Below are 67,534 nucleotides of genomic sequence, written 5' to 3' on the forward strand. Positions count from 1 at the left end.
AGTCATAAGCTCAGCCTCACTGACCCTCCTGGCTTTCCTTGTGCCACTTCCAGTCACGGTCAGCTTCTCAATACAGTTTAGCCATTTCCCACTTGAGATCACCTTCCATCTATTGCACTGTTCTGCCTGGAACACCCAGCCTCATGACCTATAGCCCCCACGTCTCCATGCAGGACTTAAACAGAGAAGGCTACAGAATCTGTTAGGTTGGGGATAATAAAAGGAACAGTCTCCAGGAGAGGGAAGCCCAGGGTCTGTATGGGTCGGTGTGCTGATGGTGGTGACAGTGGTGGCATGATAATGATGCTTATGATCACGACACCAGAAAACCAGAATATGTAAATTTTGGGAACCTTTTGATAATAATGCAGGATAACTGACAACATGAGATGAGGAAAAGAAAACTAAAAATCACTATGGCGATTTAAGACTACAACAAAAACTCACTTATCTGGAGCCCTTAAGGATTAATGGTAATAACGGCTTAGTGAGCAATGGCCAATGTGACAGACATTTTACTACCTTCAGGATAGAGCAGTGAAGGTTAACTATGCCTATAGTAGCTTCTTTCCTGCTAATGTGCTAATAGTGTTGATAACAATAGTGATATTTGTCGATGTTTACTAAACTTTGATTATGGTATCGAGGTACGTACTAAGCGTTGTCTTATTTAATCACAGCACCACAACACCGTCTACCAGTAAAGTGGGTACTATTGTTGTCCCCATCTTGCAAATGAGGAAACTGAGGCTTAGCATTGTTTAATAAATTATCTAACACAGCTAATAAATAGTAGGCCAGAACCGAAACCCAAGGTCTGTTGGATTGCATAGCTCATTATGTGCTGGGCTTTGAATGCCACAGGGTAATAAATAAAACAGCAAGCTCTGGGTGTGTTATACTGGCTCAGGGGTTATGTGATAAAAACGGCGGATAAGAATGGGATGTGTGGTTAGAAACCTCGGTCTAAGACCAAGTACTGCATTTGAGACGAATCTTAATTCTAAACTTTCTGGAAATGAAGTATAAAAGGGATCATAATAATTTTTTGAAAGGGAATTCTCTTTAACTGACAAAAGCCCAAAAAGCACATTAAAAATTGCATTCATTCAAACAGTTTTTGGTAAGCCTGCACCATGCCCATTATTTAGTGGGGGCAGTGGTAATAAATATAATAAGACCAAGTTCCCTGCTTTGAAGGAATTTGTAGATTAAGGACAAGATAGCTATGTAAACAAACAATATCAATACAGTGTGACGAGGCAAGCAATGGTGTTTGGGGAACCTGGAATACGAGATCATAGACCATCCTGGAGGAGTGAGGAAGGTTTTCAGGAAGAGGTGATTCCTGAGTTGAATTATAAACACCAATTGGATTTTTCAGGCAAAGAACGGAGGGAACATTCTGAACAGAAAAGCCTAAGTGAGAAGGTCTGGATATGAGACTTTGCTTATTCTAGAACATGGCAGTGGCAAGGTGTGAGATGAGAATGAGGAGGAAGTTGGGAAGCAGATTATAGAGAGCTTTTTATATAATCTAAAAGTTTAGATATTACACTAAAGACACTGAAGGAGCCATTGGCAGTTCAAAAGGGAGTGAGTAATCAGGTTTTTTCTTTAGAAAGCTAATCTTAAAAATTGTGGAAATAGGGCACCTGGGTGGCTCAGTCAGTTCAGCGTCTGACTTCGGCTCAGGTCATGATCTCACGGCTCATGAGTTTGAGCCCCGCATCAGGCTTTGTGCTGACAGCTCAGAGGCAGGAGCCTGTTTCAAATTTTATGTCTTCCTCTCTCTCTCTGCCCCTCCCCTACTCACATTCTGTCTCTCTCTCCTTCAAAAATAAATAAACATTTAAAATATATATGTACATATTTAAAAATTGTGGGAATGGATTAAAGAGAGTAGAGCCATAAATATACAGCTAGAAGTCCTTCGCAAGAATCCAGGTGAGAAATTTGAGCCTGAACCCAGGAGACAGAAGTGGGTAGAGAAAGGTGGATGTGAGAGGATGCTTCCCAGGTTCCCATCTGAGGTAACTGGAGATGCTATTCACTGAATCACAAGGAACCTCAGATCCAAGAGAGTGGGAGTATTAACAATGAGTTCAATTTGCACATGATGGGTTTGAGCTGCCAGTGGCACACCCAGGTATAACTGGAGACAGACCTGGGACCAAGATGCACATTTGAGAGTCACCGATGTGCAGGTCGTAGTGGAGACCACATGAGTGAGTCCTGGTGAATTCAAATTCTGCTTTGTATAAGGAATATTGAACCACACGATGGACAATATTGCCCCAAGTAGTTTCACAGATGATGTAAAGCTGTTGGTCACACCTGTATCCCTACATTCACCCTCAAGAATAGGTGGCAACAGAATATTAAATCGTAGTCCTGTAAAGATATTTCTCCTAGGAGCTCAAATAATACAATTTAGATATGTAGTTTTCTAGTCATCTAAAAATGCCTAATTGCCCGTGAGAATCATGGCAAGTGCTTCTGAAAAATTTCAAGATGTTTTAATTCAGCTGGTTTGGTTAGGGGACGCAAATTTATTGTATACACACACACACGCGCGCGCGCACACACACACACACACACAATGAAATTCTACCATGTAGCTGGAAATAAATGATTGGCATGATATCCCTAGACAATTCTTCATGAATATCAGTTGTCTCAGCTGGGTTTTGGACATGAGCTTTAAAGCAAACAATTCAAGAGTAGGTGAGTCATACACTTTAGATTCCAAGCATCTTGTTAGCCGAGATGATATTTTTGCATAAAAATTAAATTTCTGCCACGAATTTGTGCTTAGCCAGATGGAAAATGCCCCTCTTCTGCATGGGAGTTCTGGAGTACAGACAGACGGACCAAGACGTTTCTTAAGCAGTTTTAGACTTAATCAAATGCTTACATGGCAGAATTGATGCTTCGGGGCTATGCTGCATAAAGCAAAGGAGAGAAGACTTTGACAGGAATATTTTAAAGGCAAACTCCTATACAGTACTCATAGATTACCTGTGAAATGAATTAAACTCATTAAACATCTTAAACACTGGAATTATTTTAATCTTTGATGATTCAAAAAAAACACATTAGGATCAGAATATCACAGTTTTTATTATGAACATCAGCTATTATATTGAAACTGCAGGACAGCGCTGGTTAAAAATACCTGTTAACAAAGCTTGCTGTATAAAATACCACTGAAAATTCTGCTTCTGGCCATAAGGAACTAGCTGCCAGGAGATCAATTCTTTCACCAAGAGCAAGTAGAAAATCTGGATAAAATACAAAAAAACAAAAACAAAACAAAACAAAAAACCAACACCCAAAACACACGAAAAGTCAACTATTTGAAAGTCACCAAAGAAGTTACCAAGGCAGCCAGAACTTAGGGTTCAAGATCATGGAAAAAAGAAAAACAAAGTGGATTCAACATTCTACATTGCTTTCCTCTTCAGAAATTTGCTGATTCATAGGTGACAATGGGGGAGAGGATGAAAAGATAAATAGAAAGTAGCTGCTGAAGAACAGAGAATAGGAGTAGAGCTTTCAGCAGATTCACAGGGCTAAGAAGATAAAAATTGAAGTTCAAGGCTAGCTAGGGGAACCGTGGAAAACACCCAGGCTTTCAATAGTCTCTGAAGGAGAATGACCTACAAGTATGGCCAAACTGGAAATAGACCAAGCCTTATGTAAAACCTAGCTTAGTCTCGGTCAGCTCTGTCCCTGATTGAATTAAGGTGATTGTCTCCAGTTCTAATGCCACCAGAAGCTAAACAGCCAACCAAAAAAACTTCTCTGGATGTAGATAACATCACCTATGTTTGCAATGTCAAACAAAGTAAATATAGGTGCACCTGGGTAGCTCAGTCAGTTGAGTGTCTGACTCCTGATTTCAGCTCAGGTCATGATCCCAGGGTCATAGAATTGAGTCTGCACATGCTGAGTGTGGAACCTGTTTAAGATTCTCTCTCTCTCTCTCTCTCTCTCTCTCTCTCCATCTGTCCCTCTCCCCCACTCATGCTCTCTGTCTCCCTAAAACAACAACAACAACAACAAAACTAAAAAATTTTTGAAGTAAATATGAAGAAAACTACATTTAAACACATTATAGTAAGATTGTTGAAAACGAAAGACAAAGATAATATTAAAAACATCTAGAGAAAAAAACAAAAAGACACAATGCCTTGAAGACTGCAATGTATAAGACTTAGTATTGACTTTCCACGAAGAAAGGTGAAATCCAGGAGACCTAGAAAGATATATGAGTAACGTGTTAAAATAAAAGAATTGCCAACCAGAATTTCTTAACCTATAGGGGAGTGCAATGACAGAAAGCATGATCTTTTCAATAAATGGTGCTGGGACAATTGGATGCCTACTCTGAAAGAAGTAAGGTTTGACCCCTTCCTCATATCATATATAAAAATCACTTCCAGGTGGATGACAGAGTTAAATGTGAAAGGGAAATATTTTTATGACGTTTGAGTAGGCAAATATTTCTTAAGCAGGATAAAAAAGTGTGCCAAGTATAAAGGAAACAATTTAATAATTGCGATAAATTAAAATTAAGAATTCTAGTTCATCAAAGGCCACCACAAAGAGAGTGAAAGAAGTCACAAAGGAGGTAAAGATATTTGCAGTAAATACAGCTGAAAACAAAAACCTCATCCAGAAAATACAAAAAATTTTTTCAAATAAACAAGATCAACCCATAGGAAAATGAGCAAATAAATGACTTGATTGTGCATCATAATAGTGCATAGCCAATTGTCAATGCTCCTAGGAAAAGGTCCTCTACCTCATTAACCATCATCAGGAAAATACAAAATAAAGGCTCGACAATATATCAACAACCACTCCCTAGAATATGTAAAATGAAAAAAGGGAGGAGGAATACTGATTGTTGACAAAATATGAAGCAATGGAACTCTACCCAGCTGGTGAGGGTGTATACTACTTTTTGTAGTGTAGTGTCGTGTCTTGTCGTGTCCTGTTATGTCATGTTGTGTTGAAGACACTGTTGGTGCCTTGCCTGTATCTTCTCAGCATTCACCACAGCCATGGATATTAGCCTGACAGTTTCCAACAGCAAACACCCATAACTCTTATCTGGGGACTTCCTTTGGGTGCCAGAAGTGGTTTGGCTGGCACATGAGACTCCCTGCCAAAAGAGCTGGGGAGTTAGGATCCCCTGAATAATGGCCTCAATAAATTACTGTTGGAGTTAATAGAGAAACAGCCCTGTCCCTTACCCCTCAGTTGAGTTAACTCTGAGGATCATACTACACTACCTCCCAGAGTTTCGTAGTGGGATTGAGGCTCAGTTGTCTGCAGCAGGAATCTGCTCCATAATTCTAGAGTTATTTCAAACACTTCTGCCAGCAGTCCAAGGAGTTTCACTGATCCTGAGCCAGTTTCTGATCTGAATTTGCTAGGTTACTATTCCTGTACCATGCAGTAATAATCCAGACCCCACATCTATATGTGGCACAGGCCTGGGATTTTAATTTCTCATGGACAACTTGACCTTCTCCTCAGCTAAAGCACTGGACAAACAGGCAGGCTTCTTTTTATTTTGATCTAGTGAACATATTTTTTTAGATCCCATCCTATGAACAAGACAGATCCTCCAGCCAAAAGCTCAACATGAGAAATTCATTTCCAGACTCACACAGCCCAAGTTCATGTCTTTTGTCCCAGCTCTAGACTTTAGAGCCCATATCTGATATGAAGCTCATTTGGGCAGTAGCTTATTCCTGAGTACTCTTTTGGTTTTGATTTGCCTCTTCATTTTTACTACATGGAGTTTTTCCTTTCTCTTTTGAGCTTAGCTATCATAACAGAAACTATTGGCCCACATCTTAGCATTAGCTCTAGTGTGCAAGACTATTATTACCTATTACCCTGACTTCTGACTCTCTGTCTGAAAGCTTTATGTTGGATAGGAGCACACTCAGCTTTCAGACAGGGCAAACTAAAAATGCCAGAAAATTAATGCTCCCCGTGCACCTCTCAACCAATGACAGTGGGGATTTGGTAGATAAATACCCTCGTCTCCTCCCCCTTCAGTTGGGATAACTCACATATGTTCTATTAAGCTCTAGGCGCTCACAGTGGTGACTTTTTCGATTATATACTCTTTAAGGGCTTTATTTCATTTCTTATGTTTCCATTTCTACTACCAGTGCTTCCTGGGATTACTGCCTTAGTAAACTAGTGGCACTTATGACTTTGTCTCAGGGACTTTTTCTGGGGCATAGGCATCACTGACTGGAGCTAACCGTATGCATAAACTGTGACCCAGCGCTTCCCCTCCTGAGTATATATATACAATGAAAATGGAGACAAATATATGCTAAATAACATGTATGAAAATTATCTGTGGATATAAATTTATAATGCTCCAAGCTGAAAATAACCCGTGTCCATTAACCATAAGATGGATAAATAGATAGTGCTTTATTCATAAAATGGAATGTTACACATCCAAGTGAATGAATGGACTGTCACTAAACATAACAACATGGATGAATCTCACAAACATAATGTTGAGCTTAAGAAGCCAGACACAAAAATATACACCTGTTTAATTCATTGGATTCCTACATCATGATATTGGTGCTATGTTGTTATTGGGGGCAATAACAAGAAACTCAGAGTAAAAACTATATAATAAAAATGAAATATCTTCTAGTATAATTTGAAAAAATAAGGAAAAGCTGATTTGGGTTTTCTCCTTAAAAATGATCTGAATTGTTAGGTGATCATGTATATGAAGATATTTATGATTTTACAGTATGAGGTTTAAAAATCCACAATCCTCCCTTATTCACTGATGAGCTTTATAATGTTAATAACTTAGTGGACTTTTTTCTCAGCATCTTATTAATTATATACACATAATGACATCCATAGTATGTATGTGACTCTCATTTTAATTGATGCAATTAAAAATAATATGGCACAGATTTTTCAAGTTTAACAAGCAGAAATTAATAAATGGATGGTTCACATTTTAAGTCATCAACATATCAAAAAGCAACCAGGCAATTGCAGGTAACTTTTGGTTGAGATAATTAGTTTGCTGCTCCAAATTGAACCTGTTGGGGTCAACAATTTCTTCAGTAACCGTATTAGCATATTTTAATACCTGTTGAATCTAGAGACTCACTAATATGCTTAGTAAATGGAATTGCTATTTACAGTTATTAGCATATTCAATCTTCATCCTAGCTACAAGACTCTGAAAGCATTATTAAAATCCCATTGCTGTAACAGAATCTCTGTGAGTGTTTAAGATCATTCTGCCATAGAGCAAATAGGAAAATATAATCTTTTCTTTTAGTGAGAACCTTTTTCCTTTTAGGCATGGGCTCCTAATGTGGACTTCTTGAGAGGCAGAAATATGGGCTCTGGAATCACATTGCATGGCTTTGAATTCTGGCTCCATCATTTAGTAGTAGGATAGCCTTGGGCCAGTTATTAACCTCTTTGTGCCTCATTTTCTTCATCTGTAAACTCAGAATAATAAACATACAAGTTATAGGATTTAAGTAAATTCGATGCTCTTTGAACTATATCCAGCATAAAGTTAGGTACTTTAATTTACTTAACAAATATTTATTCAGCACTATTTTCCAGAGAATATCTAGGCACTTGGGTATATCAGCAAATAAAACAAAGATTCCTGCCCTAATGGAGTTTACTTATACTTCATCCAAAGAGACAAACAATAAACACAATAAGTGAGTCATGTGTATAGTATGTAAAAGATGATGGAAACTATGCGAAAAGGCCCATGCAGAGTAGGGTCAGTGAGATCAGGGTCCCAGAGGGACCAGGCAGTTTGCAGCAAATAAAATGGTCAGGGTGGTTCTCACTGAGAAGGTGAAATTTGACCAAAGGCTTGTAGGAGGCAAGGGATTTAGCTAGTGGATGTCTGGGGAAAGAGAGTTTCCTACTATGCCAAAAAGGCTTGGCATCTTCAAAGAACAACAAGGAGGCCAGTGTGGTTGAGTACATTGTGTGAGGGGTTGTAGCAGCAGGGAAAGGGGCTGGATCTTATAGGTCATATCAGGCCACTCTAAGGACTTGGGCTATTACTCTGAGTGAAATTATTGTTGTTGTTAATAATCACTACTCTTTCTGAGACAGGACATCTTTGTTATAGATGTTGTTTGAGGTATTTCAGTCCCAGATCCATGGTACCCAAGTGACAATGAGAGAAAGATGTTGTGAGATTGGCCATGGCTCTTTTTAACATTGCCAAGGATAAAAGTCATCAGTTGTTTGGCCAAGGTAGTATTAGATCCAGCCTGTGTGAATGTGTGTCCCAGGGCAGGATCAGCACTGTCACTTAGGAGCAAAGCAATCATGGTGGATGTTGGCAACAATAATTCAAGGAAGAAGATCCTCTAGACACTTCCACACTTCACCAAGCCACTTCCTTGAGCCCCATTTGGGTAGGGATAGGAAATCCGCTTAAATGAGGAAGAATGTGTGAGAAAAAGGAAGAACGTTCTTTGGTTCTGTCTCTTGTGTGTTCCAAACCCTGTCACATCTTTCTAAAGCATATTCCTAGCACACATATGGTGTATATGGGTGGCAGATATGTGTGCAACTTGACATGTGTGTGTGTGCCTGTATGAGTTTTAAGTAATGCCCGCTGCTGGAGCTATGATGATGTCTTTGGTCGGTTTTAAATGAAATATATTAGCAGTGGTTTCAGCAAATTACAGGAAGAAGTTAGCCAAAGAGTTCACAGGCGTCTCCAGAGGGCATAGAAAAATTTAATTGCCTCTCCTTGCCTGCGCCTGGCTTTTGGAGAATAACCTCAGCTGCCTTTTGAATAAGAAGCATTCCTCACTTCATGATTCTCCAGGTAACTGGCCAGTTTCCACTGCTGAATTGATTTTGTTCCAAATTTTCTGTGCATATGAAATGGGATGTGGTGACTCATTGTCTCCCAAGTTCTTTGAGGTTCATAACCAAGATAGATCCTTCAGTTCGGATCAACATGATCCTGTTCCCTATCTCTCCATGCTCATGGCAACATTGTCTTTCTGTGTCTTGGGGACCACACATCTGGAAAACTGTAATCTTCCTCTTAGCCTTTCCTGCTTATATCCTGCCCTCCTTCAAACAGTTGTGGAGAGTTTGCCAAATGTACATGAACGCAAGCACCGAAATGCTTTGTTGTCTCAGCCATTTACAAATAATTCAACAGTCTACGAATTATTTAAAAGCAATCTAGCCAGAGTTCTCAGAACCTCCAATCATATTTTAGTACTTGCTGCTATGACAATCTTTGGACATATTTTTCTGCTCCTCATGGCACTTCATTGGCTTTTTTCAATTATCTCCTACATCAAATTTATGCTTTCCCACCCTAGATTTTATGGAAAACAGATCTTTCTTTCCTCTGGATTTCCTGTTCCAACCAACAGAAAGGAAGAAAGCTTTTCTTTTGCAGTTTCTTCATCCTGTTTTCAGCCATTCCCTGCCCCACCCCCACGGTTACTGAGCATCCACCGTGCTCAGTAACACCGTGCACCAGGTGTTCTCCCTTCCAATCCTCAGAGCAAGTCTTCAGGATAGACGTTATTAACCTTTGGGTACCAGTGAGAAAACCAAAACAGGAAGCAGAAAAGTTATCAGTTCAAGGCCACACAACTACCAAGTCAAAGGGCTGGGATTTGAACGTAGATCTTCTGCCTTGCCTTTTCCACCAGATGGCTCCTTATTCTGTGAATACCCTCTATCATATATCCACAGGCTGTCTCATTTGCTTTGTCTAGACTCTCTAGACTTAACTCTTCCAGAGTCTACTCTAGCCTATCCCAACCATATTTGTGAGTGGAATAAAAAAGACTGCTTATACAGCCTCACAGAGGTAACACCAATCCCCTTCTAATGAAAATTCTGGTATATCTTGATGTGGCTACTCAGATAGTGTTTAGTAGAGAGGGGACTTAGCCCAGTCAGATCCCAAGAACTAGATTTTCTCCTTCACATCGGCACAGATTAACTTTGCACTCTCTGGAGTGCAGGAGAAAGACAAGCCTCCCTTTATCCTAGGCCAGGATCTTAGGACTTTAGCAGTAATAAAGGACACAAGTGAAGGAGGGTGGCATTTATACCACTGGGAGGTTGACAGCAATGTCATTTATTTATTTATTTATTTATTTATTTATTTTATTTACTTATTTATTTATGAAAGCAATGTCTTTAAATGAAGGAAATCCAGGGAGACAGAAATCTAATTTCTCGTATTCTACAAAGCCAAAGCACTCCCCTTTTAAAATTACCGAAGTTTCGGGGCGCCTGGGTGGCGCAGTCGGTTAAGCGTCCAACTTCAGCCAGGTCACGATCTCGCGGTCCGTGAGTTCGAGCCCCGTGTCAGGCTCTGGGCTGATGGCTCGGAGCCTGGAGCCTGTTTCCGATTCTGTGTCTCCCTCTCTCTCTCTGCCCCTCCCCCGTTCATGCTCTGTCTCTCTCTGTCCCAAACATAAATAAAAAACGTTGAAAAAAAAATTAAAAAAATAAATAAATAAAATTACCGTCAGCGGGAGCTTTACTTTGTGTGGCGTGTATGAGTATGTATGTGTGTAGGTATGTGCGTGAATGTCTGAGGGTAATACTGTCTGTGTGTGTGTCTAGAGTGGTAGCTCTCACCCCCAGAGGGTGGAATTTGTGCAAATCCAACAAAAATTGGGAAACTCGGAGCAGACCTGCAGTGCCTATCTCTACATGCATGCTCTTCATTTTCTGTTGACCCAAAGGATTGATAGGCTTGTTTACAAGGCACCCTTCCTTCCCATGCTCTGGCTGACCTTGCCTCTGCTTGATTGACCCACCACCTTTTCTCTCTCTTACACCATCATTTTCTCTCTCCCTTGTACGTGTAATCCTTATCTTGAAACTGCCTTTATTTGTGATACTGCCACCCTCACTTTCTCTCTTACTATATTCACAAACTTAAAAAGAAAGCTGTATACGATTTATAACACTTCTCTTCTTGCTCCCTTCAAATAAAACTGCTCTCTTAAAGACTGTCATAACCTCTCAGTCACCCCACTTGATGGTTTCTGTTCTTTCTTCCTGGACTCAGCTTCAGTAACTTCACAATGTTCTTGCCCTTGCTTTGAGAATCTCTTCCTCCTCACTTTCTAACACTCCCCTTCCCCACCTCACATTCATCTGCCTCCTTCTTCCATTCCCTGACACTCTGGCTCTATGTGACTCTCTCTCCAAGAGACTGATTTCCTTCTCAAGAACTCAAATAGGATTCTTATGCAGATGGCTTTGAAATTTATATGCCTAGTTCTATCCTTCCCCTTGACTTCAGCCTTAACATGCATAACTATTAAATATTTCCACCTAGATGTCACATGATTACTCTAAAGTCGAAATGGCAGGACAAAGGTATCATTTTCTGAAGTTAGTCCATCCTGATGTCCTCATATTTAGTAATAGCATCGTAAGCTGTCACTACAGCCCAAGACCCAGTCCTCTGGGGTTTTTCCTTATTCTTCAGATGATGTAGATTTTCCTCTCTGACATCTTTTCAATGAATATTTTCCATTCTATTCTCACTCATGTCTCCTAGTTCTTTCTTGGTGTGTTGATAATCTATTTCCCTTTTAGTGCTAAATTTTCTGTACTCTGGGTACAATTGCTGCTCACTTTCTTTGCATGTTGCTACAAAACTAACCTTCTTGAAAGGCTTCCACTCAACTCTTCAAAAACCTTTTCTGGCTCTTCATTGCCAACAAAGCAGAGCCCATACTCCTTAGCCTTATATTCAGAGTGTCTCCACCAGTGTAAGGTTGCCCCACCCACCTTTCCAGCTTTGTCTTGTACTTCTTTCCCGCATAAACCCTACACACCTGAAGTTTCTCTGTGCTTCATTTTCCAAAACTACCTTGTATACTCCTCATTGATCCTTCCTTCTTGGAATGCCTGCCCTTCATCCTTCTATTCTTTAGAAGTACTGGCACCCCCTTTTATCCTACTTCCTCCAGGAATCATTCCATAATCCCCCTAACTGGAATGGCCTCAGCTCCTATGGGTATGCTAGGGAACTTGGTGACTCTTACATGTTATTACACACATGCCTTAATTTCTCCCTATGCAGTCCTGTTGAGTGGTTATTTGTAGAAGTGTTTCCTTCCTTCCCAACTACATGGTAAGTTCATGTTTATATTTCCCATGACACTTAAGATAGAATCTTTCATTTTTTTTATTGAGTAAGAACAGTCTTCTGTGTGTGTGTGTGTGTGTGTGTGTGTGTGTAAAGGTAAGGAGAGAAGTTGCACGAGAGAATTCATTGAGATATGGGAAGAAAATACCAAAACTTTAACTTATGTTTTCCACTTTTATTTTAAATATATTTTGTGCATGTTCAATAGTGAAATATTTGAATACAATATTCATATATTCAACATTTGAATGCAATATTCATTATAAAAATATACCCGACAGTTGTCTCACATTGGAATCACTAGAAATAGATTCTGAAGTAAAGAATTACATTTATAAGGTCGACTGGGGGAGCTCTCAGAAGATACACCTTCCAGGAGTGGAGGAGGTAGGATGGGGCACAGGGAGAAAGGTGACCCGCAATGTGTTTGCAGCTGAGGCCTCGGTAGATCCTACTGTGAGCTCTGGAGCTGGGAAGGCCCTTCAGAGTTTTTCTGATTTAAGGTAAGGGGGCTGGGCCTTCCTTCCCTCCTCATTGGCCAGTTATTAGCCATGGGCCATCCCCTGGGAAGAGAGTGGCTTCAGCTGAGGGCAATTCAGTGAAGGATGCCATTGTGACAATCAGCAACCCATATTCCCAGTAGCAGGGGATTATATGCATGGGCTCTGAAGAAGACATCTAAATGTAGCACCACAGTATCCACCACAATGGCTCATTCTCAGATCTCTCTCTCTCTCTCTCTCTCTCTCTTTAACTGATGGGAGTGCTATCAAAAATCTTTGGAGACCCTGGGATCAAAGAATGACTGAGGGAAAGCAGAGTAAGAAAACTAACATTGCTTAAGGCCTCTCTGCTTTAGGCACTTTGCCAAGTACTTAACATGCTCTTCTGCTCCATTTCAAAGCATAAAGAGAAGGGAATAATAAGTGATTAACATCCTTCATGCATGTTTCATGCTGCCAGGAAGGTGGACTAAGCATTGAATTTGGTTTTCTAAAGAAGGAGCTATATGATTCACATGGGGATGACTCAAGAATGAATAGTGTTTAAAGATGGACGGTACCCATTTCCATCAACGGCCACCTCCCAAGTTGTGTGGAGAGAATTCTACCCAATTATATTCCTTTTAACTTTCAGTAAAGGTGTCATTCAACAAAGCTGGTTATTTCCAGTCTGTGGAGGAACAGATATTGAGCTGGAAAATATCTTCCCTGAGAGTTTGTTTTGAACAATTAGGGGACCCTTTCTTACTAATGAATAACATCTCTATCTCATATCTGCAAACTCTTCTAAAACTCTCAGAGACTGAGAACATTTACCTCCTCATCCTTTTCTCTCTGATCCTTTTAATTTAGGTGACTCCTCAATTCCTTTTCCAGGCCATATTCAGAGGAGACAGCATCGCATCATGGGGGTAGTAAAGATGCCAGGGTTGGACAGATTCAGGTGTTTTTGTTCAGCTATGCATCCTGAGGCTAGGGACTGTCTTTCCTTTAGGACCAGATTACCTAATCTGTAAAAAGGAGAGAAGATTAGAACCTGTCTCACAGGTACTTTATTATTGGAGATCCACACTTATGGGGTGGTGATAAAAATTCAAGAATAAAAATTATGTAAAGCTCTTAGCCTAGTACCTGGTTTATAGAATGTGCAAATTAAATAATAGCTATTTTTAAATTTCTGATTTTTCTTTGCTTTTCTCACATTCTTTTCTATTTTTCTCCCTATTCCCCAGGAAGCTGTGGCATTATGAAATCTCAGAGTAAAAGGGCCCTAAAGGGTTACCAAGTTGTACTTCCCAGCTACATCATGAACTGCTTTTCTAGCAGCTTTATCCTTTTCTCTCTGTTTCCCCTTCCCAACACCATTTTTCATAGTTTCCTCCTTTACATAGTCAATTTGAGCATCAGATTGCACCAGGGATCTGTTTCTGTTTGTTGGTACCCAGACAAAACCCAAAGGCTGGCCCACGGTGAAGTGTCAAGCCCTGGGAATGGCCACCTGTGAGTAAAGCCCCAGCAGAGTCTGACTGCTGTGCTTAGAGCCAAGTCAGTGTTAATCCCAATGAAATAATTCTAGATCACTGTGACTATGTTTCCTAATGCAGAAAAAGCATGGGCTTGGGCCAGCGTTCTTTACCCAACGCAAAGAAAAAGGGTTAGGGGAGCAAACATGTGAGCCAAAAACTTTATGTGGCCTTGCCACACTGAAACTATTGGTATAAAATTATTCAGGCTTTTAGAAGTCCTAATTATCAATTCCTTATCTTGGTTGCTGACAACTGCTGGATTCCTTGCTCTACAAATACCCTGAGTTGCCTCCCTTCCACATTCAACTTTATGCTTTCATTTCTTTGTTCTCGTTTTTTCCCATTAAACAAATAGGCCAAGTCTCCTCTCATGTTGTCCTTAGGCCAAGTTTCAAAGGAGGGCAAATTACTGCCTAAATCCCACAGCTCACATAGTACACACACATACATACACACGGGGGAGGGGGAAGAGAGAGAGAGAGAGAGAGAGAGAGAACAACCCTAAATCATAAGGCAAAAAGCCTTTTGACCCCCAGGCCCTTCCCACCTGCCTGCATCTCTTTTCCGTACCCCACTCATCTTGCTCCTCTTGCTGTTTTTTATTTGGAGATCTACTCTTAGAGCCCATTCCAGAAAGACCCAGGGTCTTCTTTCCAAGTGCAGATTCTTTCCAAGTTCTGCCAAAGCCCAGTTTCCAAGAGTCTGTGGGAGTTTCCCTTTCGAGCCTCCCCATGTGACAGCAGCCCAGTGACACGGACAAGATTTCCTGTCCTTGTGGTGCATTTATCAGAATCCCTGTCAGTTTCGTTCAGGTGCTGGGCAAGAGGTAGAAAAACTCCAGTGTGAAAAACAGCTGTAAACGGGTTCTCTCTGACCCTTTCTGGCCCCAACTCATCCCAGAACGCAGTCCACGCAGGTGCAACATGCAAAGCTGGTATGTGCATCTGTCATTCTCCCGGAGGAGGTTTTCAGACACTTTGAACCAGGAAACACTCATCTGTATCAATTTTTTCCTTACACGGTAGCTTTCTCAAACACGTATTCCCATGTAGCGTGTATCCCTCCTTAATTTGTGGTCATTTTACCAGTAATCAAAACTATCATAACACACAATTTTGTAGCACCCTCCACTTGGGAATCGCATTGCACCCTATAAACAGTAGCTAATTGGAGAGGGAGTGCTGTGTATTTATTTAATAATACAGTTGTATCTTCTGTTTTAACAAAATGTTCAGTTCTTTACTGTTTATTGTCAATGTAATTTCCTTCACATAATACAAATTAATGAGGAGAGAAAAAAGCAAGTTTGTTTTTCATTAGTTACTAATTTAAGGATTTCCAAGCTGATTAATCAGAGTTCTTCCAGCCCATCCCCCCGGCTCCCATGCACTCAACTGATCGACCATTTTTCTTCCTAAGAAAATCGTTTGTAGTTCAGTATTTGTTTTGAGTCCTTAACCTATACAATTTCCAATTTGCTTATCCATCCGCATTTTTCACGGGTGTCTTTCCCTTCCTCTCCCTCACAGCCCACGTGCACGTGACATAAGCGTGCACACAGCCTTTCTTGCTCATTTCTCTGGCAACTCTCTCTTCTTTATCATCTAGTCTCTCCAAGTAGGACTTTCTTTTTCCTCTTTTCCCTTCCTTTTTTTTTTTTTTTTTTTTTTTTTTTTTTTTTTTTTACTACCTTTGAATCTAACGCTGTAGCCTCAAGGGCGATATCTTTCAATTTGGAGTTATCTCCAAATACCCACACAGACAGAGATGATAGCTTTCTGCTGCTGGGGAGATTATTAACTGCTCATACAACTTTATCACAGATTTTTTTGTGTATCTGACAGTTGCTTATAAAATGTATGTTTTTCCTCAAGTCCTCCAACAGCGTGCCTATCATTGTCATGTGTCTTCTCCTTTATTGGGCCCACAGGCAAAACCCAATTATCAATTGTGAGATAAACGGTTCTCCAGCAGAAGGAGGCACTTTCTCCTTTCACTGGGGCTTCCCAGCAAGCTGTCTTCAAGGGCTTGTGACCTGTGGAGTTGTATGGGGTCCCACACTTAGAAGGGCCCTGTGCCTGCTTTAATACTTTGTTGTCATGAGCTTAAAGTTCTTAACATTTTAATGATGGGACCTGCATTTTCATTTTGCTCCAGGCACCACAGTTATGCAGTCAGTCCTATTTCCACAGTAGTATTTGTTTCCTCCTACTATTTACAGGTCCTGGAACCCCGATTTAAAGCCAAAGGGGTTGGACTGGTCCTTTGGTGTTTATTGTTATCAAGGAAGAGGACACAACAGGCTTCTCTCACCAGCAGGGCCTTTCCCTCCTCCATTTCACCTCCACGGAGAGAATCTCCTCTGAGTCTCCGAGATCATTCAGTGACTCTTACTCCAACACATTCTTCTCCTCTTAGACCTCAGGTTGTTTTCCTCCTGCGATTCCTCCTCTAAACTTTTCCTCATCCTCTTTCACCCTCCATCATGAGGTGATTCATCCTAATCAGGTGACTGGGGGTGACCCAACTCAGTAATTCAATAGCAGAGGCGCTACACCTGGTATCTAAGAACCTCTGGACCTGCAGTCTGAGCTCCAATATTCAGCACAGCCTGAGAAAGGGTGTCCTGATAGTGAGTGAAATGCTGTCTAGAGAGCAACAACCACCTCGAGGTGGGCTGAGGGGAAAAGAAAGAAATAAGCACTTTCAAAGAAAGGGATTGGAGGATAAGAGAAACAATAAGAATTAAAAAAAAACAAAAAACTGGTCTAATGAAGAAACATGTGTTCATCACTTATGAAGATATATGCAAACAAGTATGCAAAATGAAGCGAAGGGGGACAGGAAAGGTCTCTCCATGAGTATAAAACTGATTGAAATGTCAACTGTCATCCGTACTTAAGGGCCCATTGCGAAGGAAAAGCTGAGACTCCGCTAGAAAACAAATCTGACAAGAACAAGATCGTGTCCTTCTCTTTTAGACACGCACACTCACATCACCACGACAGTGACAATCACGGTGATATTATTCTATTTTACCTGACTTGTTCCTTTAGACAGCTGCTCTTGAAGATCCGGGCTTTATCTTTGTTTCTTAGGCACTACTGTTTGTCATAGTATCTAGTACTTGGTGTGTGTTTTCAAAATTTGAGCTCAACCCATGACTCTTCTTTTCCGTACTTATGTGTTTTGCATTGACAATGACATTCAATGCAGATTCAGTAAGATTTGAAGAGTAACAAGCATGGAACACACTGGTTGGACTCAAATTCCCATTCGGCTGTTGCCAGCTCTGTAGCCTTGGACATAGGGCTAAACTTCTCTGTGCCTCAACTGCTTCATACATAAATAGGCTATTGAGAGGATTAGATGACTTAACATACTTAAAGCACTTAGGATGCCCAGTGGTAAGCACTCAATATAGGTGTCAGCTATTATTATTGTTCTTGACTTTCCGTGTGAGAAAACAGAGCTGGGCTGTGCAAAGTGTGTAGTGAGGCCATGTTTTCTGGAGCTCCAGAGCCACGCATTCTGTTCCAGCAAGGGCTGTAATCCTCCCCGGGATCCATAGCTTTCTCACCTCTTATGGCAGGAGCAAGCCTCTATCTGAAATGTACAGCTCAGGGTCCTCTTCCCTCTCTTTGCCCAAGGCAAAGGTGATATATTCCATGTTTATTTCCTGAACAGATTTGCCAGAAAGAATGTTTCTGACCGTTCGCATCCAGAGCAGACCCCAGAAATATAACTGTGCTGTGTGGATAATGCTATGTCCGGATACCGATAAAGCTCATGCAGTGGGGAAAGAGACAGCTCTATGAGGGTGATATATCCAATGCATAAGTAAGAACAAAACACATTAGGCTGGGGGAAAACATCTCTGGGAAATCAGTGGGACCAAGTGGTGGAAATACTAGCATAACGGATAGGACTACAGCACGTGAAGAAAGGCAGTCGCCTTTTTCTCCACACCTCTGCAGCCCCTGCAAAGCAATAACATCAAACCAATTACGCAATAAAATATTTAGAACATATTATCTAGTTTAACCTGCAAACACAGTGATAGACCTTGGCATTTTCCATTGCTTATAGTTTCTTTGTAGACAGAATTCACCCCATTAGGTGACAGATGTCCTTGATACTAAAATAACATTCAATCTTTCTTCTTTTTTTTTTCAGATGCAAACCAGGGACATTTGTGATTTGCTTTCATAGTGTCTAAAGCGCTTGGGCTTTTAATTGATTATTTTTTACAACGGCCAAGCTTGCCATTGGAGAATTCTTTGAATTTTCAAACAAAGCCCAATGCCACAGAAACCCTGCAGAGTCCCTGAATAAAGCAATATTATACCCCGAAGAAAACATTTGATTTCAGGAGCAGCCGTGCTAACATTCATCAACAACATCCTTCACTGTCCCCAGTAGATGCACGTAAGTGGACTCCCGGTGGACAAGACTGTCATGTTCCGCAAACTTCTAGTTCTCTCTACACAAGTATCAAGTTCTCAGACTGCACTTACTGACCAGAGTCAGAGAGCCCACAAATAAGTCAAATTATCAGAAGGCAGTAGCTCTGTACTGGAACCACAGGAGAAGATAAACAGCCTTTATGTGCCAACCTGGTTTCCTTAATACCTTCCATCTAAAGGATCTGTGTGCCAAAATCAGGGAGATTATGATGGCAGGGTAGAATCATCTAAGTCACCTTTGCCCCCGGAACACTGTGCATTGTCTACAGTTGAATTGCCAACCTTTTAATCCAAGATTTTTGAGTGCTTTTCGTGAACAAAAATAATAATAATGATAATGCGTTAAAAGAATAGCTTCCTATCCTAACACATCTTCAGATCACCGCTGGGTGACCCTTTCATTCTTCTTGGTGCAGCAGCCCATAAACATGAGGGGACAGTAGAGATGTAACATGCTAGAAAAATGTCTTTAATCCAACATGCTGTGACACTAATGGAATACATCTCAGACATGGTAATATCAAACTATTTGCTTTAACTCTTCCCGTTGCTGGCAATCACACTGTGACAAGTGTCATCTTCAACAAGAAGATAACCTTAAACATTCCATTTTGGCATAAATGTCTTTTACTAGCAATAAGTAATCCAAGAAAAACAAGTGCTTCTACATAGATTTCCCTTGCATACACTGACCTAAAGTAAGGAGACCACAAAGACTGACTAATTAACAAGATGTTTTGAAGCCAATACTCAGGAGTGCCTACCCTTATGATTTCCATTTGTAAATATTTTCTTTTTTCTCTGCTTATAATGAAATTTGGAGCTAGTGAGACTTTTTTGGCTTTCGCAGGGTTTTTGGTGGCAGGGAGGCAGAATTTTCCTCCATCTAGTGTGAGGATCTGACATTTGCTCCTAATTTATTTAGAGTGTGTAATAAAATGTTTGATGTAGGACTTATGTATACATTTGCACTATCTATTCTATTGGTATTTCATTAGTATTCAAAGACTAAAAGGGTTTGATCTCTCTTCCTGTATGGAAGATGGGAATGGGACGCTTTGAAATCCAGCTAACAGAGTGTTTCTTATTGTCACCTGAGATCTGTGACAAAAACATTCCAGAACGTGTTTCCAAAGGGATTGTAGTCAGGCCAAGGAAAACAGTTGGAGGCAACTCACTAAATTGAGACAAGTCTAAACAAACAAAAAGCTAAGACACAAAGCCAAACATTTCAGGAACCAAGAAGATTCAATGAGAGAAAAGATTTAAAGTAGAACAAAGTGGGTGACCCAAGTGAATTCTCTTATCTGACCCTTACTCTTGTTTTTTTTAGGATTCTGACCCTTACTCTTGCTTTTTTAGGACACCTATGGCTCTTGGGCTGGGTGTGTTTGAAGGGGCCAGTTCCGAGTGGACCATGATTGTCTTCCACACGTAGGCTTTGTTATTTTTACATGGGGACCCAAACATCTCAGAGAACACTGCATTTGGAGATAGTTTTCATCCCATGGAGAGCCTAGAGTATAATAATTTGGATCAAGAAAGACAGATAAGGTACATAATTTTTATTACAGGCATTTAATTCTTAAGTAGATCCACAGGTCTTTAAATCATTCTCTTACGGCTTATATTTGATCTGTCTTTCTAATTTCTTCCATTTGCAGGTGGGAGAATGGTGTGTGAGCTAATAGGATGGTGCTGAAGCAGAAAGATGTAGGGTGGCGATGAACATCTTCACTGTGATTAGGGAAGGGAGAATGAATCCTATGGACAAAAAGTGCTTCGGGTAAACTTACAAAGTTTGGGAGACAGCTTAGAAGATTCCTGGTGAGAAAGAATGAGTTTAGTGTATTTGAGAATGGTAGATATCTACCAAAATACTCAGGAGAAAGGATGTAGATGTGAGAGAGAAGAGTGGAGCAAGGTAAGATCCCAGAGAATCAACCTCAGTCCAGAGCCCACAGAAAAGCAAGTTGGTGGTCTTCTTAGGACTACCTGCTAAAAGGCCACCTTTGTCTTTACTAGGCATTGATTAAATCCTTGGACCTTACCATTAGGCTAAAACTAGAAGACCTGAGTTTTTCAAACTGGTGAGGCAACTTAATATCTATGAGCACTTAGTTAAGTCTCTTAGACTGTTTCAATCTACAGAGTTACCTAGAGTAAGAGGGCCTACAACCTCGTTCATCTTTCTTGACAGTTTTTGGGTAGATCACATGAAAAAAGCATATGAAAAAATTTGAAAACCTTAAGGGGGACTTTCAACAACATGGAAGACTGAGAAGACAAAGATGCAAATTCAAGTGCTGGAAAAAAGATTTCTCTACCAATTATTTAGTACATAGCTCAAAAAATGAAAAGGAAATCCAAAGTGGCAGAAGTTAAGAAAGAATCCAAAACCAGAACAGTAAGTAGAAGCTGATGCCACTTGCCCAAGGGAGTTGGGCAGATATGTACCTAGAGTCCAGAAGTTGGGTACCAGAGACATAGCTTTGGACTTGTGTCAGGTTGGCGGCTGAAAAACAACTCTGTGCACAGAGCTTAAAGTCTTAAAGAGCTGCTCTATTTGTAAAGAGATCTAGAAAAACTTTTCCTACCAGCTCAGAAAAACAGAAATAAAGCTTACTATTTATCCAAAGCCTCAGGGGAAAGGGAAAGAGTTGCTTATGAGAAATTTAAAGCCACATGTGGGTTGTGCCAAATGTAGGTTTAGTCTGAATTTATTCTACTAGGGTGGTACAGAAACTTAAACCGTGAAATTAGCATTAGAAGCTGATTTTGGACTATCAAATGACTTGAAATCCTCAGTGAAAACACATCTGAAAGGACTCAAAAGTGTTTTATTTTTTTCTCCCACATTCAGAGCAATCAGGATCTCCAGGGAAAAACAGGCTCTGCAGAAGATGAGTTCACAAATTAAAAAATTACAAACCACACGAGGAAATGAATCACCATGAAGGAGAGTCAAGACATAAAAACAAATGAAAACTAGCTACCCAGGTTTTGAGCATAACACATTTGAGACGATGTAGATTTTTTAAGAATTGAATAGAACTTCTGAAAATGAATATAGAGATTAAAATTTTTTACTGTTAAAAAAGGATAAGTAAGGTATGATGAGAGGTTATGTATAAAAAATAGATGTTTTTATTTCACACATTAATGATAAATATTATGAGAATAGGGGAATTTTATGTAATGTTTATTAATGTCCATTATAAAGATCTATATTAAGTTCTGAAGATACCAAAGCCAGTTTAGATGCAGTCTCTGACCTTGCAGAGATCACATTCTAGGGCAGACCACAACAATGCAGAAAAAGCAATAAAATGTTGTCGCTGAACAGGGCACAAAGAGGGTGTAAAGGAGGCAGTGGTCAAGTCTATCTTCTGGGTCTGGGCAGTCAGGAAAAGTTTTGTAGAGCTGGAGATGCCTGAATTGAGTATCAAAAGATGAGTGGGTGTTTTCCAGACCCATAAAGAGGGAGAGGCACTAAAAGTAGAAGGTGCATGATGAAACAACATGGTATGTCTAGGCTACTGGATGTGAAGGTGAAGGAAAGGGTAGAGAGGTGAGTAGGGGCAGATCATAAAGAGCTTATGGTGATATTTACAAAGAGGTATGAGGAAAGCACAGTAATAAGTAGTTAGGAACCTGGAGTCAGACCCCCTGGTTTCAGTCTTGGGCATAGAATTTACTAGTAATGTAACCTGTCTCAAATTACTTAATATCTCTATATTTCAGTTTCTTCCATTGTAAAGTAGGGAAGAATAATATAAACTCTTCAGAAGATTGTTGTCATAATTAAGTGATATTATATATGTCAACACTTAGCACAGGTTCTAGGCTGTTTTAATGAACATTAGCCTTTGTTAGTGTAACTCCCATTCTCATTAAGACAGAGAAGGTTTTGAGAGAGATGGAAGCAAAAAATTAAGTAATAAATAAAATGGCATTTATTCAATTAACAAGTACTTGAGATAATGTGGAAGAAACTAAGGTTATTGTAGACTGTTCTTTCCCTCGAGACACTTAAATTCTAAAAAATGTTTTAATGTTTATTTTTGGGAGAGAGAGCGAGTGAGAGAGAGCATGAGTAGGGGAGGGGCAGGGAGAGAGGGAGACACAGAATCTGAAGCAGGCTCCAGGCTCTGACCTTGAGGCACAGAGCCTGACATGAGGCTCGAACCTGCTGACCGCAAGATCATGCCCTGAGCCAAAGTCGGACGTTCAACCGACGGAGCCACCCAGGCACCCCAAGACACTTACATTCTAAATGCAAAGACAAATATTGAAAAGAGGCAGAGGAATATTAAAATATTGAAAGGAGGCTGAGAAAATGATGGTCTTACTTAGCATCACCTGGGAGCTTGTCATAATTGCCATTTTTCAGATTCTATTCCATATCTACTGATTGAAAACTCTGCGTAAGTCCCAGAAATCTGTGTTCTAACAAATACTACAGCTGATTCTGATGCAAGCTAAAGTTTGAGAATCCTTGCACTTGGCTTTTATTTCAAGTTTAATGGAGGGAGCTCTTTACTGCAGTTAAAAACAACCTAACAGCACCTGGAATGCAGCCATTGAAAATTACTTGGCTCCAGGTACTCCTATTGTGCCTTCAGCTTTTCATGGGCTTTTCTGAGGACTAATTTAGATTCAAAGGACCTTGTTTTTTAAATTGAATCTTGGTAAAATCTTAAGGAAGAAATCAATAGCTAATTATAGTCTGTTTGATTTCCCCTCTTCACTACCCTCAGGGGGGTAGAACATGGGCCTGTTGCTTCCAGCAGGGGGCTCCATGATCATCCAGAGGGACAAAGAGAGGTTCCTACCCAAAGACCAGGAGTAAGGGCCAGCCGTACACACAGGCTTACTTTGCCAAGAATACATTCTGTGGATCATGCCCACCATCCGGCCACTCACCTGCTACTTAAAGTACCTAAGTGGTTGGTCATAAAATACCTTCTAAGCAAAGAATATTGAGGTAATTGTGGGGCTTTTAATTTGTGATGGGGCATACAAATGGAAACAAGGCCAATACCGTGGCCTTCTTTTTGTCCATCCTTCTGAGTAATACTCAACTTTTATCTTATGTATATATTGAAGATATATTTAATGAAGACTTCTTAGAAGGGATGACAGATGGTTAGCCTGCCCAGGGCTACCGCAGGTCCAGGTCAGGCCAGATCAAATGGGCAATTCCATGTCCCGGACCGCTGACAGAGAGACTGGTGGTGTGTTCTTGGTCCGTCCCTGGGACTGTCCACCCCAAACGAAAGTCAAACTGCTGGCTTCACTTGAAGTTTAAGCAACCGTTTCAGATAAGCATAGAGTCTTTGAGGCTGAACCTAGTCTAGGCATAATTTTCATCCCTAAAATTGGTTTGTAAGGTATTTGTTTAGCATTTGGAGGAAGTGTTCCTAGAGACATCTTCTTATCTGTGGTCACTAGGTAACCAGGTCAGTCCATGCTGTGCCTGCAGAATACCATTAATAGTGATGCTTTTCACTAGACATAGTCACTATCCATAAAGGACAAAGAGGAATGCATGTGGATGCCAAGAATACATCCCTCTCCCTTAATAATAGGGCCAACTGAAAACAATATTTGGTGACTTAGCGAGCTGGGGGAAGGGTGGAGAAAGAGAAAGGAAGATGTATTCCCTCAATAAGAGTATAGTGCTTTTCCACTCTATAATGGAAGAAAATGCTTGATATCAAATATAAGAAGGCCTCTCTTAGTGTTCTACACTGGAGACTGCAAAGCATTTTGATGGGTGGGCGGAGGTGAGAAGTAGATTAAGGTGCAGGTCATTTTAACACCAAGGGGTAGGGGTGGGGGGTGGGGCTGCCCGTTTGGCAGCATTTGAATGCGGTACTAAAGTAAATTCCCAAGTGGAGACATTGACCTTTTCTTTAGATGAAGGACAAGAAGGTGGTTGACAGATGGAATATCTTTTGTGTGGCTAGCCAGAATATTGGAAACCAGTAGGAGATCCCTAATATTTTAATGTAAATTTCACTAGCATGCTTGGAGTTTGTTTTAGAACCAATCTGTGATAAAAGTGCTCCTGATGACACTTTGCCATGAGAAGTAGAAGATTTCCTAGGTCAAAGGCCCCCCTTGGTATTTGACCAAGGTTAGACCATGCTAGGGGCAACAAGGGTAGGGGTTGTTTGCCACAGAGCCAAGAAACACCCCATGACACAGGGACACTTGTTGAGGTAGAAGGCACCTATCTCAACAGATTTTTCGGGATGGGAAACTGGTTATTTGGGGAACAGATGTTGAGGACAATAAGGAAAGATGAGAAAGATTAGTTTCCAAGCTTCAAATGGTTGATTCATTGCTCTTTATGTAGTTTCTTCTGAACACTCAAATGGTGCAAATGGGGAAAACTGGAGATGGAGAGAGGTCAAGTGACTTGCCCAAGGTCACAAAGTGGTAGAGCTAGATTGTGAACCCACGCACTCAGATTCCAGAACCTCTACTCTTAATCAGCTAAACTTCTGTAAACTTAACTGCCTCAGAGTCTCTGGATTTATGGACAAGAGGACACCAGCTTTTTGCAGGCAAACCTCCCACAGGTGGAGGATCCTTTATATTCTAAACTTTGCACTTAACCTCAGTTATTCTGCAAGTTCAGATATGCATGCAGTGAGCTTGAGGGAATTTTCGAAGCATTGGTTTAATTTGGAATAATTCCACTGGACTGTTTGCTTCCTCACTAGTCTCTGCTTACTGTCCCCACCTTACCCTCGCTACATCATTTAAAGAGGGTATTACAGTGGCTAGAACACTTTAGTTCCCAAACCTACTATGTATCTGTACATGACCTTAAAGCAAAGGAATTCTCAGGTGATTCTAGAATCTACATTTGTAAATGGCAGTATCTACATCTGCAAATGGCAGGTAATGGCTATTGCCTGATGGGCTTTTAAAAAGCAATTTGTTTGTAAGTGACTTCTGACTTCTTGGGTCAAAGAATTATAGAAATTAAAACAGAAATGAAAGATTCTGCCACACAAGGCCAGTTATTATTGGGAAATAGAAGAATGTGCCTACAATAAGAACCATGAAGATCAAAGGGCAAATGCATTCAATTGAGTGAAACTAATAAATTATTGGAAAACACTTTCCAAGTAGAGGAAAATGCCATATATGTGAGCAACGGCATTATTACTAACTTTAAAAGAATATAGGACTTCTCACATTGCAGCGCATCAAAACTGTCTTTCAACCATTTTTATTCAGAAACAATGACTTACTACAATGTTTATTTAGAAATTGAAATTACCAGTGCAGACTAAGCACTTATTCCATTGCAGGAACTCTGGAAGCCTAAAAGGCAATAGACTGAGGCGGTGCAAGCAGCCTCCTGGCTTTCTCACATACGAGATCAAGATGTTCCCAGGAGAATTACCAGAAGAGTCGATGTCTGATCTGAAGAGGAAGTTGACAATATATCAGAATGTATACAGTAGACATATGTTATTTAAAGCTTAGGCTTTATATAGTGTCATAGGTTATAAGGCTCTCCCCACTAAGCACCAGAACCATATGGCTTTTAAACCTTACTAGTGACATCCTAACAATTGATAAAGAAAACCCCTCTCATTTCCTATTCAGACAGATTAAAAGAATTGAAGACTTCTTGCTACCCTTTGGTTGTTCAAAGCCTTTCAACTCCCTCCAAATATTTCAAGCTCCAAAATTCCCTATCCTATATCATTACCCAATTAAATCAGCTTCCTTAAGTCAGACATTTACAGCCAATGTGCCAGAAATAGGTTACAGGTACATCGCACAGTCCTTAGGGTGGCTGGGTAGGGTTTCAGGGCAGTGGTTTCTAGCCATGAGCAGCTGCAGCAATCGACTCTCACGTAATTGATACACAAATACTTTCTATGCATGAGGTGACATTTTTTTTAAGCTGGGGAAGAACTGTCCTGAGTATTGCAGAAAGATGCTCTCATTATGAGGTCATCTACTACAGTACATATAGTAAGTGAAGTAAAAATGCTTATTTAAAAATACATATAATCGAAGCTATTATTTAAAACATGTATACTAAGGTATGAATGACTGAGAAGTTCAATATGTCACGAGGACGTTTGCAATCTTGCAATAAAGGATCTTGTTCATCTGAACTCATTTCTAATGGAGAAACCACAGCTTCTCCTCCCCTAGCAACCGCTCATTGCCCCCATCTGTGAGGTTAACAGCCTCCACCTTTCCCTGCCTTGCAAACCAGTCCCATGCAGTGTGAAATGCACAGAATCAATACCGTTTCTTAGCAGGAAGTCTTGTGGCACTTACACTTCTCTATCCTAACACCTAACAGGTGACGTCCTATCTCATGGGGCTTGGTAAAAATAGTCATTTTTGGAGGGAGAAGTGAATGTTGACAAAAATGTAATAGATATTCTAAATCGAGGAATCCTAGATCCATGGCTGCAGAGGACTGCATGTGCACTATCAATTATCGCAGAACCATAGAAACTCCTAAGGGCTTTTATTTTCCTAGGATAGGGATAGATTGGCACAAGTGTTTGTTGAATGAATAACATATAAATCAACAAATAATCAAATTCTGGTTCATGACAACTATTGATAAGAAATGGAGTAAAACAATCTGGTCTGTGCAGCGCTTTAGCCCAGCTAAACAGTTAAGAACAATGTAGCAAAAAGCAATTGTACCAAAGCATCACAATGTGATATTTGAGAGCTGAGAATCATGGTGCGGTTCTGTTTGGGGAAGTCAAAGGCACAAGTTTTTCAATCTATGTTTCCAAAAGTAGAAGTAAAATTGGTACTGACATAAACACTAGTATCAGTGACATGGAGAAGTTTCAAGTATGCCGCTAAATCTCCTGAGAAGCATCTGTTTGTTTTTTATTTCAATGCCTTCAATTTTTCTATATATATGAACCCTGGAAAAATAGAACATCTATAGCAAAGAGTTTGACTCCATCTATGAATTCTATGCACGGACTGATTGCTACTGAGTCACCCAGGAGGCTCCTGGGTGACAGTGAGGTGACACTGAATTTGATCACAGAAGACAGAACCATATTTTAAAAAGAATCGTCCCAGCAGGGCAGCTATGTGGCAGAGGTTTGCCACTTTTCTCCTCAGTGTTGGCTGCACACACCGCACTCCCCTTCAGGCTGTCAGCGCCCTTGGAGGTAGCTTAGGGGGGAGGTGGAACAGAACAAAAGGATGGGGCCTATCTGACGCTGGTGGAAAGACACAGCCCATCTGACATCACTGGCACTGCTCGCTCATTTTCTAAACCCTCCCCAAGAAAACCTTCCGTCAAGACCGCACTTCGCGGACTTAAGGTAGAGCTACGGCAGCGATACCACTTCATCGCAGTTTGGGCCAGGTGGCCCCCCAAGCAGCCACGAGGACTGCAGGGGCCTCATCTCCGGGGCAGGGAAGAAGTACAGCCAAGCGCAGAGGCTGCTCTTGCGTCAGGCCTTGAGCCCGGGCTTGCGCCCTTTCCACCGCAGCACGGCAGCCTCGCCGAGCCCCTGTAGGTGTAAGGAGCCACTGCGGCAGGAGACGGTCAGTGGCCAGGGCCGTCCCCGATAGCCTTAGGTGAGGGTCCGGGCTACCATGCTAGGCCCAAGCGCTTAGTCCAGTGGCCAAGCGCTTAGTCCACTTGGCATCCAGTGGACATGGACAAATTCATTGCTAAATGGAAGCAAAATCCCCTCTGGCTTGCTTCCGCCTTGTTTATGGTCTTCTCCTTGTTATTTAGGAGCTAATTAGGCAGCCTGCCCAGTGTCTCTGCTCCCGGGCCTGGTGCTGCCCGCCCTCTGACCACTTGCCTGCCTGCTATTTTTGTCAGCAGACCGAGGTCAGCGAGAGAGGGCATGAGACTTTAATAGGCCTCCTCTCCCACTTGTCAGCATCAGTGGAACAATCTTTACAGAATGTTTCATATTTGGCTATCGAGGATTTGGACATCTGGGGATTATTTATGGATTTCATTACTCACTTTATTCCACTCACTATTACCGTGAAGAGCTGGGGCTCGCCTATATCCCTAACACAATGTCAAATTTGTGGCGGGGTCCTGTGCCCTGAAGAACCAAATACGTTCAGTTCGTCAGTCTCTTCACGGCAAACAGTTGTGGGTTAGCGAATATAAACGGATGCAAAAAACACTTGTGTGGAATTAGAAGGTAGGATGGGCGGAGACGTGTTAAACTGTAGGAACATCTCACTTTGAACAATAGAGCTGTATCTGAAAAGTTCTTATAAATTGGATTTATAAACATTTAGTTGCATTTTAAATCCACCAGAGGAGTTGACAACTCAAAGCGTACCCTGCTAGGAGCTCTTTCGCAGGTGCAAAGTATTTTTGTGAGGAAATAATTCCCTCCCCATTTGTCTTTTTTATGAACTTGAATCTGAATATATCAAGTTGTCTTAAAACACCTGCCTAGCTAAGTCTGCCAAGATGCTTTTCATTGATTACCTGGTAGACAAACAGACTTATCCTCAAGCCCAGAAGTGCTGATTGTAAATTGGACATAGGTTTTTATTCGGCCACACCTGATTAGGTCCCTACATTTCTTGAACACTCATTCTCTGTATATAGGAGAAAAGCAAATAGACCAGTTCATACAGCCAGGTTTAGAAGCTTCTGCTTTATGTAATGTTAAATCTATTGGTTATTGTGTTTTTGTATATTTGGGTGTATTTGTCTTTACTTTAAGTTTCTAAATCTAATACTTTGCAAACACTTGAATCAGTCGCCTACAGAATTTTTGTTCAGACCCAGCCAGTTGGACTGAGCTCATTTTCATTTGCAAATTTCGTACTCTTTTCTGCGGTTTATACCTCATCCCTGCTCTTCCATCCCTAGACAAAAGCTAGTGTTTCTAGTTCCCATTTTCGAGATGACTGCGCTGTCTCTGTCTTTGCTGTCATTTGTGCAGATGGCTTCAGATTTCCAGCACAAATATATAGTGCCATGACAAGTAAGCCCCCAAACTTTCAAGTGTTTAGGAAAGCTGATTTTTCCTAAACTTTTAGTTTCTCTTGGCCTACTGCCTGACATCCATTTGGTTCACTCCGAATATTCTAGCCCTGGACACAAAGGCAAAAACTTTCTTTTTAGACTGACTGTGGTATTTACTGTCAGGGATGATAGCAATAAGAATAATGGCATTGAGCCTCACCAAGGCCCTTGCTTCATGACTGTTCCCTCACTTTGGTATTCTTATCCTTCCACCTAAGATGAGAAATAAAATCTTGGTTACCTGCCTAATCTCCTTAGAAGTAGACCTGGCTCTTCATCGTTAAGAAGGATAGCTGTATGCCTCTTAGAAGAGGAGAGCCGTAGAAGCTGATTCCATGGGTGGGCATCGCATTTTAACCACGGCGTTATTTGTTTCTAGATTCAAACTACCAGGGGCAGTCTGTTAACATGCTCACCAAGCCTCAAGAATTTTCTGTTCTACTGCAAGCATCTCCTGAGGCCACCTTGTTAAAGAATTTAATTTCATAATCAGTTTCTCAGAATCAATATTTCTTTTCCTATTTCCCTTTGCTTGGACATAATGTGATTAGAACAAAGAGCTCTCATGCTTTGGGACTTATCAGAATTGTTGCTAAAGAAAACACTGTCCAACAGTCCTCCTCCCACATGTGAATTCTGCTCTTCCTCTTCCACTTGGGCATTGCAATGTCTGTGAGAGCCAGGGACCTCAACCAAGCAGGCTTGCGACTGGGGCTCTCGGGAAGCAAATGTGCCATCTTCTTGAGGTGCCACTGGAAGGGGCAACTTGTACCAAGATCTATGTTAATCCATATCTGCTGTCACAGCCATGTTATCTTGTTGTCTGTCTAGCTCCTCTCTTCCTGGGTCATTCAAAGAGATATTTGGATTGATCTCATTTCAGTGAATAATGCTAAAATTCATAGGGGTTTTCCTTCTGTTAGGAAACTAAGGGCATTCTGTAAGGCTTTTCTCTAATTCCTCAATCAATAGGAAGAGATACTTGAAAATACTTACATTGGATGACCGAGTAAGACAATTTGCTCATAGTCACCCAGGTTAGAAAGATTGAGATTTAACAAGACAAGCAATCAGAGGCTGAATTGAATGGCTAAATGGCCTCCATTCCTATCTAAGCTAATCAGAAATCTGAATGAGGCACAAACCAGAAAAATTGTTGTTAGGTTTGTAAATGCAAGTAATAAAATCTATCGAAAGAAAGAAAGAAAGAAAGGAAGGAAGAAAGAAAGAAAGAAAGGAAGAAAAAAGAAAGGAAAAAGTATGGCAACCCCCAACCCCACCCCCTTCAAATACACAAATTTTCTTTGTGTAGACTTTGTGAATATATGTATAGTAAAATCTTTACAAAAACTGTGAAATAGGCAATTAAATTGGGAAAGGATTCATGACAGAATATTTTAAAGCTTTACTCCCCTCTTCACAGCATAACTTAAAAAATATTTTTAGCTGTTTCCTTCCCTTAATAACCTCAAATTCTTAATTGAAGAGTAGTCTGTGTTATTCAATATGAATGAAATAATTACACTTGGGTCAGGTGTAGGGTTGGGTTGCTTTGGAAGGTTTTAAAAGATTCTCCCTCTTAGTCCTTATCTATTTGTCCCCTGAAGGATTTCTGTATCTCTTTGGGCAAACCAGGCAGAAGCAGCAGCAATAATCTTATTTACAAAGGGGGCAGGAGGGCAGAGGGTTGGAGGCCTCAAGGGCTGGTGTTCAATACCATCCCTGTCATCCTGAGATCAGAGGGTTTGCCCCCGCCCAGGTGAATAATGACCAGGAACACTTTGTGACTGATGACTGCTCTGTTTCAGGAGCTAATTGATGTCCCTCAGTTCCTAGTGAATAATGCTCTTTCTAGCAGTGACAGTAATGTCATCAGGAAGGAAAATATGTGGCCAGCTAATAGGGAAACAGGATATGGAACCCCCACCCCCACCTCTTGGCGCTCTACTGGGCCAAGTGGGAAGAGATACTCTTACATATGTATACAATGCTTTGTAAAAATCTCTTTGAATTAGCAGAACTGGAGAAAAGGCTCCCTAAACTTTGACCTTTTTTGCCTAATATTATAAATCTGCTCAGGCCTCTATAAATCACAGTGGAGTGCATCAAGAAAAATAAATCTCTTTAGTATCTATGGCCCTTGGTGATCTAGCTCCTGGCCTTCGTCCTCATTACTCTCCTCTGGGTACCATGTCCCAGCCACATGAGACTATGTTTAATTCTCTGGACATATCATGCTCTGTTCAGTCTCTCACCTGCCTCCCCTCCCCACCATAATTTCTCTCCCTATAATACTCTTTATCTCCATCTCCTCTATAACATTCTTTATCTTCCCTTTCTTCTTTTCCTGAATAAGCTCCTACTTGGTCTTCAATATTCAGCTTTAATATTCAATATTCCTTATTCAGTTACTTGTGCCCTTTCTGGTTTCCGATAACTTCCTCTATTTTAGACAGATTGCATTGCACTGAGATTACCTGTTTAAGTGTTCACCTTCTTTCATTAGATGTTAAGTAATTCGATGATTTACTATGGTAGATATTCAATAAATGTTGCTTGAATTGAACAGAACAAATGTACAGCACAGTTTGCTAAATGGTAATGGCTTGTGGCTATCAACTCAGTAATGCAGTAGCTAAGAGCAAATTCAAACTCTACCACTTACTACTTGTGTGACCTTGTGCAGGTTACTATCTGTCAAATGGGAATGATAATACTTCACAGCCTGGTTGAGAGGTTTAAATGAGATGATGCATCTCATAATAAATGAGATAAATGCTGACCATTATTGTTAGTGCCAAGTACAAGGTAGGTTCTCAGTAAATACTTATTAAATTGTATTTTACAATTTTAACATGTCACATTTCATTGACCGCTAGAGAATTATTTCCTAGCTGCCTTATACTATGTACAAGTTAAAAATAAAGCAAGATGGTTTTTTTTTTTTTTTTTTTTTTAATTAAAGGAACTAAAGTGAAAACTTTGGTCTAGGAAGTGGCCAAAGAGCTGGAAAAAAATCGCTATTGTAGGTGGGATCACGATTATATTTGTAGCACCCAGCTCTGAGGATAAAATATCAAACTTCTCCTCAGCCTCTGTTTCAGCTACCCAAAGTGAGGGATGAATCTTCCTAGGCAAGTAATAAAGAATACAAATTTATTTTAACATCCAGAATAGATTTGATCAAGTTCTGTAATTCCTACCATCTGGAGAAGGAAGGAAGGAAAATGCAAGTCCTGGTTAGAGCCACATACCTCCTCACATCCCATGCTCCCTTGCAAAGTGATGAGACAGAAAGATCCAGAGTTTAGAACTAAAGGACCCAGGATTGAGCTCCAGAGATTCAACTTACTACAAACTACTGATATGAACTTGGCAAGATACTTGACTTCCTGGTGCTACATGTGTGAAAATGTACTGCAAAACAATAGAACTTTGGGCGTTATTTTTACTAGGCATCCTGGTAACCAATGGTGATGTTTCTAAAGTTTTCATTTCCTAGAGCATGGCAAGTTTGCAATAAATACTTGTGGACTGTACGGTTTTAAATGAATAATAAATGGATGACTGGAGTCACTGTGATTTAATAAAAAATACTATGGGATTTGGAACTAAGAAGGCCTGCATTCTGGGGCACCTAGGTGGCTCAGTTGGTTAGGTGTCTGACTCTTGTTTTCGGCTCAGGTCATGATCTCAGAGTTCATGGGATGGAGCCCTACGTTGATAGCACAGATCCTGCTTGGGATTCTCTCCTCCTCTCTCTCTGCCTCTGCACCCCCCTCAAAATAAATAAATAATTTTTTTTTTTTAAAAAAGAAGGCGTGGATTCTAAACTTAACTATGCGGTGTTTACCTCATTCAGCTTTTATCTGACCTACAATATAAAGGCTAAGAATATATACCTCATAGAGTTGCTTCAGGATTAAATAAAATATATATAAAGTGCCAATGTAAAGTGCTGGCACAGTGTAGCTTCTTTATTTCTGATTATTAGTTAAAGGATGGGTGTAGACATTAACTGAATGACTGAGACAAAATGAATTATATGAACATGGACTAATTCAAGTATTTTACAAGTCTTTTCAGAACATCCGATATCATCTGACACTACTGATATGTTCAGAGCTGGCCACTGATGAGAAAACCAAATCAGATGTGGTAGCTTGTCCGAGGCCAAACAACTAGACAGTGACTGATCCAGAGCTACATTCTGGGTCTAATAATTTCTTCTGGTCTGTCAGTCAAAGCTGGGTGTCTTAGAGACTTGCCATGATTCTGATATTGGTCAAAAAAGATTGCATACTGGTAAGGAACATTTGAACATTTTTGAAAGGATCAGGCTTACCTAAAGATGTTAGGAATTCTCATTATTATTATTAAAATAAACTTAAGCGCTGCATTAGCCATCTGTTTCTTAGCACTAAGAAAAAAGTTACTCATTTGCTCTACAAATATTTGAGCACCCATGTTCAAAGCAATGAACAAGCTACTGCAGTTAATACTGGGGAGTCCCAGGGGCACCTGGGTGGCTCAGTCCATTAGGCATCTGACTTCTGCTCAGGTCATGATTTCATGGTTCATGGGTTCAAGCCCCACATCGGACTCTTGTGCTGACAGCTCAGAGCCTGGAGCCTGCTTCTGATTCTGTGTCTCCATCTCTCTCTCTCTCTGTTCCTCCCCTGCTTGCTCTCTCTCTCTCTCTGTCTCTCTCAAACCTAAAGAAACATTTTTTAAAAAATACTGGGGAATCCCAGAATCTCATTTTTCTATTAACCCAAGACTACATTTGTATTATTTTAATTAATTCCTCACCCCATTCCATTCCTTCCTATCATTTTTCCCCCCCTTAGGCTATGTTACAGGGAACTATGTATCCTATAATCCTATATAGTCGCTCCTTAATATTACCAGAAACTTCTGAAGAACTTAAGACAGTAGCCCAATGACCTGTACTTCTAAATGTTCAGAGACTTACCAATTCTTCACATTTCATCACCTCCTAAACTAATCAGATATGTACACTCCAAATTTCCCTCACCAGCAGTCAGGGACAGGGAGCTGAAGAACAATGATAATGTGTATTGTTCACTCTCCATGTTCCAGTATGGAACCCAAAACTTCACCTGTATCACCTTCAATCCAAAAGAAACTCTTCTAGAATATTTTAGAGGTAAGGGTGGAATTTTTTTTTTAGAGAACCATCTCTGGGGGACACGGTGGAGCTTCTTACATACCTCAATTGGTTTCCTGTTTCTATATCGTTCTAAATGTATATTTCACTATAGATAGTAACACTAATGATGGGGGATCAGTGTTTAATTTTGCTACATGAAGACACTGAAATAAGTATCTTGTTCCCCTCAAGTACCAATGTAAAATTTGAGAACAAAGAACACATGTCATTTGCTTTCTGTTAGAAGCATTCAGCTTATGCAGTTTACAGTGTTTACTAAAATAGGCAGAATAATAAATTTTTATTTTGTCATCAAAATATAATCTATTTTTAAATATTTGCCAGTTTATCATTTGAATAATACTTTCTTTCAAAATCAACTGGAAACATACTTTTGGATAATAATAATGTAAAAACTTCATTATAATGCTTTTTTTACTTCATCATAAAATTTTCAAACTAGTTTTCCTTATTGTACAAATAAAATTATGTTTTTATAAGTTATGTTAAAAAGTAATTATCTCTTACACATGGTTCAGACTATGTGTTTATAAATTGTTCAGATTTATATAATTTGCTAAATCTGCTAAGTTCCAATTTCATTTACATATTATGAACAGTACATTTATTTTAATTTACTGCAAAATCACTAAACCCTTTAATGAAATAATGCTTTTAAAAGGTATGGCAGGCTTTTGCTCTTTATTATGTAAATGATGGTTTTATGCATGTTTTTCCTATGTTAAAAATGACTACATTAATCCAATCTGTCCTCATTTCTCAGATAAAGTCATGAGTGCTTTTTGGGAACAAATCAGTTGTTCAGCAATCTTTTAGAACTTAAGTCCTGAGTGTTTTAATGCTAGACTGTGAAATAAGGCAGAATTCAAAGGCGTTTGTGTTCTTCATGATAATCTAGAATTTTTATTTGATTCCAAGTAACTTTGGACAACAGACATGATGGGATGTTTTCTCTTCGAATAAATAACAATTTAATTATATCACTGAAATAAAATATAGTGTGGGCTTAATACACTGTAAATATTACGAAAGTACTACTTTGCTATAGTAATTTAATGACTGAAGCTACATTGAATAACAATCTTACTAGTACTTGTGTACAAAGTATTATACAGATTACTAACGAAGATATTGCCGCAGTTGCAAGGGTGTTACCAGCTCAACGAACATCTAACGATACGATATTCTTCTAAGAGGAAAAGTAATAATGTTAGATTTACAGACAATAAAGAGTTATGTTTCCCAGTTGAAACATTGGAAATAAGAATCCAGATAGCCTGGTATCTTGGTTCATACTATCACAAGAAAAAGTTTCCTTTCTTGGGGACTCTGATCCCCAGCAAGCTAGTACACTAAGTTTACGTGAAGATAGGTTTTAGGATGCCACAGCAATGTAAAGAAACTCTTCTATCTGAAAATTACTGATTTGTAGGCCACTGCTTAAACATCTGACTTTTTTTAAAACCTATTTACATACATTCAGCCCAAATCAGTAGATAAAATGTTTTGTCTATATTACAATAGGCATTGTTAACATTTCATCAGAAGGCCAATGCAAGACAATTGTTAATAGCCATTGCCCAGCATTTAGGAGATTTTAAAATATCATACAAATATACAGTTAGATTGTGAGAAATCTAATTCTGCGCATGATATTGGTGGTCTCTTTTACAGATGTGGAATGGCAAAAATGAATCAACAGGACGGTAATTAGAGTGCTACTCATCCAGGGCCTAATTCTCATCTGCTGGTTGGACCTATTCCCTGCAGTGTGGGTTCAGGCAGCCCAAATTCCTTGACACTTAATGCCAGTTAGACCTGACTCAACATGACGGGAAGGTGTGGGAATCATCTCAAGTGTAGGCATATGTCTGCAGCTCCTCCCAGATCCACGTTTCTTTTATATAAATTTCATAAGTAATGGAAAATTAGAGGTTCTTGGAAACAGCCCTCCTCATCTAAATGAAACTATTGGTCTAGGGCTGAAAGATCCATCATTACTCTGAAGAAATTGAACAGGTTGGGAATTTGGCCCTTTTTAAGACATATGTGATTGTGAAATGCATGGTCAGGACAAGTATGTTATCCTCAGAGGTATGTAGGTAAGTCTGAGGTTGGACCTTATAAAACTTATTGAAATTTAAATTACATTTAAGTTAATGGGCCTAATTAAGGGATACTAATGAATGGTAATTTTAATGAGTATATTCATTAGGGAGGACATTGGAGTCTCTTGGGTTAGGAAATTATATTAAAAGTGTCAAAGTGACTCAAAGTAACTGAAATGTTTTAAAATGAAGGTAGTGTAACACGTATGTGATGATATTTCACAGATATTTCTTAGAATATCAATAAGCACCAAGTTTAGTGCCGTCAGCCCCATTGTCCCTTAATTTATTATATATGATTTATATCTTGAAAGCACAGCACACTATAAAATCTACATCGCGTATACACAAATACAGTTTCGAAAATGAATCCTGGAATTTTTCACAAGTAACAAGAATTTCATCTTCACCAGGTCTTCGTAGCTGTGAGAGGAAAGTTGGTCCTGCCTGGTGAGCTCTGAGACACATGGATTGATATTAAGGATAATGCGGACAAACGAGGAACCAGACCCTGGTGAGTGTTTGTGAATAATCTTTTCTCTTTTTTCTAAAGAGACCTTATTCATCCTCCAGCACCCTGAGCCCTCCCCCGCATATCACAGAGAGGTAAAGTGAAGCAACCAACAGGCACATTTGAGCTGTATAGGCAGATGGTTAAATGCATCCCAGCTTGGCCCACAGCCCACATTCAGCTGTAGACCATACACTGCACAAAAGATAGCCCCAGTAGGCTGCTCATCTATCTAGAGAGCTAGAAATCACCCGATGAATGCTACCTCTCCACTTCAATCCATGCTACCCAGGCCTCTGGGTCCTGCAAGGAGCCACGCTTTATCTTTTTAAGGAGGAGACTGTTTATAAGTAATTTGTCAGGGTCAAGTGGCCTCTGAAGCAATATTAATGCTAACTAGGGAAGGGCCTAATTCTGAGCACCCATGGCACCATTAAAGAATATGAGACTGGGGCATAAAAAGACAGAAAGCCATGCTCATCTTTATACTCCAGCAGATCTTGCTAACGAGGAGCAGGGGAGAGGTCTATTCCTTAGCCCAAACCTATCCAGTCAAAGCTGGGTCCAGGGTTGTCACCAAGGGCATCTGGATGAAGCATAGAAAGAGTCACATGTCATCCAAGCTTCAGTCACAAGAGTGTCGGCTCCTCACTTTCTCTGTCTTGCCCACTGTCTGACTGGTCTCCTTCGCCACATGGACCAGACCTGGTGTCCTACTTCAGCAAGAGGAGTACAGTGCTAGTTAAACAGGGTCATATCACTACACACTCAGCGGAAAAATGTTACCACGGGGGCTTTATTTAGAACCACTTCCCTTCTGATGATCCGTGGACTTGGTCAACATTAGGTGCTCAGAAACCAAGATACTCATTTCCCAACACTGACATGGTAAATACAGACCTTCACTTGCGTCTGTCATTGATGATTCCTTGCCAGACACTGGTCTTTTGAAATATCTAAAGGTCAATTTAGTAGCACTTGACCCAATCTCTCAAGGTGGGGGGAAGGGAGGAGAATTTCCTGAACGTTTATGGTGAGTATTTTTATCAACAAGGTTTCTGGAAGAACTCAATTTTAGAAACTGACTTCATGTGCAAGAATGCAGCGAGTGATACGGTTTATACTTGGTCACAGTTTTCTCACTTTACGACATTACTGTAACAGTTACGGGATAGATACACACACACACACACATTTATATTCACACTCACACACGGTATAATTTTACTGATCCAGACAATACTTCTTTTCAATTAAGAAAAAATGAAGACTCATTTGGCCACCCAGGCATGAAATCTACTTAAACCTGGAATATAAGAATGCAGTACCCTTCAAGTAAACAGCAATTGCACAGTGATAACAATATACATTAAGATTGACACATGCTGTCTTAAGAGGTCTAGTAATAGCTAAAGACTAAAGAAAGTCAGAGATGTCAGCCAGAAAAGTCAATATGCCTTCTCTCTTCCATTCTGATTGTAATCCATCACCCAACAGAACAGCTATAGTCCAGAAGATAATAAATGTCCACGTATGAAAATGCAGGGCTAACAAATTCTTAAGTGTCAACGAATTCTGCTCAATATTCTGGATAGTCTTCAAATTCTTCCCGTTTCATTAACAAAAAATAAACCTTTATGGTTATTTCAATGTCAAATTTGAATAGATTGGAAAAAAATGTTAAGGTGTCTAAAAGTCACGGGCAATAATTTTTTAAAAAGTGATCTCACTGGCACGTATCTGCTGCTTGTGTTCCACTGTTCTCATGAAAGTCTACCTTTCAGTTTTGCTGAACTAGACAAATATAAATAACACACAGTAAACACGGATACACATCTCACATGACACAATACGTTTTTACAAAATAGCTCTACTTTAGTACTCTGTAACTTGTAAAAATGGACATCTCTGATACTTATGGACAAATACATTTCACATTATAATGAAAGTTGTGGTTACAAAGGCATTACTCATTTGATGGTGTTTCCCTGTGGTTACTTAGACTTCAAACTGTGTAGCCACAAGTTTCTCTCCCGTTTCACTGAGACTCTGAAGAAGCTTCAGTCACATAAGCAGCAGGCTTTCTTCACTGTAAACTCCTGAAGAACTGAGTTTCAGTACCTATGCTATTGAAATGCTAGAGAACTGATAACTGATCCTGGTGACAATCACCTTTCACTGAGCATGGTAAACTTAAAAAAATATAACCGATGAGACGACAGACTTTTCTAGATTTTAAGCTTTAAAAAAAAATGAACTTCTTTTCCTGGGCTGCCAGGAAGGCGTCAGGCTCACAGAGCCTCGGCAGACGTGTCTGTGGACACAGACATGGTCACCTTGGCAATCTTGACCGTGCTCTTGATGCAGCTCTCCGCGGCCCTGTGAACACTGGCTGTGTTGTTGGCGTGCTTGTGCAGGCAGTCCGAGTCCCCCATGCTGTTATCAAGAGGCTGTGCGGTGCCTTCACACGAGGGGAACATACTCCGGAAAGCATGTCTCAGGTCCTTGCTCCTCAGAGCGTAGATGATGGGGTTCACGGTGGAATTCAACAGGCACAGCATACTGCAGAAGGCAAACACCGTCTTAATGAGCTTGTTCATCTTCCCAAAGACATCATACACCATAATCGCAAGCAGAGGGCCCCAGCAGATGATTAAAACCACAAGGATCAGAACCAGGGTCTTGGCCAGCCTGATGTCCATGCGGGCTTGGTCGGGCCGTGTCACCTGCACCTTGCCGTCCTCTGACGTGTGGATGATGATGCTCTTCTGGGTGCCGCGCTGAATCATGCGGACCGCGTGGCTGTGAGCCTTCCAGAGAATATACATGTATGCGTACACGATAAACAGCAGCAGCACACTGGTGACCCCGATCCAGAACATCAGGTAGGTTTCATCAATGAGCGGGAAAATGTCTGAGCAAACAGACTGCAGCTTCTTGCAGTTCCAGCCCAGGAGAGGCAGCACAGCAATCACAATTGCTATGGTCCACATCAGGCAAAATGCCACCACGGCCTTGGGCCTGGTGACAATCCTCTTATAAGCCAGGGGCCTGTGAATAGATATGTACCTGTCAATGGCCGTGAGGAACAGGCTGCCTACTGAGGCCGTGAAGGAGGCGGTGACCCCACCGAGTTTGAAAAGAAACACATTGGGGCTATCTTTGCGGTGGAACACGTGGAAGTCAACAAAGCTGTAGACAAAAATGACGCTGCCCAGGAGGTCGGCCACTGCCAGGCTGCCGATGAAGTGGTAAGAGGGCCGGCAGCGAAGGCTGCGGGAGTGAAGGATGACACACAGCACCAGCAGGTTCTCCAGAACCGTAAAGGTGCCCAGTGTGAGGGACAAGACGGCGATGGCCAGCTGCTGGCTGGGGTTCAGAATCATGAAGCACTCCATGTCCATGAAGTTCTCCCCACACTGGATGTTCTCCTCATTCTCCTTGTAGGATGAAAGGGATTTGTTGTAAAATTCGGTGATGTTCACCTGGTCTGCCGGGACTAACTGGGAGTTGTCTCCTGCAGTCATCTTTTCTTGGAAGGGACTTCCCCTAAAGGAAGTTAAAGGAAATTTCTGTGGGAAGTACCCTAATTTGGATGCCATGTCACTTTTGATATCTTCGTACTGAATGTCATTGGAGCCCACGTAGAGGAGGTCTGTTGTGATGGTGCGGAAGGTGGTATCAGCAAGGCCATCTAGGATAGACTTCATAACCTCCGTCTTGGATTAGGCCAAACTCAAAATGACTGAGGAGGAGACCCGCAGCAGGGAATCCTAACAGGAGGGAAAACAAATAAGCTGAATGGTGAGAAGACTGGGAGAATAACAATAATTTTTTTAAAACCTACTGTAAATATCCCAAATGTGTACCATCACATTACTTCATTCCTGTCTCTGAGCCTAAATGAAATTCTTGTCAGATTTAATCAACAAAATGAGTCAGTCAGAGAAAAGCCACCCGAAGTTGATGATGTTGGTGGCACCCACCAAAAAATATCTCTTTCATTATTTAAGCTGCCTGGATTTAAGTCACTGTGTGATCCTGTACAGACTTCCTGATTGTCAAGCTAAAGGAAATGTGCCTTGGGCATGGCATGCACCTCATGGTCGCATTAGGAAGTGTTTACCACCCGGCTTCTACTGTCACATACACGCAGTGTCCTAACGCTGGTGGGGATGGGGGAGAGCGACACGTCACACAACGTCTGCTCTTGAAGACTCACCATCTTGTCATACAGGTAAGACTGAACATACAGCACAACCCCAAAGCAAGATGGTGCGGAATCAGGAACTGTGTTGCACGGCCTGTGTGCTGAGTGCGAAGGAGGAGGAAGAGAGGTTTAGAACCAAAGGATCTTTCCATGGGAAAAGATCTGGATTCTGGCCTGTCTCCGTTAGGCAAGTTTCCTCTCCCAGAGGAGATATGTGGACCAAGCTATGGCTGAGGTGAATTTCAAAAATGTCCACACCAACCAAGACAAATGTCATGAAGGGCAAACTTGCACTGAGGCTCATGGGAAGACCAAGATCTTTAACCCTGGAAGGCGGTGATGATGGGAGAGTGCTTCCTGACAGTGTCCCCCATGAGTGGTGCAGTGACACAAGCATGCTGGGAGACAGGAAACAGGCCTTTATGGAGTCCCAGTCTTTCCAGGTAGATGGCACCAGAAATGAGGACGACTGAGAAAAGGAGGCCAAATTTTAAGGGTTCTTCAATTCTAAGCTAAGCAATTTGTTTTTGTTTCAAAATAAACATCCAGAGAATTGATTTCACTATTTATAAATGTTTATTTAAAACGTGGCTATTAGGCTCTTTTGCTTATAAAGATATTAGAAGGACTGAGTGATACCTATAATAATTTTAAAGTAATCATAAAAACCAGCATTTTACTTCCTAATTGTATTTTTCTTTTTTAAAAACATATCACACTGTATTGGAGAGGGAGATAGTTACTACCTTGGAACAAATTAAAAGGATCTGAGTCCTCCCGCTAAAACACAGAGATCCTACCTATCTGAATTAATGATTCATTTATTCACCCCTTTGACAAATTATGGAGCACCCACTACGTGCCAGGCACTGTGGTAGGTAGGCATAGGGGCTAAGAGTATCGAGAAAGAGTCCCTGTCACATGAAGTATACTGTGTGGCAGAGGACAGACAGCTGACCCCGTAATTATGATGAAGTGTGGTGGCAGCTGTGACTGGTGATATGCAAGATGCTGTGGGAGCAGCCAGTCTAGGGGGTTGAAGGAGGCTTCCCCAAGGAAAGGATGCTTATGCCAAGAGTATGTAGGATTAGTGTGAGTGGAAACAGAATATGGAGGCAAAGAAAAAAAAATTTAAATGAAAACCTTCAGTATCACGATGGGGGGGGGGGTTTGTTCCGTTTATACAGTAATTTGAACCAGGGACAGTGGCTAAATGTGGCCCACCTCCCCACATTCTGCACACCTGAGTCTAGGCTGTCTCTTGAATCAACTCTGCTCTTTGCAAACCTCCCTTTGCTAAACAACTCCATTTACAAATGAAAATTTTCACCTGCAATCTGAGGGATTCAGAAAATGGCCACGATTTGTGAGAGAGCTGTGAATGGTCCTGGCATATCCTCAAATCTGACTTTTGCCTCTCAACTCCCACCCGTACTAAAACACAGCGCTTTCTGGCCCTGGAAGGCATGCTGCTCTTTGGATCACACCTGCACACCTTCCTTCTTTCCTCTCAGCCTCCCTCTGTCCGAAATACCCATTTCCAAGCTCTCCGTTACATTAAGTTACCTCCATTTCTGACATCTCTTTGGCTAGCCCTCCCCACCAGGCAGAACTAGTTCCCCCAGGCTTTCCCTCTATTACAGGCCCCACCATATCACTTAATCATGAGCTTACATATTTATTTCCATAACTAGAAAATGGCTTCCAAGCACAGGAGTGGTGTCTTTTTTTCTTATGTGTTTCACCAGCCTGATGCACAATAGCAGATGAGAAAGAGAGGGCCGGTCTCCCTTAGAAATGTTCATGTGAACCTAATAGTGGCAGTTGAATTTTATTAACTGGTGCATTAAAGCAGTGATTTAATACTACTTCTTTGTCTTTTCTTAAAATTAGAGGAGAGAAAGGTAATGAATTCAATGGATATTTGGCCTAAAAATCAAAACTTGAGCCCAACATCTCCTCCTGGGAGCCAGTCCAGTAACTCCAACCCCTAAGTCCTCCTATGTCAAGTAACTACTCGTCCTTCACGCTGCCCAATTAAAAACGAATTTATTTGAAATTTTGATCATTTATATGTATATATTACATTCATACGATTCCAAATTCAAAAGCACAGAAGGATATACAGCAAAGCCAGGCTCTCTCGTCCCCAGGTCCCAGCCATCCAGTTTTCCTCCTCAGTGGCAAGAAGGTCCTTGTTACTCTTTCCAAAGATACTGTGCATGCATATTCAAGCAGATATATAAATTCATTTCCTCTTTGCTTTATTTTTAACAGATACTAAGATGCTATACATACTGTTCCGCTGCTTGCTTTTCCATTTACAAGTATACGTGAAGACAGTTGCACATTGGTCCACGAACCCTCCCTCCATTTAGCAGGTGCCTCACGTATCCACTAAATGAACATGACCAGCCTCCTTCTGATGAAGGTTTAGGTTATCACTTCTTGTTGTTACAGATACTGCTGCAGCAAATGGCCTCCAGTCATGTCTCTTTTCACATTTCTTATGGAATTATGAATAACTGTATTAAGTTGTCCAAGCTCATACCTTGAACTTACCATGGACTCCTCTTCTTTCTTGGCCTTTATAATAAGAAGACTACTAAATCTTGCTGATTTTCCCTTTTTAAGCACTTCTGGAGAACTTATGTGTAGGTGGCATCCTGACCTTCTTATGTGTATCAAATTGCTTATCGTGATCAGGATATTTCCCCTGCCAGGTAAGTATTCAAACTGCTTATCATTCACAATGACCCTATGAGGTGGGTGCCGTTCTTATCCCCATTTCACAGATGAAAGGCACAGAGAGGGTAAGTAACTCGCCATTCACACAGCCAGTAGGTGGTAGAGCCAGAATGAACCCAGATGTTCTGGTTCTAGAACAGTGCTGTCTAATAAACATGTAATGTGAGCCACATATACAATATCAAAGTTTCCACTATCTAGGTAAAAAAGGAAATGGTAAAAGGTGAAAATAATTTTGATACCTTATTTAACCCAGTGGATCCAAAATATTATCACTTCAACATGTGGTACCAGCCATGTTTGAAGTTCTTAATAGCCACACGTGGCTACTGGTTACCATATTAGACAGTATGTCTAGAGCTGCTTTTAGCCTTGATGAACCATCATCCCTTTAACCGAAGCCAGGGTCGCTACTATCTCCCTTCTTTTCCCCACTAATTCCAACCAGTCAAAACACTAGTAATGAAGAAAACACTGAATTAGGAGTTAGAAGACCAAGATTACTGTGAGACTTGTACTTGGGCGAGTAGTTAATCTCTCTAAGCCTCAGCATTTCATCTACAAAATGGGGATGAGTTTGATGATGATATTGCCTAAATCACAGAATTGTCCTAGAAATTAAATTTTATTTTATTTAAAAAAAATTTTTTTTAACGTTTATTTATTTTTGAGACAGAGCATGAACGGGGGAGGGGCAGAGAGAGAGAGGGAGACACAGAATTGGAAGCAGGCTCCAGGCTCCGAGCCATCAGCCCAGAGCCCGACGCGGGGCTCGAACTCACGGACTGCGAGACCGTGACCTGAGCTGAAGTCGGACGCTTAACAGACTGAGCCACCCAGGCGCCCCATAGAAATTAAATTTTAAAAAGTCAGGTAAAGCACTTAACATACTGCCTGGCACAAAACGTAAATCTTCAATAAATATTAATTGTTATCATTACTTAGTACTATGACTCTTACCATAAATTATTATCTCAAGATAACACATTGCTTTGTTAGATCACAGGCTGCTTATTCAGTCTTCATTTTTGTCTCAGCACTTAAAGCATGAAGGAAATAGCAGATGCACACAGGGGTGAGGGAGGAGGAAACTTTATTTGGAACTCTATTATACCCCAGGTATTCCAAAGACTTTATGCATATTCTACCATTAAATTGTCATGACAAGTCTATCAGGTGCTTATTTATAATCACCATTTCACATAAAGGAATGGAAATCATTAGTTGTTAATGTTAAGCAAATTGTCTGGAAGACGAAGAGTTTGTAGTGGAACCCGTGTCTGTCAGACCCCAGAATTTTTGCTTTTGGACTTTATGCACTGTTTTAAGCACTAACAGTAACCAGAATAAAGTCATTTTGCTTTCTGTATCATATTCAAGTCTTCTAGCTTCTTACAAACTCAAATTAAGGCATTTTGTCAATAGTAATTAAGACTACCTCCTACTAAGTCATTATTTCCTATGCCAGCCCATCTAGGTAAATCTGCCTGCTGGCATGACCTCGAGGATTAAAATTTTAGTATCTGGAAGAGCTATAAAGCTTCTTCAGTGATGACAAAAGATCACAGATCTTTCTTCAGCAATGCAGAACATGTGTGCCTGTGACTTACTCTGTATTAAGATCACCACATATGTGCTCACATTTTCCACGTTAATGCAACCAAGGACTTTCATTAAAACAAACTAACTTGTTACATTTGAGCCAGAGCATGGTGTGGTTATGAAATATAGAGTAATTTCTGTCCAGTATCAGGCAACCTTAATTAAGGAATACAGTTCTAAAGTATACACGGATTTTCTGCAGTTCAAGGATCTCAGTAATGTCAAAGTACCACTGTGCACAGGCTATTTTAACAGTTAATGGGATCACGATGGGAAAGTGGTCCTCTGCATTTCAGTAATTCTTCCCTTTATTTCTACATTTGGATTATTACAGTAATTTTCACCTGATTATCTTTCGCATTGAGAATTTTCTTTGAGAGTTCACTAGTAATATAGTTTAGGCTTTGGGGGATGCAGCTGCCATTAATTGTGTTTTTGTGTGTGACTGGGAAAATCATAATTGGAAATTTCTAGCAAGGTGCATAGATGCACCTATTAAAGAAGCAGTTGGTTTTTATTACTGTTATAGTAAAACAATGATTGAATGACATTTAAGGGGATTTTCCTAGGATTCTGTTTTTAAAAATATAATCAACTTGTTCTAGTAATTTAAGCTATAAATTATGCTTTTATAAAAATGAAAAATATTTCCATGTGTTGAATCTATTATTTAAAAAAAGAAACGACTCAAGTTTTTAGAATGACATCACCTGTTGTGTTTGTCCACCTCACTACACGCACACTTGTTTCCCATCTACCACCCCCAAACTTCTGCATTAACTGGCAGGCTGTGGTATCATCAAAGATATTTTCTGGGTACACCGGCAGCATAAAGTTTTCTAAAGTCTACCTAGAGTCACATCTTTGTTTCTATAACCCTTAAGGGTATAAAATATCCGTGTCCTCATTAAGGTGAGCACTGAATAACAAAACGAGACTTCAAATAGAGTCTTCTCTATATCAATATAATTAATAGCAGGCTATTTTAGTCTTCATTGCCCTGCTGAAGACTTTCTTTGTTTTAAAGAGACATTTTAATAATTCAGATATTTATTGCTGTTCTATCTGGAGTCCAAATCTTTGCAGTTCTGGCCTATGCGGCATCTCTGAGGAAACAGGCAGAAGGCAACATTTGCTCCCTGCAGGATGTCACGTCTAGTTGGGCAGAAAACCCTCTAGACACATCAGAAGGACCAGTGCTCCTGATATAGACTGTATCAGCAACAACACCCCCCCCCCCCCCCCCCCAGGCTCCTTCTCTAATATCCTACGTTTACAAATGCTTTAAGGAGACAATGCCAATCTCATAGTTTCTAGGCTGATAAGAGTCCAAAATGTCAAATGCATGAGTCCCAGGCCCTTGCTTAACCCTATCGTTCTCCCTAATTTCTTTGTTGGCTTTGTGTTCTGCTCAGCTAGCCCTGTAAAAGAGCCTTGTGAAGGTTCAAGAGAATGAAGGTGCCAGTGGATGTATTTATTATTCTCCATTCATTTCTAGGAACAAGTCTGGTTTCTACTAATTTGATTAAGAAAAAATTACTTGATAATATATTTCTCTAAAGTTGGTAGGAAAATTTTAGTTGACCCTTATAATTGCATTATGTCTAAGACATGTCCTCAGTATACATGGCAAATCTCATGGGCCAACATTGTCACTCTATGAATGATGCTTCTGCTATGGTTGAATGGGCAACTGAGTCTTTTCTAACTCTTACATAACCACCAGAGTTTGGGAATTATTCAAGTAGTTTGGTCACTTTTTGCATTATCTTCTAGCAAAGAGAAATAAAGGATTGACTTAATTATCCTGATAATTCAGGCAAAAATACATAATCCTTCTTCTTTGTATTAATGTCAGCTCCTTTTCCCATATATAAAAGAAAATTCCATTATGTAGGTAATGCTTGGTTGGTTCTCAAAGCTTTAGCTTTTCATATATTTTCTAATGTGGAATAGAAGTTATTAAATGCACCATTTTCTCTGGTCTTTGTTAGTAAAAAAATATATTTCATAAAAATACATCAATTAATATGAACTAAATAGACATTAAGGCATTTATAAGGCTATAAATTATTTAACATTTAAAGGTTTATTATTTAACATTTAAGGTTTATTAAAATTTAAAGAATTTTAGGGCTTAAGAATTAATACCTTTAAAACTACATCAGATTAAACATTCACTATGAGGTGATGATTCCATAAGAAAAGCCTATCACAAAAGCAAATTAATGATATAAATGAAATGATTTGTTGGCTTTACAGCCAATTCTATTTATCCATTTGCCATTTAATTTTGTTCTACTATTTTTAAAGTTAGTTTATTTATCTATTTTAGTTTATTTATTTTGAGACAGAGAGAGAGAGAGAGAGAGAGAGAGAGAATGAGTGGGGGAGGGGTGGAGAGAGAGAGGGAGAAGGAGAATCCCAAGTAGGCTTCCTGCTATCAGCACAGAGCCAAACATGGGTTCTTGATCTCAAGAGCCATGAGATGATGACCTGAGCCAAAATCAAGAGTTGGTTGCTTAACCAACTGAGCCACCCAGGCACCCCTGTTCTGCTATTTTGATGTTTCCTCTAAGTGCCTATATCTTTTTTTAGAGAGAGCTACTTTTTCTACATATCTGTAAAGGAAGTGATCAAGCATAATTGATGCAGCTTTCCCTTAAAAGAGAACATGCAAAATTTTCAATTCAATTGAAGCCATGGTCCATATACAAATACTCCTTAAGACTGTCTTTATCTTGCATGTGAAGTTTGGCCATTAAAAGTCAAAAGTGATGTATTATTCCAGCCCATAAAATATGTAGAACCCAGCAGATAGATTATCTGACAGTTCATTACCAAAGACAGAAGTAGTTTAAAGCATGCTACTTTTTGTCCAATGGTGCAGCATACCTTTCAGCTTCTTCCTTCATCTTTCAACAAAAGAATACATTCTCTTTGAATCCATGAGCATACAAATTAAGTCCAATGAAAAATCAAGTCCTGTTTCTCCAGGTTCAGATCTCAGAGTGATTGGGTGATCTGGGTGATTAAATGCACAATAGAGAAAATTCCAATTCCCAAATGTTTTAATAAGAAAAATTAGAATATTTGTGTGCTATATATATATATATATATATATATATATATATTTACATGAATTAGGTGCTATTATAATCCCCATTCTACATATGAAAAACCTGAGGCTTAGAGTGGTAAAATGCTTTGCCCAAGGTCTCTACCTAGAGGGCAGAGCTAAACTCAACCCAAGTCTGTGTAACTTCAAGTCCCTGCACTTAACTTTGAAGTCCAGGGACCATTTAATAAGACACTTTTCTTTGTTTCTACGGAAGGGGGAAGAATTGATTTTGGGAAAAGGAGGTACTAGATAGTACGTGATCACTTTACACAATAAACAACTAAAATCTCAAGGAAGATCTGTTGACAGCAAAAGATTGCCCACAGCACTTGCAAATCATTCTTGCCCTGTGGTCTCCAGGGACAAGTATGATAATTAACTATAAGCAATAAATCCTAACCCTGGATTATCACCTTATTTTCAGTGACTGTTGGCAAATAATAAATAAAATGTAACTTGTCTTTTCACTATTTTTAAAAAAATTAGACAGATTTTTTTCCCCTTCAATTAATTGTAAGGAATGTGGACAATAATGACAGTTTCCACAATACCAGCGAGGAAGAGAGAGGACAATTTCTCTAGGTCTGAATGAGACATGATGGTTGTTAGTGAACAAAAGTTTGAAATATTCATTCCCATATGGACAAATTCAAACTCCCTGAAATCACTCAATTTCCCACCATGAGCAGAATAGTTTTGGTCGGCTCAGACAGGTGACTCTCTGTGGCCTGTTCCTAGGATGGTGGCTGGAATCAAGGAAAAAGAAATTTTGTAAACCTTAGGCTCCAACAAGGGAGTGCTTGTGACAGATCTCTGGTGCCCAAAGATCACAAAGCGGTGTTACTACAGCAGTGTGGCTGATGGATACAAAGTTACAGGCCCTCGCATGCTTCACGTAACACATTTTTATTGGGCACATACTCTGTGCCTAGCAATGTAGACATTAAATACATATCCATGTATTACACCCATGTAATAGATATGGGTCAAGGAAGCAAGAGGAATGATTTTCCACCCCACTCCACTCCATCAAATAAAAGCCACCCATCTGTCCTTCTCCTCCCACAGAGGACAGAATACAGTAGGATATGAAAACATGTAATAGGCATATGATATTTCATCATCAAACAATATTGGGTTGTGCATCTCAATAATTGGGTTGTGTAATCCCCTTCCTATATTTGCTTTGAGGTTTTCTCCCAGGACAGAGGCTGGGCACTGCTGAACCCTTCAAATCATGAACGCCTTGAGAATAGGGACCTGTCTTACATGCCTCGCATGCCCTCTGCCTGGCACAGGGCAGGTACTCAATACCTAAATGCTTACTGGTGCTCATCAGCAGCATGGCAGATCTATCTTAGCAGAATGGTGTTTAACTGTGGATAGTTTTCCTTGGCATAAAGTCAGCTGTTATGTTAGGGAATTAAAACTGAGTTTTGGTCTAATACACAAAAGAGTTACCTGGAAAAAAAAAAAACAACTCCCCAAATGTAAAGGTTATATTAAAGGCATCAACAATTATTTACCCCAAGATCTTTTATCCCACTATTAAACAGAAGTTATGTTGATGGCAAGTGGAAGCTAGAGGCAAAAGAACAGGTATCTACCTTTCATTCTTATCCTTGGTTACCCCAGTGTGTGTCATGAACCTCAATGTTGAGGCACACAGCCATGATATACAGAGAGATTTCTGTGATGTGCACAACCTTGAATGAATCCTACTTACATGCTGTTGATAGGCCTTTAAAGACAATGTATGAAATGATGATGATAATGAACTTTTTCCCTATCCCAAATACATGTTATTATGCATTAATCTTTCCCAAATGGGTTTCCCCATGTGCAAGTATGTTTTGAAAACAACTTGTCAAGAGAAGTTTATGTGAAAATTCAACCACTAGATGGAGTGGCTTTTATAAACCCTCAGGAATCAATTTGTTATTCTATTCAGTGGACATAGTTCTTGCTTTGGTTGAGCAACTTCTCTTCCTGCTACAACATTTCATGTATCTTACAACTGAATTAATTAAAGCATAAATAAGAAAATATGTTATGGAGGATTAAAATGGGTTATTACTACTCCATACAAAAACTAAATTTTTAATTGCTTTTCTGGGGCAAAAGGGCATTGAGAAAATTTAATATATTGATAAAAATTAATTGTGAATATTTGGAATTCTGCCTCAAGAAAGTAATTAAAGATGAGAAAAGGAAAGTAGTTCTACTAAAAACAAATGATATGTTTATGTCAACAGATGCTAAATGTAAGATGGGGATATCTCAGGAGCCCAAAATCAATTCTAATAACAAACCCAACTCATTTCTATTTTACAAAACATTTGGCTCTCCAATTTGCAGATACAAAATCACCAACACAGGCCATAATTATGTGATGAAAAAGAACAGAAAAGTATTTATCATTACAGGGGCTAAAATGGAATATTTCACAAGGTAAGTGAATATTTGTTCAAGTACTCATACAAATCAAGATATGGTAGCTTTCTAAATAGTTCAATTTCCTTCCTATCATTTTTTCACTGGAATAATTTTAAATAAGTTCTTATTGTATAAAGCCAGGGTTCCCTTCAACCATGATTTTATAAACTAGGTACTTATGTGCCACTTTCTTTAGCTGAAATGTTAAAAAAAATTAAGTGTGTACTAACATGCAAGATACAAACATAAAAATATGTTTTCAAGATGCAAATAATTATAGGGGTGCCTGGGTGGCTCAGTTGGCTAAGCGCCCGACTCTGGTCACAATCTCACGGTTTGTCAGTTCGAGCCCTACATTAGGTTCTGTGCTGACAGCAGGGAGCCTGCTTGGGATTCTCTCTCTCTCTCTGCCCCTTCTCTGCGTGCTTTCTCTCTGTCTCTCAAGAAAAAGATACAATAAAAGATGCAAATAATTGTATACAAACAGAACTGAACTAGGTTTCAGTAAAGATGGAGAATATGCTTTGAAAATGTAGTTCCGATTAAGAAGTAAGTGTGCAAATTGGATGCAAGTATAGGATTTTGATGTCACTGAAACCATAAGGTAATTTTATTGTACTCATTCAAGGTCAAACTCTTCCTGAGATTTGTGTGATGCAATTTTGCGATTATGCACAGAGCTGAGGAACTGCAGGTATTCAGAAAAAGTGACGTGAAGGTAAAGAATTAGGAAGTAAGATAGGTAAGAATGGGCTGGACATCTAGGACACATCTCAAAGAACAGTGTGAGAAGTCACACAGTGGTCTGTGAGTGCACACAGTTCTTTTATAGGTCTGAGGTTCGTAAGGGGTAGTCTCCCCACCAGCCGAACTTACAAAAACTGCAAATTCTCAGGTCACTTGAGACCTACCGAGTCAGAAACCTTAGGATTTGGGGCACAAGGCCTCTGGGAGATTCTAACACACTCTAAAGTTTAAAAGCTACTGTTAAAGATTACGGAGGCCCATGAGAAACACTAAATGAGGGGGAGAAATAAAAATTAACCTTTAAGAAGAATTGAGGTTAGACAGGAACAAGGAATATTCTAGGAGTATAGGCTTTTAGATCATTGAAATGGATTGCTAAGGGAGCCCACTCATGACAAAGTAGTCTCTAAAAGACGTTTAAAACCAAGATATTTCTATGTGACTGACATAGAATAATGTGGTCTCACCTGAAAATAAACATAATGAGTGGGGAACCTCTCAAGGTTTTTCAGTCTACAATTCTGGGCTTCTCTGCACTTCTTCAGCAAACTTATTGTTATATTTTTGTCCAACAAAGCAATGTGGCTTCAAGATATAATATGTACTTACCCAGCACTGAGGCATAAATTAAGAACTCCACACAATTTTCTCCTAATTCTATTTACAAAGTCTATGTGTGCAAAGTTCTCTAGAACTGGTAGCCATTCCTTTCGACGCCCCTGGGAAGGATGGCTGAGAATAAAAGAAGGGAAACCAGTAAAAGTAGGTAACATTTCAGCTTATTTTTTTTTTAAGCTGGAAATGTTTCTGTTTCTGTTCTTCTCTTCCCCAAACTGTAAAATAATGTATGGCAGGAGATGAACCCAGAAAACAACAAACTAAAATTGAAATCTTGCAGGAGGTCTAAGTAATGCAGACCGGCTGCAAATTAACTTACAGAATTAGATTATGCAATTCATACTGCTTATAGCTGGCATATATCTTGCAAAAATACCTAAAAGCTATAAATACATGGAAATGTATCCCAAAGTACTTAAATATCTGACTTTGGGCAGACTGTTTCCTCTTTAATTATTTCATCAATAAAAATGGATCATAGATTACTCATCCTTCATTTCCTTAGCTGAGGACTAAAATCATTCAAAGGTTTTCCCTTTTCTGGCTGTTGTTTGTAAGAAGTTTGATATAATTTCCAAAAGTAGTTGTCTATCTTCTGAAGTCAAATCCCCATGTACGCAAAGACACAGGACTCTTGGGACAATCTTTTGCTTACTTTGGTTCTGTATTAAATTCTTCAGCTTTCCTTCTCCACATGCATATCACTTGCTCACCACAACTTGTACAAATGCTAGAGAAAACATTTACAAATTCTGGTAGCAGTGCATCGAAATGAGTTGAAAATCTGGTCCACTGAACAAGCCACACTGGAATAAACCAACATACACAGATCATAGTGGCATTAAATTAAGTCTCTTTTCTAAAGGATAAATCAAGTTGATGATTTTTAAATATAGCTGAGTTAAAAGGAAATGAGTGACAAAGGCACACTACACATGATATCAGTTTACTTGCTATATTACAAACATCTTGTTTAGCCTCTTGACCAACAGAAGTCAGTGCTCTAAAATTTCCTATAGTATGAATGTCCATATGTGCAAGGAGAAATTTGTTTTTTAAAAAGCACACTGGAATTTATCACCAATTTAAATGTAAAGCTCCTTGTAACTTAACTCAATTTATAGAACTCATATTCCAACATTCTTCTCTGAATATATGGTCTAAAAGAACAGATGAAGAAATAATGAGGGAAGAAGGGAACCCTCCCATTTAAACATAAACTTTGAAAAACATTATTTCCTAATTATATTTTATTTTAATTATATTTAAATATACTACTGACATACACAGTTTGTGAAAGCATTTGCCAGTATATTCAACTACCACAACAGATTGCCTGGCACATCTTTGAAAAATGCCTCTGCCTTTCCTTAAAAAGCAATAGCATGGAATTTGCTAGTAGGAATAAAAAAATAGATATTACATTGTCAGATTTAGGAAACTATACCACACTTTATCTCCTGAAGTCAAAAACAAATTTTAACTGCTTTTCAGAGTTGATAATGATGGTAAAGAATCAAGCCAAAGATATCAAATTTCTACTCAATGAATCCAAACTCTACGCAATTAAGAATGCAAACTCCAGTGGAAGGATAAGAGTCAGATAATAAAATATTGTGCTTGTAGGGAAAAACTATTTGCCATCTAGGTTAGGAGAAATGGGAACTTAAATCCCTTGTTGCATTAACAAAATGCAAAACCTACCTTAATAAGCTTATTCAAAAATACAGGATATAATGCAACAGCACCATAGGTTAAAAAAAGAGTTGGCTAGGAGACACTGATTCCCACTAACCAGTCTCAACTCATATATTGAAAAACAAAAGAAAAGAAAACAAACAAACAAAGAAAAACTTTGAAAGCTTTCCTTAAGTGCAGGTGTGAAAATTTCTCCAGCGGGGGCTAAAACAGAATTTGTAGTATTCCAGAACGACTGCTATGACTCCGCCAGGCCCATTTGCTCAGGTCTGGCTAGTAAACAATTCTTCCTTCGAAAACCCATCCAAATACAACTATGAACCTCATGCTCACTAAATTATGACATTAACCTGGCCAAATGAAACTTTAAATTAAAGGATATGCTGAAGTGGTTCGTCAGTATGCCATATGGAAAAATGCCTCAAATATATGGAAAATATCAATGAAAACTAGCTCAAGAATGTATTTGCAATGGCAAATGTACTAGAAAAACTATTATAATGACATGTGCTTTATTTTCCACGAGGCACCCTGTTCAGTGAAGATATATGACCCAGGAAACCTTTTACTCAATATTTTCTGTTAAGAACTAGAGGTAATCGCACTGATTACTTTATGAAATGGCTGTGATGTATTATCACTGATAGGTCATAAACATACCTATTATCCGTTCAGGCCCGTTTAAGATAGAAGTTCTTGTAACATCAAACTCTTTGAGTAGGACCAAGAGAGGCCCTGGAAAACCACTAAAAACAACCTTCCCTTCCCGCCCCCTCTAATATTTCCTATAGTTTTAACGTTTTTGTGATAGCACGACAATGTGCTGTGCTATATGTTACAAATATAACGATATTGATGTGCATTTTGTGACAGAGTAATAACCTTGTACTTTTTCTCCCAACTTCATTTTCTAAAAATAATAAACAACTAGCAAAACTGGTGAAAACTGTATTAAACACATCAGTCAGTGTTGATGAGAAAACCATAATCAAAGGTAGTTATGCCCATCATGGCAACTTTACAAGATTCTTAGATCACGTGAGATTGGAGCAGATTTCCACTATCCTGGAAAATCAGAACAGCCTTCCTTGTTTAGATTCAAGGTGGATACTCCTTTTGCCTGAGTCTTCTGTGTCCATCTGCACAGCTGCCTTAATTTTGGACATTTCACCCAAATTTGTGGTATTTATTTAAAATCTGAATTATACATTCAAATATATAAAGGCAATGGGTCTGAACTTTTGTGTTGGTCATGATACACATCTATGAAAAAGTTTGTTCACATATATGTATACAAGTGTAATTATACATCCCAATCATATAAAATTATGCAGTACAGGGGTGCCTGGATGGCTCAGTCAGTTAAGCATCTGATTTCAGCTCAGGTCATGATCTCCCAGGTGCATGAGTTCCAGCCCTGCGTCAGGCTCTGTGCTGACAGCTCGGAGCCTGGAGCCTGCATCAGATTCTGTGTCTCCCTCTCTCTCTCTGCCCCTCCCCCACTCAAACTTTGTCTCTCTCTCAAAAATAAATAAACATTAAAAAAATTGTTTTAATTATGTAGTATATAATTTCATGTTATATATATTCTGGATGACATTTATTGCTTCTTTTAGTCCAGAAAATATCTGGAAGAAATTGGAGTTGATCTATGTTCTACAGTTCACCCAATGTAATCTAAGAAGATACAGATTAGTGAATTAAATGATTATCAGAACACTAGACAACAATTCAGTGGCAAAGTGTCCTATCTCCCAACCCCTCAGAAACAGCATTTATGCAGATGTAACAGAAAGTTAACATTGTTATGAGGACAGGATTGAGAAAGAGCCAAAGATGGGGGAGGGGGATGAAGTTAAAATTTTGCCAATATGAAGTACATCAATTCGTTTTGATTTCCTCTTATTCTTTAACTTCTCTATCACTCTTTGGTCAAGAAAAGAAAAACGAGCAGACCTTGCAGTCCCTCAAAATAAAGACGTGCAATATATAAACTCAGCCCCAGCGGTTTTTCAAACAATGTTGGGACCAGGTCTTTTCAGAGGCAAAAGCAGAATTATAAATAATTTAAACCCAAAGGCTGGATTCCCTCTAACTAATTTGTCAGTTCAATTAGAAAATGATGAATACAAAAACAGAAGAGACAGATCACACTGGTGAAGACACGGCATCCTTTTCTTTCTTTTTCTTTCTCTTTCTTTCTTTCTTTCTTTGCAAGAAAGAAAGCTCTACTCTGTGTCCTTTAGGCAACTGAGCTAACGTAATTACCCCAAGAAGAACAGGCAGCTACCTCAAGGACAGGCTCCATCTTCCTAACCAAATTCAAGATGCTCTAACCAAATCTCATTTTACTCATCATGTGTTGTTAGGTATCTCCAAATTCAATGTATTACTCTTTTTTTTTTTTTTTTTTTGCAGCATTCCTGGAGAGCTAATTATGGGAAATAATCCCTTTTCTTATTAGGCCAACTGTTTTCTGGGAAGAAACATTTGGTAAGCGTGGTGAACTATAAACTGCTATTATAAGTTCCATTTCATAATAGTTTTAGTCTTAAACAGCCAAGTATTCCAATTCTAATTCCAAACACTAATATGCAAGGCAACCCAGGAGCCTGTCTAAATTTCCTGGTGGTTCATGTTAATTCTGAGTCAAAGCAAAGAAGAATGTCACAAGATTGTTTTGAAAGAGTTTTTCAGGCTTTGCCTTAGTAATTAATAAGCTGACACTGCATACTAAACACTTATCAACACAATCAATGGGGCTGCTTCTTTCTTGAAAAAATAGGTAAACCGATGCGAGGAGTTTTCTTTTGGAATAGACTATAATATGCCACAGATAGAGTGGTTCTCCCAGAGAATTTCATTCCCAGCAGTTTCATCTTGGTAACATTTAACAATTTCACTATTTTAACATTTTGAAATGCCAAAAAGAACACACTGATCCTGCAGCTAGGCTTATTAGAGAAGAACGATCTCACAGGCGACAGGGAGGCACACAGTCCACTGGGAAAAGGGTAACAGAAAAAGACAGAAAACAGTGGATAACAAACAAAGCCCAGCACTACTCCAACGTAAAATCGGATTTTCACCAAAATGTAAAACTTTACACACCAAATTAAATAATATCACCTATGGTTTATTGAAGGGACTAGCCACAACATTCTTTTTGTATGCGTATATGTGGAGGCTACCTATTAAATTGGGGGGGGGGGGCGTGAATATCTAATCTGCCTTCCTGACAAGGAGTATGCAAGCATAGTAATTTTATTTTAGAAAGGTCAGTGCTGAGCATTTCCGCCCTGTGGTATCACTTTACCCCCACAGAGACTTAGGAACACAATGAGACCTCTCCCCATCAGACACTTGATACTTACCTCAGCCAGGATTGCTCCTTGCCTGGAGTGGGAGACATCTTTGGAACAAAAAGAGTCTGTTTACAGTAAGTTCTCTTGATTACCTCATATGGATTAGTTTTTTGAAAACCATGTCCATCCTCTTGCCTCTTGCCCAACTACAGCCACTGCTATTGTGCCCATAAGTAACCGCTTGCAGCAGGCAACATTTAAAATTCTGGAGGTGCGTGGATTCTGTTCATGTATGGATATAATCAGAAAATTATTGGTCTCAAGAAACTATGCATGGCCTTTTATTTTGATAAAATTGCTTGTAACTGGGTTAGAGATGGGGGGAGCTAGAAGGACTACCAAGGGGAAAAAAAGGGACAGAGAAAAATCAATCAGTGTATCTTCCCTTGCAAACTGTCAGTAGGGTGGGATTAGAAAAGCAACACTTTAAATCAGATAAAGTCCTATGGGAACCTTAAAGGTTAGTTGCTCTGAGCTTCTCAATATTCTGCAAAATAGATTGATGGCAGTGGTCACCCCACTGATACTCAATGTCCACTGAGTTTCTGCTAAGAAATTGCATTTGCCCCTTTGTTGAAAAGATATTAACTTGGTAATAAAAAATGAGGAGAAGTTATGGGACCCATAGAGATCTTTCAACACCTTTAAAAACAGTAAATCTGTTCTAATCTCTTATTAAATGTCCAAAGATGCTTAATATATCATGAAAGCAACAACAAAGACAATAATCGCATTTAATTTAAAGGGAAATAAAAAAGGTGGGAGGCAAAATGATTAATAGATTACTAATTTTTTTCTCATTTGTTTAATTTAAAACTAAAATTAGAAACATGCATGTTGCTTTCAAACTTTCAAATGACCAAATGACGGCTTCTGGTGTTTATCACTGCAAACATTTGCATTGGAGAGGTGAGCCGTTTATGATTGTGAGCCTTACCAAGAAATGTCTTCAAAAAACACAGCAACTTTTTTCATCTAATGGCTAGTTCGGAGTTAAATGGTTCCATCAACATTCAAATCTAGATATTAAATGTACATTTAGTTTTCCTCAAAGCAGAGTGGCTCCTGCAGCTGTATTTTCTATACCAAAAGTTTATTATTTGACATACATTTCTTCATATGGCATTTAATATTTTAGACAGTTTCTAGGTTTGGTGCAGAGATCGATGGATTTCTCTGGGAGGACTTAGTTGCTGGTATGGTTTACAGACATTCAGCACCAACTCAAGCGCCTATTTCTCAAACATGCACAATTACACGTTTTTTACAAACACGTTAGTGCACACACATTCAATAACTAGTAAATGGAAGAAACCTCCAGAAGTAGCACAGACCACAGTTTGCAAGCTGGGGCTACACAGCTAAGTAAACATCGACGCACGATTCGCTCACACGGAATGAGAACTCCACGAAGGACACTTGGGGACCACACCGGTCAGTACCCGAAGGGGCGGGAGGCGGAAAAAAGTATTTCCAAACGCAACCCTGCCAGGTCTTACCCTTCGCATCCCCCGGTCCTCGGGGAGAAGCTCCCTCGGCACCTCTCGCCCAGCGCTGGGGCTGCTTCTCTGCTAGAACGGAACGTTCCGCCCGACTCCACGGAGCTCTGCCGGGAGCCGAGGCGCCCCGCCCGGGCCAGGGGAAGGCACTGGCGCCGCGGGAGCCAAGAAGAGGCGGAGGCGGAAAAGAAGTGCAGAAGGAAGGGGTGGCCGAGGGAGGCGGCGCCGGCGCGGGGATGCGGGCGAGGCTGGGTGGGGTGGGGTGGAGCGGGGTGTGCCTCCGTCGGTCGGTCAGTAAGTCAGTCGGTCCACACTGCCCGCGCGCCGGCGTCCCCTGCCTCCAGCGCCCGCCCGCGACAACGACCGGGACTGGCGACCCCTCCGCTCCCGCCGCCCGCTAGCCTCGCCCCTTCCTCGGGCTCTTCAATGGGTCCTCCCGCTCGCCCCGCCTGGCTCGGCGTGGGGCCGCAGGTCTCCGCCAGCCCGGGCGCCCGTCGCTTCGCCACACTCGTGCGGTCCCTGCCTCTGCCTCCGCTGGCGCTCTGGCTCTGGCTCCCTCTCGCTCCAGTCCCATTTATGAAGCGCGGTCCCATCACGTGTTAATGAGCCTTTGTCCTGCCCTGGCAGCGGCGGCGGCACAGACCCCACAGAGGGAACTGCGCGGGGAGGGACCCGCGCCCCGCCCAGCGCGGCGCCCGTGGCTCCAAACTTTCCTGGCGCGGGGGACCTGCGGTGGCGCCGGCCCCGGGGCCAGAGGGGACAAGCCTCTCCAGCCCGCGTCACCTACTTCTCCTCCTCCTCCTTCTCCTGCGCCGCCGCCGCCGCCGCGGTCCCGGGGGCTCCCACGGCCAGGACCTGGCTCTCCTCCTAGATACCCTCACACTCCGGCCGAGCCAAGAAGGGGCTCGTGCCTGCCCCGCCCCCGACCTCGGGGCCATTAATCACGCGCGCCCCGATTGCGCGCAGCGCCAACACCTTGCTCGGGGGTCACGTCTGGGGCAGCGGGCCGAGCCAGAAGGGAGAGGGGGGCAGGAGGGGAGAGGCCGAGGCGCGCCCGGCCGGGGGTGCGGCCACCCGCCCGTTCCGCCTTCCCCAGGTCGCCCCCGCGGCGGGCCACTGAGAGCCAGGCCCGGGGGCGAACGAAGCCTTGGGACCGCGCCGCGCAGCCCCGGAGCAGTTTGCTACCTGGCGGCGGCTGCGCGGCCACCTGTCCTCCGCCCTCGGGGCACCGGCTGGCTTCGCGCTAGTCGCCTTGTCCAGCCCCCGCCGCCCCCGCCCCGCGAGGACCACTCCGGCGCGCCCCACCCGCACGCCCCGGCTACAAACAGTTGGGCTCCGTAGGCGGCTGGCTCTCCGCATCCCCGCCCGGCGCGCCCCCTCCCCAGCCCCTTGGGGACCCCGCTCCTCGCACCTTCCAGCACTAGGAGGACGCCCCCCTCCAGGGCCGGGCGGGGGGGCGCGCGGGGTTCGGGGGCAGCCGCCGCAGGCGCCTGGGGATCCGCGGTGCGCCCGGTGGCCGCGACAGGAATTAGGGTACATGCTCGTTAATTGGTTCCACTATCAGCCGCCGTCTGCCTCCCGTGTGCACGGATCAAACCTTAATTGGTCTTTACATTTATCATGGTGAATTGCGAACCTACAAACAAGCCCTAGTCGCTGCTTCAGCAGAAAAGGCGCTCCTCCTCCCTCCGGGGCCCAGGCAGAGTTGTGGTGGCGGCGCTGGTGGTTATTTAGACATCTTTATCTCTCGTGAGTTGGGTCGAGGGAGAACTGCACGGTTTCCACCTGATGGAGGGAGCCACGTCACTCTGCTTCCCAAGAGCCCCACCGAAGGCACTTGGTTCGATTCCCAGCCCTTCTCTCGGTGGCTGCCTCAGCGTTCATTTTGTGACACTCGCCAGAGATCCAGCAAATTCTGCCCCAGTCCTCATCCCGCAAGCCCTCTGGTGGCAACTTCCACTTTCCTCTAGCCCCAGGCCAGAGCCCAATAGCAGTCGTAACATCTGGGCCCCATAATTGGACTATGTGGCAAGGAAGAAGGGAAATTGGTGGGGAGGAAGCCCAAGGTTGGTGGCTCAGAACCCTGGAGGCAAGTAAGTGCCTTTTGGAGACATCAGGCCAATCTTAGACAGGTTTCCTGCAGAGTGCTAGTTCAGTCTTTGAAAATTCCCCCAGATTGCTTTAGGTTAGAAAGAGTATTTCCCATTTCTCCATCAGGGAAATGGCCATTTAAAAGTCCACAGCTGAAACTATCCATTTCTACTAGGTAGGTAGATGGAATAGGTTATCAACAAAGATCAACAGATGTAGGAATAACTGATATGTGGGTAGATGTGAGATGATCTGTGGGCATCAACCTTGATGCCTGGTGAGGCCTTACCCACAGCAGAGGAAATGTCTTCAGCCTACCTCCACTGGGGAGACAGCTGTAAGAGGCAAGGAAGGAGGCTTCAGCATCTGTTGCTTTTTCTTTTTCTTTTAGGGGTCACGGTTGTTTTTTATATTCACCTACACCCTTGGCAGGAGGAAATATTCACAGTTTTCCCCATTTTGTGACTCCCAGCCTCTAATTTCCCAAGTGAGTTGGTGACTTGACACCAGCTTCAAAGTGTTGCCACTTCCAGGCAGCCCGCGTTCAAATGATTGCCAGCCCTTAAAAGAAAGGATCTAGGAAGATCTTCTTGCTGTGATGAGCACATCTACAGAACTGGAGAACTCATGGAAGGCTTGCACAGGGTGCTGCCACTCTGCCCTGCAGACTGGTGATCTGTGCTCTTGGGGCAGCCCAGATTTTACGATCCCTCACACACACAATTCTGACACATCCCCGGGAGTACCTCTTATGGGATATTCTCCTGCTCATCAACCTACCCCTTGGCGTTCAACATCAAATCTGCAGATGGAAACCATTTACAACCTATGAAAGGTACTCCCTGGAAATGTCTCAATTCATTCACACAGAATTTTGCTTTTTCATAAAGAGGAACAATCTAATTACCTTAAGGGTCTCTGAGTCATCCTGACTCTCTTTTGATTGAGGGTGGATTTTTTTTTTCCACTGAATTCTATGAAATTCCAAGCAGAAACCTGGGATCCAAATAGCTTGAAGTCTATTTGTTGAGTGGCTGGCTGAAGTAACCTGTGGACAGAGCCAGTCATTAAGAATCTAATCAAGTAGTGATTCCAACAGCTATGACTATTTTGCCTGTTATTCTGTTGTTGTTCAGGGTGAGGGGGAAGGCTTCAGCCTGACAGCTGGTGAATTGTACTGACTTTCCATTTAGAGCTCAAGGATAATGCTCAGTAATGGAGTCAAAATTTGACTTGTGACCTGGCATTTTATCACTACAACTGAATGCTTTGTGGAAACTGAGAGTTATTTTGTTGCTTGAAAAATGCAGTGTTTGTGGGCATGCCTGTATGCCTTTCAAATTTACAATCTGTCCTGGGCCCATCAGGATGTTAGACACCCTCCCCACCCCCGCCAGTCAAAGAGCAGCTATCTTTTTTCCTCAGAGCTAGAAGAGGAGCAGACAGGAAACAGCATGAAAGGAAGATGGTTTTTCATGCCTCAAAGTTCACCTTTTGCAAGGATCACCTTTAAATGGGAGGAAATGACTCAGTTTCCACATGTGGTTGGCCAGCCTCTATACTCCTGAGAAAGTCAGCAAGAGTGGCAAAGGCAAACTGTCAGCACCCCTATTAGGAATATTATGTTGAGGACACGCATACATTCAACGCAAGACATTGAATGGTTCTGGTCACCACAAACCCAGGTTGAATTTGAACCCATGACCTCCTGGGGAAAGACTCTGGCAGCCCTTTAACAGAGTTCACCGGTCCCTGCACTGCTACATGTGAGCCTGTCTCATTTTTTTAGTTCTTTATCCTTTTAAAATTAGAACAGGGCTATGATGAGCCAATTTACTGCCGTTCTGTGTAATTTAGGTTATTCACTCAGTGAAATGTAGAGGATGAGAACACAGTTAAGACTGCATATTTCAACTTCAAAGAAAGCTCTCAATTTATTTCTGCCAAAATGTTAATAGTTTCACTGGACGTAGAACATTAGAGAAGCATGTCCTGCCTCCCTGAGATAGCTGTTGATCCTAAAGAAGCCATACTTTGAGGTTTCTTTTTTTAACTTCCGGTTGGTCGTGCCTCTCTCCCACTCCCCACAGAGTGGTCTGTTGGGACTGATGAGTAATGATTTCCTGGTTTGGGAACTGGCAAAGCAAAAACATCACTCTCTCTTAGAGTTTTGAGAGTTCTGTCCAAGTTTGACCCTCATGTTTTCTTTGGTATTTTCAGTGTGACGCTCACACCACAGGGCTGGAACGCTCACTGATTAAAGACATTTTTGGAATGATATTATGACTGCACGATTTCATTCTAATTCGGAGCATTGCTTTAGAGTTTCGACAGCTATTATTGGCTGTCCTTTGAAGCATTAAAGCATTTTGTTTTTCTGTGGCTCCGCGTTGCTAGATGGGAACTTAGCTTCCCCCTGCCCGCTCTAAAGGGTAAGTGTCAGCAAGTCCACAGACCGGGCTGGGGTTCTGTCATCCCACGCTTGAGATCTGAAGTGCTTGCTCACGAGATGCTCTAGCAGTGATGCAAGGAGCCTAAAGAACCTCCTGCACCACTTCTGCATGTTTCTCAAGAGCTACAAGCTGGAGAAGAAAAATAACGTTCTTTTTTACTCTACCATCAAAAATGAAATCTGGTCTAGGTGGAGAAGCTGGTTGCCAGGGTAGGGAATGAATGGATGGGGAAGGAAGGATGATGGGCTTCCTTGACCTTGGGGGCCACTGCCTTATGTCGGGCACAAAGAAACTCACTGCCGCTTCTCAGTGATCTTCCCATGTAACTAAACACATGCTCATTAGGGTGGTTTTTTTCACCTTCTCACCTTCTTTCATTAAACCCCACTCTTTAACATCCCAGCTGAGCAGCAGCCAAGGAGGCTGAGAAATGACAGGAAGGCGTTTTTCCTTTGTTCATATGTTTTGTTTTGTTTTTCATCACCAAGCAGAGGATCGGTAATGAGGAGATGGATCATCCTTTCATTTCCAACCATGTGAGGAGTATATCCTAACAGATAATAAACAAGCACGTAGTGCAAATAAGGGGAGTGAGGAAACAGGTTAATTCAGCTTTTGTTCCCCCTTGATTTAACTCTTGCAAAATAGTCATCAAAACTCTGTAATTAAAAAGGCTACCAACATTCTATGTCTAAATGTTTCATTAAAAAAAAAATAGGGCAAGCAGCAGTGTTATAATATCAAAATATGGCGAATAATGAAAAAAATGTTGCTAAAAAGAGAGGTACTTCTTAAATGGTCACTGGGCCTGCCTTCTGAGCAAACTCTCTTCCTGGTGTTCTTCATGGTTTTCGCAAATTCGAGTAGGAACTTAACAAGGGAAATGTCTACCTGTCTTGGGTTATAAAGATTAAGTGAAATAATAAACACAAAACTCCCAGCCTGGTGCCTGGAATTTAGGCTTTCAATAATTGAGAGTTGTTTTTATTTCTCCTACTGCTACACCGTAGCTACATCTGTATCAAATATCTAGATAGGACCACAGTATGGCTACAGGATCTTTCATTCTTAAACCAGTGGGTGGGCCGCTGATTTGTAAACAGAGCGCTCACATTCTGAGGGTTTCTTGGGGCTCAGCTGTGACTTCTTTGCTGTGGCTCCCATTCTAAACAGATGCTGCCGATTATCTGCTTTACACAGTGGCCTGGATGTACTGATACCTTGAGACAGCCCCATTATCTACTCCCTGCAGTTCACTAGCTTTCCCTTGAAATGCAGCTGCCAGTAAAAATGAGAATTGGCAAAAGCCAATGGGGTATATGATTAGTCTGTGGCTTCCTTGCCTTGTCTGCTGTATCCAAAACATGTTAGGGAAACAGGTAGAGCTCAGACTTTATGGTTTCAACAGCACTGAAGAGTTGAAAGTATCATATTGTTTTCGAATTCCTGTTTAAAGAACTATCGATTTACACAGAATATAGGTGAGACTTGGGAGCAGAACATCTGGGGATATTGATTGTAACTGCAACTCTGGCACTGATGACCCAGGACGTAACTTACCATTTCTAGACCTTACTTTTCTGTTTTGTGATATAGGAAAAACACCAGTTTGTCTAACGTTTTTTGTTGTTGTGTTGTTGTTGTTGTTGTTAATGTTTATTTGTTTTTGAGAAAAAGAGAGAGTAGGAGTGGGGCAGGGGCAGAGAGAGACAGAGGCACAGAATCGGAAGCAGGCTCCAGGCTCCAAGGTGTCAGCACAGAACTCGGGGGGGGGGGGGGGGGGGGGGGAAGGGCAAACTCACAAACTGTGAGATCATGACCTGAGCCTGAAGTTGGATGCTTTACCGACTGAGCCACCCAGGCGCCCCTAACTGTTTTTTATACAGTCTTTGAGAATGTCTAATAAGATAGTAAAAGTAGAAACACATTGGAAAAAACTTTAAGAAAAATTCGATGAAGGATTTTATTACCATTAATAATTTATCCAATGTAATGGTCCACTGATTTCTCAGTTGTATCAAATTACATAGACTATTTTAATTATTCTGCTCATTTCAAGAGAGAAAATAAAATAAAAAATAAAATAAGTTATGAATCTTCGAGCTTCGAAAGCGTTGACTTTGTATCCAAGGCCCAGGAAAGAGCATGTAGTATGCTAATCACCAAGCTGAAGGCTCCTAAGCAAGAATACTGGATGTATGTAATAGATGACTATGTACATAAAGGAATTTCAGTCTGTGACCTATGGTATGTCTCCCTGAGATGGTAGATTGGCCGATCCACCTGTGGTTCTTGCTACTGCATGCTACAAATTCTTGCCCACTGGGGGTTACTTTTGCAACTCAAGAAGACCGTTTCCCTACACATAAAAATCTGGAAAACGTGCTATTTATTTTTTCTTTAAAAATATCATTTGTCTCGGGGCACCTGGGTGGCTCAGTCGGTTGAGCGTCCGACTTTGGCTCAGGTCATGATCTCATGGCTAAGCAGTATGAGCCCCGCGTCGGGCTCTGTGCTGACAGCTCAGAGCCTGGACCCTGCTTGGGATTCTGTGTCTCCCTCTCCCTCTGCCTCTTCTCCACTCACACTCTGTCTCTCTCTGTCTCTCAAAAATAAATAAATGCTAAAAAACAACAACAAAAAAAAACCCCACTAAACCCGTGTCGGTGGCTATGTTGGTTAAGCATCTGACGTCGGCTCAGGTCACGATCTCGTAGTTCGTGGGTTCAAGCCCCATGTCAGGCTCTGTGCTGACAGCTCGGAGCCTGGAGTCTGCTTTGGATTCTGTGTCTCCCTCTCTCTCTGCCCCTCCCCCACTTGCACTCTGTCTCTCTCTCTCTCTCTGTCTCTCATAAACATTAAAAAATTTTTTTAAAAACTAAAAAAATATATCATTTCCCTCAAAATGTTGCTGAGTGTTAAGACTGAACAACTCCTATTTTCCGTACAGTAGGTATTACATAAAATAAGGGGGACTTCATCTCTGTGTCGTGTATGGTTCTCAAGTGTCAGAGGAACAACTGTAAGGGTAGAAATATCATTCTAGAAGCTCATTGAAGAGCTGTTATTTGTCACACGTGATCTCATGTGTCAACTCAGCACAATAGTCTAGAAAAAGAAATCATGTGACAATTTTGTAGTGTCAAAATTATTAAAGAATATATAGGGAGGAAATGAATCATCAGTAAATGTCATTTTAAAACAACTTCAGTTCTGGGGCACCTGGATGGTTCAGTCAGTTGAGCATCCAACTCTTGATTTTGGCTCAGGTCATGATCCCAGGGTTGTGGGATTGATCCCCATGTCAGGCTCTGAGTTGAGCATGGAGCCTGCTTGGGATTCTCTCTCTCTCTCTCTCTCTCTCTCTCTCTCTTCCCCCCCCCCCC

General features: G+C 40.9%; 1 protein-coding gene across 1 annotated transcript; it reads right to left on the reverse strand.

Moving 5' to 3' along the window:
• Positions 1 to 35,851: 35,851 nt before the first annotated feature.
• CNR1 (cannabinoid receptor 1) lies at positions 35,852 to 60,101 on the reverse strand. Its single transcript, XM_049652910.1, has 2 exons — positions 59,605 to 60,101; positions 35,852 to 41,333 (listed from the first exon to the last, which is right to left on the reverse strand). The coding sequence occupies exon 2, from the start codon at positions 41,268 to 41,270 to the stop codon at positions 39,852 to 39,854; it is 1,419 nt and encodes a 472-aa protein (XP_049508867.1). The 5' UTR covers positions 41,271 to 41,333; positions 59,605 to 60,101; the 3' UTR covers positions 35,852 to 39,851.
• Between the last annotated feature and the right edge of the window lie 7,433 nt (positions 60,102 to 67,534).

The sequence above is a fragment of the Panthera uncia genome (assembly GCF_023721935.1).
Source record: "Panthera uncia isolate 11264 chromosome B2 unlocalized genomic scaffold, Puncia_PCG_1.0 HiC_scaffold_24, whole genome shotgun sequence".
In the NCBI taxonomy this organism is placed as follows: domain Eukaryota; kingdom Metazoa; phylum Chordata; class Mammalia; order Carnivora; family Felidae; genus Panthera; species Panthera uncia.

Excerpts from the sequence above, each read along its gene's own strand:
- CNR1 (XM_049652910.1), bottom strand. The coding sequence starts at position 41,270 with ATGAAGTCTATCCTAGATGGCCTTGCTGATACCACCTTCCGCACCATC.